General features: G+C 31.3%; 8 protein-coding genes across 8 annotated transcripts in view; 3 read left to right on the forward strand and 5 right to left on the reverse strand.

The window, feature by feature from the left end:
* Window positions 1-9,130, reverse strand: part of bgm (acyl-CoA synthetase bubblegum family member 1) — a 22,939-nt gene extending 13,809 nt beyond the window's left edge. Inside the window, exon 1 of the mRNA XM_088205481.1 lies at window positions 9,032-9,130. The gene's annotated coding sequence lies outside the window, so the exon portion shown is untranslated. The remainder of the gene's footprint in view (window positions 1-9,031) is intronic.
* Window positions 9,131-15,371: 6,241 nt separating this feature from the next.
* Window positions 15,372-23,023, forward strand: sau (Golgi phosphoprotein 3 homolog sauron). The gene is made up of 5 exons (XM_088204865.1): window positions 15,372-15,680; window positions 16,094-16,241; window positions 19,617-19,715; window positions 19,789-19,964; window positions 20,352-23,023. The coding sequence occupies exons 1-5, from the start codon at window positions 15,516-15,518 to the stop codon at window positions 20,598-20,600; spliced, it is 837 nt and encodes a 278-aa protein (XP_088060991.1). The 5' UTR covers window positions 15,372-15,515; the 3' UTR covers window positions 20,601-23,023.
* A 3,133-nt stretch (window positions 23,024-26,156) lies between these two features.
* Window positions 26,157-27,845, reverse strand: Fadd (fas-associated death domain protein). The gene is made up of 2 exons (XM_088204890.1): window positions 27,350-27,845; window positions 26,157-27,261 (listed from the first exon to the last, which is right to left on the reverse strand). The coding sequence occupies exons 1-2, from the start codon at window positions 27,648-27,650 to the stop codon at window positions 26,966-26,968; spliced, it is 597 nt and encodes a 198-aa protein (XP_088061016.1). The 5' UTR covers window positions 27,651-27,845; the 3' UTR covers window positions 26,157-26,965.
* Window positions 27,846-29,236: 1,391 nt separating this feature from the next.
* On the forward strand, window positions 29,237-32,763 carry Prx4 (Peroxiredoxin 4). The gene is made up of 4 exons (XM_088204876.1): window positions 29,237-29,452; window positions 31,388-31,505; window positions 31,701-32,106; window positions 32,606-32,763. Exons 1-4 carry the CDS (start codon window positions 29,293-29,295, stop codon window positions 32,672-32,674), a joined length of 753 nt encoding a protein of 250 aa, XP_088061002.1. The 5' UTR covers window positions 29,237-29,292; the 3' UTR covers window positions 32,675-32,763.
* A 2,014-nt stretch (window positions 32,764-34,777) lies between these two features.
* Caf1-105 (chromatin assembly factor 1, p105 subunit) lies at window positions 34,778-38,797 on the reverse strand. The gene is made up of 6 exons (XM_088205986.1): window positions 38,590-38,797; window positions 38,297-38,527; window positions 36,701-36,909; window positions 36,373-36,639; window positions 36,083-36,298; window positions 34,778-35,662 (listed from the first exon to the last, which is right to left on the reverse strand). The coding sequence occupies exons 1-6, from the start codon at window positions 38,779-38,781 to the stop codon at window positions 35,050-35,052; spliced, it is 1,728 nt and encodes a 575-aa protein (XP_088062112.1). The 5' UTR covers window positions 38,782-38,797; the 3' UTR covers window positions 34,778-35,049.
* Window positions 38,798-40,706: 1,909 nt separating this feature from the next.
* On the forward strand, window positions 40,707-42,337 carry Ppox (protoporphyrinogen oxidase). Its single transcript, XM_088205795.1, has one exon. The coding sequence runs from the start codon at window positions 40,856-40,858 to the stop codon at window positions 42,266-42,268; it is 1,413 nt and encodes a 470-aa protein (XP_088061921.1). The 5' UTR covers window positions 40,707-40,855; the 3' UTR covers window positions 42,269-42,337.
* On the reverse strand, window positions 42,333-50,191 carry DCTN4-p62 (dynactin subunit 4). The gene is made up of 8 exons (XM_088205794.1): window positions 50,016-50,191; window positions 49,653-49,953; window positions 49,108-49,268; window positions 48,873-49,041; window positions 48,621-48,804; window positions 48,354-48,552; window positions 42,871-43,007; window positions 42,333-42,806 (listed from the first exon to the last, which is right to left on the reverse strand). Exons 1-8 carry the CDS (start codon window positions 50,157-50,159, stop codon window positions 42,602-42,604), a joined length of 1,500 nt encoding a protein of 499 aa, XP_088061920.1. The 5' UTR covers window positions 50,160-50,191; the 3' UTR covers window positions 42,333-42,601.
* Window positions 50,192-51,631: 1,440 nt separating this feature from the next.
* Window positions 51,632-60,015, reverse strand: LOC148237910 (carbonic anhydrase 3-like). Its single transcript, XM_088205608.1, has 7 exons — window positions 59,949-60,015; window positions 55,666-55,717; window positions 55,455-55,595; window positions 53,512-53,653; window positions 53,226-53,422; window positions 52,374-52,507; window positions 51,632-52,299 (listed from the first exon to the last, which is right to left on the reverse strand). Exons 2-7 carry the CDS (start codon window positions 55,712-55,714, stop codon window positions 52,132-52,134), a joined length of 831 nt encoding a protein of 276 aa, XP_088061734.1. The 5' UTR covers window positions 55,715-55,717; window positions 59,949-60,015; the 3' UTR covers window positions 51,632-52,131.
* Window positions 60,016-72,089: the final 12,074 nt, after the last annotated feature.

Here is a 72,089-nt window from a genome sequence, read left to right on the forward strand (position 1 = left end):
ACACAGAAGCGCATTCGAATGTAATGTATTGATATTAATATCTAGGAAGCAAGTGTGACCTTAGATAACAATATAACTGCATAGACAAAACACGTCTTGTATCAGTATATTACTTAGAGCTGCCCGTGCACTTTTAAGAGTGCATAAAACAAACACGTCCTGGTTCAGAGTCTATAATATTTGTTTCATCAGATAAAAGTTCAAGAAATCATTAGAGAAGTGTGCAAAATAAATGATAACAACATGTATAATGGTTTCAGCCTCAAATGTGTTTTGATGGAAAATCCACCGTACAGGAGCGGATTTATATATATCAATACTTGAAAACCCACCGAACACAATGAGTGTATACATGTATTTATAAAGTTTATTGCATTTTCGCACAAATCTCCTGATAAGCTATCTTTTACCATATGTCGTTATAATAACATTCCGAGGAGGACTGTCAAATAAATTTACTTTTTGCGTTATTACTCATGAAATAGTTACATTTATAGTCCCTGTGTTTCCGCAGCATTAAAAAAATATTGATTAATAAAATATCATATTGATGTTTTCTACATAACAACTCAATATAGTCAACCAGTGTTTGTAAACAAACAATGATTCGCGACCTAGTACCGGTTCTCAGGAACTCCTAGAATAAATATCAGGTGTGACCGGTTTTTTATTGTTTATTTATTATATAATGATCGAAATAGTCGATTTTTACTTTTATTTTTTATTTTTAGTTCGTTACAAATATAAAACACACTTAATATATGTATTTATGTATGCGGATGAACCAATTAAGAAACAGGCTTTTAAAATAGTACATATACGTTTTTAATTGCAATGCTTTGTTTAGTTATCATTTAAAATTATACAGTTTTATATTTTACGTTAAAATAAAAGTTTTTCCTCTGCTGTATAGATTTGTCTATCTGAGCTAAAACAAAAGATTGGTGATGCTGGCAGATACTTAACTGCAACTTAAAGCTCATATAAATAATAAAGAAGCTCATACTTGCATATAAGTATTTTTAATTTAGGTAGTTGTGGACATATAAATTTAAAACCCTGTGTAATCTGAGGGGTGGCAGTTAATATTGATGCAGGATAATCGCAAGGATAAGTTTATACTGTTAGAGAAACTATTTTTTAAAGTAGCTGTGGAATCCATCAGCGCCTACAAAACAGATCTATTTTACCCGTGAAACAAAAACTTGGTATACGCGTTAAAAGCGCAATAAATCAATACTGTTAATTTTTAAGTTGTGAGATCTTTCTCTGACAAATGCTATTGTGTATGTTCACTAGACGTCCTTCTTTGAGGAAGATTGTTTTCAAAAATGTTGTCCTTATTTGTCATTATTTTACAAATACTGACTAAGAAAGTGACTAGTCCCATCAATATCCCAAAAGGAACAAAAATTTCCGAAATGATTTTTTATTTAGCTCCCACAGTTGTCCTTCTTAAACAAAAATTTCCATGATGGTCTTCGAACAAAAAAATTAAAATTCCGAAATGACATTTTTTTAGCTCCTGCAGCAACCTGTCCTCCTTTATTCTCCTCAAACCTTTTGATTTTTAATGTTCTCGTTCGATATTTTTTCAAAATCTGATCACCTTATATTGTGCATGTTACGCGTATCGATCGAAGATTATCTTCGCACGCCTAAAAAATATATTGTATTGACATAAGAAGTGCACATTGGGATTCGAAACTACAAGCTGCTCGATTGTCAGATTGTCAATCGGTAACGCAACAGAAAAATATCTAGTAAGAAAACAGGAATAATGACAAATTCGTAGTTGACTGTTGCGGCGAAAGCGAGCAAGCGACACTTCCATTCGGAACTCGCTTCCGCCAATACATCAATAACTTCCACCTGAGCTACCTAACTTAATACACACGTGAGTTCATCCAAACTCGAAACCAAGTTGAAAAGAAGACCGATATAGCAGCTGCTCCCCATTTCACGTCAACCCTTCTGGTCTATCCAGGAGTGTATGTGGACGTGACTCAAAATTGTTGCACAATAATAATTTAAAACAAATTATCTTTATAGAGATTATCGGCGTTTAATCTTAAGTTGTCGATCCAAAATAGTTTATGTAATAAAAATAGAGATATTTTTCATAAAATAAGACTTTTAATCGTGGGAGCTTATATTTTTTTCATTGATATATTCCACTGAGTCGCAGTATAATCGAAATATTTTTAACAACAGAACGATAATCTTACTCGAATTTATTCGGCACCCATTTCAACGATGTATAGATTTTATCTATTCCATCGCGCTTTTATATGTTAAGTAAGGGAATGACTAGATTAAGCGGTATCTTGGCACGTGAATAAATACATACATATCTGTTTACTCACTACATTGAAAATTACCGACACTTTCATGCACTTTAAAAGCAGCTGAATAATAATTTCAACCATCTTCCCTGCAAATAAGCTATATGACGAATTATCCTATATAGTAAAGCCTCGCATTAGCTAATAGGATTCTGAAGATAGTATGACTGTTAACTCGGAAATAAATGTGAGATTTATTTTCCATTGACTAGGAGCAAAATGAACATATTTTATATTTTCTTCATAACGAATATGTTTTTAAGTCGATCAAAATATTTTTGGATCAAGCAATAACATATTCCTATTACTAGAACGGTAATCCATGTGCATATTTCATGGTGGGCAGATGTATTGCTTAATGTAAAATAAACCATCGGGAACAAAATAGTTTTTCCTATACCGCTTTATTAATTTTGGTCAAAAATTGTACAATCCTAAAACTAGTAAACGTGGAAATATTTGAATAATGAATAATACATGATGCAAATTAAGAAGGGCAAAATATGTAGAATTTGACATATATTTGTAAGTTAGCCTAATGCGTTACAACGGGATAAACACAAACTACGACTACTACATAAGTAGTGAGTCACCAGACTGAAATCAAAGTCTGTAAATCAGTCTATTTTAATAATTATAAATTATTATTTCACGTTTTTATTTTAATTATTTATTACGATATTCACCCGTGAGATTACGAAAATCTAGGAAAACCTAATATGTTATGATTGATCAAAATTTTAATTACTAGCTTCGATCATCCAGACACAATAGAAATTGAAAAACTCAAGTATTCGAACCACTATGTTTTTCTAGTATTAGTCGCCTATTGGTCTATGAAGTATAAAATTAATATAATTGATAAGCTTAAAAATACTAGTTTTGAATATGTCTTTATATACAGATGTGTTATAGACAAGGCAAGTTTATATTAAGTAATCTAGTTCGACTCGATCTTCGAGACGACATGGAAATTATTACGACATAGCACTTGTTTATGTCATAACATCTATTTATTGCGCAAATTGTACGGCCATATTGAAACTGTCCGTCCAAACTAAAACAGAATGAATTTATTGTATTTCGTATTTATTATCTTAGCAAAAGATATATCAAACTCACAAAATTAACAATCAAATGTCAGTATCTGGTTACGTGATTTATGGCGTTTGATTATTTCTTTGCAATACTAGTAAAGAAAAAAACTAGACCAAAATAAAATAAATAAGTCCTGAAAAGTAACTTGCACTCTCAGAATATAATGTAAATATTGCTAAAACTTAAATTAAAAAAAAAAAACATTTTTTATTAAATTGAATACAGGTGAAGATATAATCAAAACGATAAATAGCTTATGACCGATAGTGTGCAATAATTTTCTGAAAAGTATATAAAATGACATTCCTGATATATATTTTATAATTTTTTTATATGAAACTATAAGTAACTTGATATATTGTAGTTTTATAAATCGTATGACTAGCAAGATCTTGGCTTTATAATACTATATATTACACATTTTTTATTCTGGATTTTAACAATTGTCATATTTTTACCAACCATTATCATAGATTGTCATAGGATTTTACAAAACCATTTGTTGTGGTAACGATAATTATTACTCACAATGCACTATTGTTCATATTTTCATAAATATGTTATAAGAAATTGGATGTTGTTGGTTATGCACTGTACTACGTCACCAGACGTGCTTTATGAACACAATAAATTTTATATTATACTAACTGATATATTTAAAACAAGACGTATCGAAATAGGTTGAGTTGATCTTGAGTTTTTCATGTAAAATACAAATTTTAAAACACTCTGATATTAAAAATTAATGAAACAATTATTATGGGCACAAAGTAACATTTTCCAACGAAAAAAAAAGCAGAAAACTTCTACCTTCATATGAAAAAAAAACAATTACTAAAAATCTAAATTCAATTACTTGTTTTGATTTCAAGGTAAGATGTTATGTCATGTTAATGTATCTTATATTTAATTGTCTTATAAATGTAAGTCAACTGTTCAGTTTACTACAATACTTTTCATTAACGGTTTATTATCGGTTAGTTTAGTATTCCATTGACTTTTCAGTGAGTTCAATGCCAGTTATATATTTTAGCTGTATTAATAATATATTACAACATAATATATTCATATGCAGATTAGCAAATGGTAATCTTGAGATCTTGGTTTTAAAGTTTAATTAATAAATTTAAATTTTATACGCGAATTTCACTAAAAATGTCATATATGACTAAAGTCGAACTTAACAAAATAAAAAATCAATTTGTATTCAAGTAAATTATTGTGTATGATTTATATCGCATTATAGTACATATATGTAAATCCATCTGCAAAAAATAGCATTAAATGGCAATTGATTGACATCATGCAAAATTATTTTCTATTAACTGGAATATTTTATTGCTTTAAATATAACAATGTAAGTATGCTAACACTAAATAATGATTCATAAAACAGCTATTTCGATTTTTAATTTATATGATTTTTTGCCTTGGTTTATTACTTAGTTTTATCGTAACATATATGCATGATACATATGTGTGTATTTACATACATATGTTATTAAATACAGCATTGTGCAAAAAAAAGCATAGCCTCCGAAATCATCATATTCCGTATATAACTAAAGATATATTTTATTTTTAATTATTGTAATTGCATTAGTATTGCACATACAAAAAATACATAAACCAATAATAAATAGAGAAATAATAATAATAATAAAACAGTAAAATTTGGTCAATAAGTAAAAAAAAATATTATTAAATTCTAAAACATCATGAAGTGAAAAAATATTTTAAAATCGTATATTACCACTAATACACAGTAATTACATAAAATATTAAAATGTTAAAACGAGAAGAAAAAAATAAAGGAAAGTTTCATAATTTATCGCTTTCACTGTTCCGTTGACGAAATTGACACCTTCCATACCGGAATATAAAAGCACCCCCAGATAATTTGGCTCTGAATTTAGCAAATTTTTAGATACATTTTCGCTGTATCTTTCGACACCTTGACAACGAACGTAGTGCACCCTATCTAACTCGTATAAATTCATATTACTTTTCAGATCGCCACTCTTTCTTAATCCAAAACAGTCCAGCTTGTGTCGATTGGCGAATTTCATATGTGTGCGTGTTAGACGCATTTATTTGATCAATAAAGATTTTTTGGCAGTCCACTTTATTTCTTTATCAAATGTTTGCAAAAACCTCTATCGCGTAAGCACATTCGTAATATCACTCAATATTTACAAAGAGTAGTTATTTTGACTCTTAACCAGATTTATTGCAACCACATTATTTAAAGCTTTAAACTAATGATTGGTTATCATCAACAGACTGTGAAATTCTTGTCGATAACCTAATTATCGAATACACAATAATATCGAAATGTTTACTTAAATTCAATTGTAGAGGATTCGACATTACTTTTTTTATAAATATTTTTACCACAAAATCTAACTGGCTATGTAAACACTCAAAAACAATAAAAAAAAACTAAATATATAATATAAAGTTTCAAAAAATTAACATAGGTTTACGGATATATATTACAGACTCATCCCTCGATTTACGCGGTAGATACGTTCCAGAAAATATCGCATAAATCGATCGAGCAGTATGCTTGTGTACTTTTTAACGTTTCTTTAATCTATAAAGTAAACGAAAAAAATATTTAGCGACACGCGTACACTACAAACAGCAACTCAGGACACATTGCATGGACAGTGGGAGAGGTTCCAGATGTAAGTCAAGTGCAAGTATCCGGATTAACTCTTAACAACAAAAAAAATGACTCACCAAGTCTTATTCGATATATAATATCTAAGTGACTTAGATATTATATATCGAATAAAATTAGTATGATGATTTTGTAAGCAATATTTTGCTAGTAAGCCAATACTATTTTTTTTCTTCGAATTCATTGCAAATGTTAAATATTCGAAAAAGCTTACCGACTTTTATTTTAATATTCAGTATGTTTTTTTTTCTAAATGAATTCGCTGGTTGCAGGTTAAATGGCCATGCTGTACGGGGATGTGAATAAAAAATAATAAATTGTCTAAAAAACGTGTTTCCAAATATGAATAATGCAGTAATTTTATCAACACTGACTAAATGCACTTTAACCACAATTAACAATGTGCAAAAACCATAAATATTTTAAAAAGTAAAAAAATTCTCTTTTTTCAATTAAGTATTTATACTTTGTTATGTTATTCTATGAAATAAATATTCTATGAAATAAATATTTATTAATTCGTATTATTAAATTTCATATACATTTGTATGTATGTTTAATTCTCGTATGTTACAAACATTCGTAAATGAGGCGTTAATAATTTATGAGCTAATCAAGAAATGCACGTTTCGAGATAATCGACATCAAAGTTCGTCAAGTATTTAAGATTAGGGACCAACTAAACGTATGGATCGAGTCTCCGTCACGGTCAATGTCACAGGGTGACCGGATTATTGCGCAAACAAAAATTGCGCACACGAAATTTCCACACAGCGAAAATTTCGAACATAGGAGATTGTTAGATTGTCAAGTATGTAAATTTTACTTTTAATTCCAATTGATTTATATTTTTCTCTATTTTTAAGCGAAAATTGTGTAATTATTTAAATATGTAATTGTAAAATAGTTTTAAATCAAAATCATATTAATAACCGTTGTATATATGGATGTATATTGTACAGACATTCTTTTTTAATATATATATATATATATATATATATATATATATACACATATATATATATATATATATATATATATATATATATATATATATATATATATATATATATATATATATATATATATAGGTATATATATATATATATATATATATATATTGATGTATTGTTAAATATACATATAAAATGTATGTGTATATTAATCAACTATGATCAGAAATTTTGCTGTTTAAAATTTTCGCTGTACGCAAGTTTTGTTTGCGCACATCAAAATAATCACCAAACCATGTCATGAGAATGTCGTATAGACGGTGCAGATTGTGATAGCCTTTATATATTCGTAAAATTTTAGTCTATTTTCGATATTCATCCTGTATTTAACCGCATTGCAAGATTATTTATATATACATATGGTGTCGACTTTATGCTGTTATTTTTCGATGTTTAAGGAATATAATTATGTAATGAGAAAAGTTACACTTTGTTGAGTCAATTAACCTTTTTAAATAGTTTTTATGTATTTTCTGTAGCACTAACGATTTACGTAATTTTAAAAGTTATTAAACATACATTTTTTGATCATCCTGGTTTTTGTTTTATTAATTAAATTTTGCTAAAAAAAATTGTAAATCATCATATTTTAAATAATTGCCTTAAAATATACATAGATAAAGATAATAATGGATCTAATAAATATAATTCATGCAAGGAAAAGGAGAAACTATCAACATAACATTTTCGCACAAAAAATATGTTTGCACAAAGATAAGATAGCTTGATTCGCGTTTATTATTAGTTTTTAAATATAGTTGATTTGAATTTACTTTTTAACCCTTTACTGTAATAATATATTACACATTTAAGAAATGGCCATAACGCGTCAAAAGCACGCTATAATAGACAATCATAAAATCATAATCAAAAATTATTTTTAAATATATTTTCAAGGATAAAATTCAATTTACCGAAATTATTTACTAGTATCTACAAAATGAGACAAAAATGATAGTTATTTTATCTCAGTGGCAAAATTATCATAATCCCATGGATTAAAATCACACTTTAATTATGTTTTCGTTTTAAATGGCCATAACAAGTCAAAAGTACACCATAATAAGTAAGAAAATGCTCGCCATTATTTTGGCACGCCTAAACATCGTCTTGAAACAGATGTTCCAGTTAGTTTGCTACATAAATAAATATTACGGCATTTGCTAACGCTAAATGCCAAGCCTAATGAAATTTTTTTGCATTACGATCGTCACGTAATTTTTACAAACTCAGATAAAACCCGCCTTCGCTACGCATTTATTTATAACTCGACATCTTCGATGCGATATATTTTTCTAGCTTACGAAATTTACATGCAAAATTCGTAAATGCAGATGCGTATCAAATATTGACATTGAGTAATCATTCGATTTTATGATTATATTTTATCTTTTAACCCCTTGCAGTGTTGTTTTATGTACGGGGTAAACTAAGCACAGTTCAATGGAAAAACAGCTTTGGATCATACGATGTATTTTATAATTCAAGCGTAAAAAACTCGCATATAAAATTTGATTAGTCTTAAAGTGGCGTCATAGAAACGTCAAACGGCCGATTCTTCTTCTTCGTCATCTCAAATAAAAACATAAACAACAATAATTTTGAGCATGTACGTAAAATGTGAATAATGAATAAAATAAACAAAAAATACATTTACATTTAGAATAGGTCGTGCGACAGTGATAGAATTGGTACTTATACTGTTGCTCGTGTGCAATTTTTTTGCTGCTGCGAGTATTAGCTAATTTTGTGTAATGGCAATGTCCTGATCTGAGCTTAGAGCGAGCCGGGCATGGTGGTTAAATTTGGCGTTGTTGTTGAAAAAATGGACTATAACACGAATAAAACCGGCCATGTCAAGGTATTAGTATATAATAAAAGAAGACTCACGGCGAAATCGCAGAGCGTTGACAGATGATCGAAGAGACGCAGCGAGCGGAAAGCGAGTGGCGGGCGTCGACCGAACGCCGGCGGACGTCAAATGCAACTGGCGTTGAACGAATCGACGATTTGACGGTTGCTTCTTCTCATTTTATCCCCTCCACCGAATCCAGGCAGACTAGCGGGACGATACGAATTAAAAATTTAATGTCGAAAGCGCATTCAATCCAGAGCCGTTTTAGATATATGCACAAACGAAACATTGCATTTTGACTCTCCGCCTAATTTTGCTGCGCAGCAACATATCTCATTTTCTTATATAAAATGTCAACATATATTACAATTACACATGCAGCATAAAAACTTTCATTCATACTACATTATTTGTAATTGTGTGGGTTAAACAGCCCCGCAGCACATAAATTTGTGATTTTTGCAATTATATATTAGAATCTAATTTATATCGCTTTATTTTATTTCCTTTAACAAAATTTGTACCAAGATTTTAAAAACGTTTATTCATAATTACTATTTTCAAATTATATCAAAGTTATATAATTTATAATTTAGCTACGCAGCGTATTTTTTTTAATTATCTTATTTATAAGCTGTATTTACTTTATTTTTTCAAGTGCAATAGTCTTGGCACTAAAAAGTTTGTAGGTACTAACTGTATCTATTTTGCCTAATTAATAAGGCGACCCAAATTCAATCTAAAATTTTTTTTTATATATTAGGTGAATTTATTTTCAATAAATAAAATATTAAAAATAATATTTTGTAACTACGCACTTTTAATAAAAATATTTTTTATTTTTCCAATTATTTTTTATGATTATAATGAACTATGAACTGTCTCACCTGTCTTAAATTAAGAATAACGAAGATAACAACGTAATTTCAAATGACGATCTAATAATAAAACCTTTTACAATCGGTGTTTCATATTTTTTTATATATAATTAAATTTACATACTAACCTTTACTTTCACAATTAGTAGCAATGAAACTTTCAATGATTATTTTTAATTGTGGTATAAGTACTATGATATAAAATAAATATATCTAGCAAAACTTCGTTTAACTTAGACGATATTTTAACTAGCAAGCATGTTTTTTTGGAGCCCTATTATTTTTATTACTGGTCCGCTCGCTATTTCATGGATCGCAGAATTACAAGCAAATGATTGAGTGTTTATTTTGAAATTTCTAATTACAATATACTTTTCAACGTTATTGCTTTCCTTCCACGATATAAGCATGCCCTGACCTTATATATCAGTAGAAAAAAGATTATTCTTACTACGTACCGACGGTCCATTTAGGCCGGTTTCACACGTGCCGGATGGATTTGCCCGGCACCGGGCTGGCGGCGCGTAGTGGGGGTGGTGTTGTATGGGCAGCGTCGGGCCGGCGCCGGATGGATTCGTCCGACACGTCTGAAATGGTAGGTACGGTGTCTTCCGGTATTAAGATTAAACGCTTTGATTAGTTACAAAAGCATAGTTTATTTATATATACATTGCATATATAGATCAAAAGGTGCTTCTTCAGAAAGAGTACACACATATAATCTTGCTCAACGACAAAACGGTAATAGAAAATTTAGAAAAACACGTTTGGAATTGGTATTTTAATTTTTTAAAAAAAGATTAACAATTTACACTAAATTTTATATAGGTAGGGGAAAAAATGCGATGACAAAATAAAAATAAATCTTTCAATATGTACAGAAAATCGTATTTACAAACTTTAAATATAATTTTGCATGATTGCTGCATTTCTCAACAACTTATCTAAGCACTCACCAAGTCAATATACACCTATGACAATAATATTTGTTTTTAGTATTGAGAAATGCATTATTTTTAGCATTTATTGTGTGAAACACATTTCAACCACGGGGTTAAAGGGGTATAAATTAAGCTTGTAAATGTGACAGACGTAACATAAATTAATATATATTGTAAATGGATAAACTAAACAATTTTACTTTCAATTGTTTCACATTTCACGTAATCGATAGATTAATTCGTCAAGCCATAAATATTATTATAATGTTATCATTTCTTTTAAACTGGCTCAATGATCAGTTTAATATTTTATTAATTTACTAAAACACAAAGGGCAATAAAATATATTTTTTATTACTATTTGATCCAAATGATCAATAAAACGCAGATAATATGTTATAATTTAAATATTATTAATTTATCAGTTATATTTCTTTATAAGGTGCTCAATGATTTAAAATAATCAAAAATTAAGAAGATATATTTAATGTTTGTTTCATGATGCTTTTTAATAAAAATGTAATAAAACTATTATTTAATAACTGTATCGTAATGTTAATTATTCAGAAAGACTTAGTTACAATGTACAATATAAAGAAATACTAGTATTTTGTTATCGAGAAAGAAACGTATTATTCTGATTGTTTCACGTTAAGATATAAGTTTAACGCATGTCGTAAATAATTAGAGATTACGTTTATTTTTCTTTGATAACACAAGGTTAAAGGGTTGATTATTATACTATGGATTTGAACTTAAAGCCCGGATACAAAAATATATAGTACTATCTATTATCATTTCCATAACACATTAATTATAATAATTATTACTTATCTATAAAAATTAAATTGCTTAAGAAAATATTATTTTCTTATTAAAAATCATTATACTTATTTTGATAGACTTGTTTGTGTGATTTAATAATTGGGTCCAAGTGAGAAGATAAAATGCACTTGTACTCTGTAAAATATATATATTAACAATGCAATAAATATGTGATGATATTTCTTTGCTATAATTTAGTTATAATCGATTTATATTATATGGCTGTAGTATATAAGCAACTATCTTCATCGGGAATAATAAAGAAAAATATAATACAGCGATCACATTGTCACGTCGTTACTAGCACGTATACATATTCATTATACATAATTAATAAATTAAGATAAATTGAATTTAAAAAATGATTTTTACGATAAATATAATAAGAAGTATTACGGTACAGTCCCATTATCGTATTAAACTGTAAAGAGTTTTCAAAATATGTATCTCAAAATTCTGCTTGAAATAATTAAATTATAATCTTTTTATTATATAATTTATTAATTAGTTATGCATCATGTCAACCTTTTAAGACCTGATAACCTAATACACGTAGTTGCTGCATTGCCCACGTATTTAACAAATCGTATGGGTTGTTATCTCATTCTAGACGTTATATTACAAGTGTAAAATATAATTTATAATTGGCAAATTAATTCGTTTATTTATTTACATTGTGAAAAATTTACAGATTGATGCTCGGCCCAACAGATCATAATCTCGGGATTTGTGCTCGTTTTGCAAACCTTTTGTAAACCTGCAACGTAAAAATAAGCAATATATAAAGAATAATATAAAGAAAATTTAAAAACTGTGGAGTGTAAATATTATAAATAATTAAGACATATAAAGTTAAAAAAATATCGAAAAAAATTGTGGTAAAAATAATTACAAGTATGAACGTGACAATAGTATAATATAAACAAGACTAATAGAAGGGCCACCACAGTAGCTCTCGTAATGTCCAGAGGGAAAAAACGATCCTTTAAACATAAAGGAACAAATAAACAATGCGTCGAACCACGTCTTAATTACTCTCGAAATACGGAGAAAATATGTTTATTATCTGCATAACGATTGCGCAAACAATACGCCATCGGGCGACAAAAAAACACCGTTAACATTAAACTCTTTGCATTATTTGACTTTCGAAATGTCCATCAAGCAAAGTTCACTCTTTAGAGGCATGAACATATTTCGTTGGTTTAATAAACGAGCGCAACAATTGGTTGAATAGTCTCTGTATTGTTATGATAAGTCAAAACATAGCTGTAAAAATATCAATGATTTAATAACAGTTTATTATTTTTCTTTACTATTTATACACACCTTACTTACGCACTTTACCTTGACAAGTCACTTTACGTCATTGACTAACAGATATGCATGTCTAGTATTGTTACCTCAGGTTTCACTAAATTAGAGCAAAACTATTGTTATAGCGATCGTTTTTATACTGTTACCCAACAGTATGGGTTTCGTTTCGCCTGTTACTAACCTTCTGTCTTTCACCAACACTGATAAAATCTCCTGATGCAGGAATTCAAGTAAACGTCGTATAAACGTATTTTGAAAAGGTCTTCGACAAGGTTTGTAATAGGATATTATAAAAAAATTGTCAGCCCTCGGTTCCTTTGATGATTTAATTCGTCTATCTTCGAGTTATTTGAGCAATCGTAGACAGTTTTTAACCTATGGCGGCTGATTGTCGCAAGAGTATTTCACCCTTTCTTCAAGGGTCCAACCTGGGTCCTCTGATCTTTACGTTATTAATTAATGACATAAATACAGCAGATACAAATGCAAGTTTTCTTCTGTATGTACAATAGATGATTTAAAATTGTATAAATACATTCAATGTGTTGCGGACTCCTTTTCTCTATAGAGTGATTGAGGTTTTGTGAGTGATTGAGAGATGGACTTCCGTTAAGCGTCTGCCCTTTAGTGCCGAAACATTTAGGCTAGAGAAACTTCCACTAAAGATCTCGGAATCACTTTTGCGAGCAAGTGAAGGTTCTTCCTACCCGTAAATGACATTTTATAATAAATCTTTCAAGATTTTCGGCTTTGCTGTGAGGAACGCATTTCACTTTAACGATCCATCAGTTATTCGCGTCTTCTATGCCACTTTTGTTCGTAGAATTCTTGAATCGGGACCTATTTTTTGAAATCCTTGAATAACCAAATACTTTATTTATAACAGGATATTTGATTAGTATCCGTTTTTATATACCAACTCCTTTCGTGCTATCGATAATAAAACTATTCTCGAGGAATTCCAGTTTTTGATTCCGGAACGTCTTCAAGAATCACGATTACATATTTTTTTAATAACTGTTGGGGTCTAAGACGTCCAAACTTTCCGACTCATCCGACTCCTTAATCCGCTGGCGTTGAAAATTAATCTGTTTAATGCCAGATATGAGAAACTGGTACGGTTCGTATCATTTAATTTTAATATTTTAATATTTTTTTATTGCATCTTTCTATGTATTATTGAAATGATACTATGTATTGTTTTTTACCATCGTGGCACATTTAACTTGCTAGATCACGGTGGTCTTAATTTAATTTAAATAAATAAACGTTAGTCACTGATTTACCGGCTTGGATTTTAATCTGTTGTCTCTTGACTTACTTAGTAGTTATTAATTGTGTTATCGCCATTGTAACGCATTGGGCTAACAACTTCTATATTGCAACCAAAGATGTATAGAATAAGTCCAATCCTGTAAAACTAGGTGATCTAAACTTCCCAAAATCTAATCAACTCGATCACGAGGTCGGATTATCTCTATTGTGATCGGGATCTGAAGATAAATAATCATATTCATGGTTTTGATCTGCTTGTATTTATATTGACATTTTAAGATCAAATAAATGATATTTATAAAAGAATAAAAATTAATATTAAAATTAAAAAATTAAAAAGTTAATTTGATTTTTAAGTTATTTCAATACGAAAGCGAACACAAACAATATCAGAAATATTTCTTTTTATACATATACAATACAATATTCCAAAAGTATTTAATTCTTAAGGAGCTTATTTTTTTCGTCAGTGTACATCGTGAACTTGAATATTGCGTTGTTTATAGTTATAACGTGGCTTAATTTATTTTAAATTAATTTAACAAAATTATTTAATTTCATATTTGAAAAAAAAAAGATATATATATATATAATTCATAGTTCAATGTTTTTTTGGAAATATGTGGATGCGTGCAAATCGAAAGTTAAAGAGGCAATTACTTGGAAACAGTCGCGGACTTTTCATATCGTATTTGCATGAATTTATGTACGGAAAAAATATATATTCAAAAACCTTAAAAATAAAATTACCAACAATAAAAAAAAATATTTTATTAACTTAATCATTTATTCTTCATTCATATACTATGGTTCGATTAAAAATCTATAATAAAAAGTGATGGAGAAAACCGGGTTAAATTTCAATCTACGAATGAGTGATGCAGTGATGTCAACTAAACCAGTACAATAATAAAGAACGCTAAAATCCTATATTACTAATGATTAAATTATGAATGGTTAATTTTCTTTATTAATTGGTTGTGATTAAAAGTTGTGTTCGATATTACCCCGTAAGCTAAGTGATGGTCAACAATATTAAGGCTTTTTGTTTTCACCTCAATTAAAAAGCACACATCCATATGTTGCGTGCATGTGTATGCGTTTGTATCGGTCGTGACGCGTCGGTAAAGTAGAGAGCTGTTGCGCGGGCGCCGTGGCGGCGCAAACGTCAGGCGCGGCTGTCAGCGGTGCTTCGTCGACCGTCGCCAGCGGTCTCTTCGATTCGTCTTACAGACTTTCAGCGCTCGACGGGCGTCACTCGGGAGCTTGAGCTGGCGGCGACCATGGAGCGCACCGAGGGTCTGGTGCGGCGCAACGTGGCTCGCGAGACGACGGCCGCCGACGAGAGGCGCGACCGCGGAGATGTGTCTCCCGACGACGCCGACTCCAAGGAGACGCGGCTCACGCTCATGGAGGAAGTGCTCCTGCTCGGTCTCAAGGACAAGGAGGTAACCCGCTGCGAAACTTCCCCCCCCCCACTCCTAATTATTGTACAACAATATCGTTAGGGTTGCCAACGATAATAATTATCAGGCAATTTGGAATATATTTTTATTATCATTATCAATTACAATACCTGCAATGGTGTAATGCATATGGGCGATTGATAAACAAATTAATAATATACTATGTTTCACGTTATTCAACTTTTGAATACCTAATATAACATAATTGTTCAATTATATAATAACTGGTAACCTAACTGATGAAATACTGTAATAAAATTGAACACTGATGTCGAAATTGACAACCCTACTCAACATAATCGTTAACATTTATATGTTTATTATCATATATTTTATGTTTTACCTTCATGCTGAAGTCGTTAAATGAATTTTTAACGCTTTTTTTTATACAACAGGGCTATACATCATTTTGGAATGATTGCATATCGAGCGGATTGAGAGGTTGTATTTTAATAGAATTAGCGCTAAGAGGCAGGATCGAATTGGAGCGCGCCGGAATGAGGAGAAAAGGATTGCTAACCAGGAAGCTGCTCGTCAAATCAGGTATACATATCTCTTTGTACAATCAGTATTGCGATGATAACAATAACGATAATGATAACTTTTATTTTTTTTTGTTAATTTTATGTTAGTTTGTGCTCTGTTTATCATGTCTAAAAATTAAAATGTAGATTAAAATCGAGTGACGGAAGTTGTAACTACTATAGTAATATATGGCTGATATGCTAATATTAGATTTAATGGTTTATACAAGGATATTAATAGCAGTCTGAAAGTAAAGGTAGAAGGTTTATAAATTGGAGTAGTTTCGAACCTTTTCGCTAAATTTTATTTTTATTGTGGCACAAATCATAGTTGATATACATATATTGAGTTAAATAAACTGTATATAAATATTTTGTAATTTATTAATAAAATCATTTGCTACGGGTGTTGTTCATCGATCTTCTTATTCTGATAATCTGATTACGGTACTGAATTGGTTCTCTAAACTGATTATTTTACGCAAAGTCCTGACCTATATACAATATTTTCGTTTCTTATTCAGACGTCTTGATCCATTTATAAAAAAATTGTCGCTAAATGCATTGATACGAAAAAAGGACACCATGTAAAATATGTCTGCAATGTACTGTATTGAAATTGCCTAACGTAGAGGATGACGAAATTCCTTGATAAACAATGAAAGTTTTTTTATTTGTGCAGCTCTGGGGACGGAATGCCTTTGTTTTAAAATATCGCCGTGTTTATTTTAGTCATGTTTTTGTATGCATTTTGGTTTCAAAGATCTCTTATTTATTGTGTTTATTACTTATACACAAACACTAGACTTTTAATTGGTTAATTTCTAATTTTTCCGACATACTTGTGAACCACTCCTTGCTGACTCTCTTGGTTTCCTAGTGGTAGTAAACCCAGGTTTCATCTCCAGAAGCTATCACTTGCTTCAATTTTTTGTCTTAAGTGATTTTCCTTAACTATGCCTACAACTGCTGTAAGGGACTCGAGTTTTTTTGACTTAATTGAGAATACTACAGAAACCACCTTGTAATAAAACTATTTAGTACACTTGCTGCACTAATAGATTTATATCACCATACAGAACTTTCGTTTGTTGAGAAATTTCAATGGGTTTCACCCCATTCAAAAACTAATGACAAAGCGCTGCTCCAATATGGTGCGTATTGCAAGCGCAGTGGGCATTTTTAGCTACTGCTGAGCGATCATTTTGCATGCCTGATTTGTACTACCATCCGACTAATCTGACTCTTCAAACTATATAAATGATGATCCAACTTTAGTTTCTGAACTTTTTAAAAAAATCCCACAAATTTAAGAATATTTTTTTTTATTAATCAAACTTATTTCATTAATTATGAAAAATAATATTAATTAAATGGGTGCCTTTTGCAGCAGTCAATCTTTCGATGTAATTTTCGACAACTTTTTCGTACATTTCGAGCAGTATCTCGGTTATAACCTGGCTAATGTTGGTTTCAGGTGCTCCAACGTTTAGGCCTTGTCGGCGTAGACAAATCCAACGGTATTAAATCGCATGATCTTGGCTGCCAGTTGACGTCACCAAAACATGAAATAATGCGACTGGAAACTTCATCCAAAACATCCAACGTTGCACCTAATGTGTTGCAAGTTGCACCTTCTTATTGGAACCACATTTCTTCCATATCAATATCTTCGATTTCGTGCCAAAAATTATTGGTTATCATGCACCTATAGTGCTCACCATTGACTGTTACTGTCCGACCTTCATGGTTTTCAAAAAAGTAAGGACCAATGATGCCGCCCGACCACAATGCACATCAAACAGTCACTTTTTGGGAATGTAATGGTCTTTCGTGAATCATATGAAAATTATCCTCAACCCATATGCTACAAAGGTGGAAATGTGCCTCATCAGAGTAGAAGTTTTTACCTTGAAAAATCAGCATCAACTTCCTGCTGCTCTAACACCCAATCTGTGTAAATTATTCATGGTCTACTCTCTCTGGGCTTCAGTTCTGAATTTTATACGAGTGTAGGTGCAAATCCAGATGCAAAATAGGCCAATGAGAGCCATAAGAAAAGCCCAAAAGCAGTGACGTTATTTGGGGGGAGGCAGCTGGGAGAACTTTCCCCCTCTTGAACTTGGCCTGCAAAATGCATGTCATTTATTGAAATCAAAATATTTAAAAAAACGACCACTAACTGGCGAACTATGACGACCACTCTATTGACTTTCGCGACTCCATTAAATCATTAGAATCCATTGAAGAACTTAAAAATTTATCATTGGTGCAACAATTCAAGAAAGAAATTTCTTTCAGCCTTACAGAGAGTAGTGTAAGAAAACCGACATCTTACGGATTAATGGAGAAAGAATTCAAAATATTTTAATCGACGGGCAAAAGAACAAATAATTTACCGTGCCTATTTGAAGCCCTATTGTCGATTAAATCAACATAATCACAAAACGAGAGGAATTTTTCCATAGCTGAAATTTTTTTGACAAAAAAGAGAATGTTTTATTCTACTTTAAATGGCATGTTTTTTTAAAGGGTTATTTTAAGAATAATATGTGATATTGTATCTGCAATACTTAACTGTATTACATACATTTTTTTATTCATCAAAATTTCTCGAGAAATTTAAGAAGTGAAGTCGAAAATTCTTATTTCTCGAGAAATGAAAATCATCGAGAAATCAGTATGTATAAATATACCTAACCGAAATCTCGTTGCTCATATTCTTCGTCCATGTATCCAAATATTCGACAATTCGAACACTTGAATTCTTCATATGCTCTATAATTTGTATTTCATGTTTCACATCTATATAAGAGTACATATCAAACGTAGCATTGAGTATTATCAATCACTTCTCTAAACAGCAGTGCTTGTTGTATAACACATTTCTGAAGCTCGTGAATTGCATTCAAGCCATATTAATTCGCCCTTCAATGATTAGATAGTAGTTGTATCTCTACTGAGGCATTTGAATTGGTAGACCCTCTGCTGATTGGCCATCGGGTTGTAACTGCGCATAAGTTTACTTCCCATATTGCTCAAGTTCAACTACTAACTATTTTCTGGCTTGCTAATTTAGTTAAAATCTATTCCCCTTCCGAGTTTATGTTAGTTAAAAGCATTTTTAAATGTCATTTGATAATTTGGTTCATTAAATTGATCATGGTTCCCTCCATGTTTTTAGGAAGTAAAGAGACTGTCATACCTGTGCATTGACCTGTTCTAATCCCGTGAATTTCTTAACTATTCTGATGTATTCAAAGAATTTTTCAGGTCAATTTTGATTTATATTTACGAAAATCAAAGCAGGACCACGAGATAATTTGGAAAAAGTGTCCATTCGATTTGCACAATACTGTAGTAAAAATATTCTAATACTTTTATGTATTTAAAGATGCTCCCACTGGTGACGTTCTTCTCGACGAGGCCTTGAAACACATGAAAGAAACTGATCCACCCGAGACAGTTCAAAGTTGGATAGAATATTTAAGTGGTAATTCACGTTTTATTATCAAATTCACGTTTCAGTCATATCGCTATAACCGTGTGTGAATTAAATTTTTCAGGCGAAACATGGAATCCGTTGAAGTTAAGGTATCAGTTAAAAAACGTTCGCGAAAGACTCGCTAAAAACTTGGTGGAAAAAGGCGTGCTGACTACAGAAAAGCAGAATTTTTTACTGTTTGACATGACCACGCATCCACTCACTGATAATGTGATTAAGTGCCGTCTGGTTAGAAAAGTAAGTATCGTTTGTTCTTCCAGTTTATAATTTTATGACCATTCATTGAAACTAAGCTGAAAGCAGACCAATTCATGATTTTATGATCTTTCATCGAAATTATAAAAATATCAAAACAAAACGCGACAAATTAATTCACACATCTTTGCGAAAATAGTTTTGATGGGACAAGTCCATGGCTTGCAATCAAAACAGCTTTAAAAAAATAGTGTTAAAAAGAAGATGAATTGTTTGATAAAGTAGTGCTTTCTAATGTGATATCGTCCCGATTTAGAAAAATATATAATGTGTTTATTTTCATAGTACAAACATATATTTCTCATTTAATATTATGTTCAAACTTCCTTTACCACGATCCGTTGATTAAACATTTGCCATCTTGCTCAGATTCAAGAAGCAGTATTATCTGAATGGAACAACGACCCGCAGCGCATGGACCGTCGGACGGCCGCCCTCCTGTTGCTCGCTCACGCATCCGATGTGCTAGAGAACGCATTTGCGCCATTGCCCGACGAAGAGTACGAGACGGCCACGTGGCGGGTGCGCAAGCTGTTGGATCTCGACTTCGAACAAGAAAGTCTAAAACAGAATTCTTTGGAAGTGATGTGGGCGGTGTTCGCCGCTTTTGCTAAATAGCAAACGATTGATATGAATGAGGGGAAACAATGGTAAACATAAATAAATAATGTAATCCATATCTGAACATACTTTCGATTGATGCACACAGTATATATTATATTGACAAGCCGAGGAGTCTATGCGATGAAGCGTGCTCTGATATTCATAAAATTGTATAAAAATGGGTTGTATCACATGCCTTTGCGTTTTTTCAATCAGTGGCTTTTGGCCTTATAATTAACTCAATTATGAATAAACCATATTTGATATTGAATTATTTATGCCTCACAAACAAATAGGATCAAAATTGTGCTAAATACAGCTTATCTTGATTGATTTTGGATGGGTGTAGCTAAACTAAAGAACTAAACAAATCTCTTTTATCAGTATTTTATGTTAGATTTTTCCAGCAATTTGCAATACGTATTTTGGATTTTAACTAACTTCTTTCTCTAAAACACTACCCACTTTTTATCACCATTAACCATATACGTTATAAATCATAAAATTGCGTATTTTAATCACTGCACAGTCATACATTATTCATCTTCGGAACCTTTACGTCACTTTTATCTTATAACAATGATGTACGAGTACAATTTCTAATCAAATAGTATATTATTGTGAATAGTCAATTAATGAGATTCTTATCTAATAATGCTGGCTATTCTTCCTAGTCAATATCAGTGAGGAGTTTTTGTGAAGTAGATCTCAAAGAATCCTATACACATATTAAACGTTGAAAAAAGTTGGAACTCATATTTAAATAGATTTTTAACCAAATGGTGTAGCCTGTACATATGTATATTCTTAAAATATAGATAGCACATTTGCAATGATAATATTTATTAAGAAAAAAAACGCAAAGGTCCATGAGATAACTACACTGTGTTCAGTTTTATTCGACTCAAAAATGCGACAATTTTCCCCAAGAAGGAATTGTAAATAATTAAATGTTTCACGCGTATCAACTTCATACGCTGTATAGTTATATAGTCATATCTTTTCTAATTTTTACCGGCCTGATGTGTTGACTATTGAAGAGAAATTCTACGATGTTTAAACACTGAATTGAATGTCTTAAATCTTATACATATATATTATATTAATCAATACTGTATATTGTACATAATAAAAAAGCCAATATGTAAAATTAACGTAGCCACTATAAATATTATATACAATAAGAGTAGGTTTATATGTATTTATAATTATGACGAAATTTTTCAAAAGTTTTTTATGTATCGTTTATTATTCATGCAACATTTATGGTGAATGATCTTAGGAGTCTTTAAATGTAGATTATAAATTTGTCTACTTAATCACCGTATTGTCAGAGTAGCGTAATTTGATAGTAAGTATCGTCTTTTTTTTAGTGAAGGACTGACAGTATTCTGATTGTTGATAACACATGTGATGAAAATTATGTCTAATGCCAGATTTGTTATAAGTTACGTTTATATTTGATTAAATAATTATTGTGTTAGTTACGTAGTTTCAAAATTTTATCACAAAAAATTATAGAAAAAATTGAGTATAAAATTTATCAAATTGAAATGAATAATGGAGTGGAATAATTAAAATATATACATACATTCATTTTTTAGATTATATAACTTATTTAAAATATATATACCACTCTCCGTACAAAAACAATAATTTATATACTTTATATTAGTTTTAGCTTAAAAAAATTATAAGTATTTTATTTAATACCTATAAATATATTTTAATCAGCACTTTATGCGATTATAATAATTTTTCATTCCATGATTGCCAAGAGTGTTTTTTTTTTTTATTATCCTTCATATAAAATTTTAATTTTTTATCAATAATTTATATTGGCATTATTATGGTTTAATTACTTCTATTATAATGCACCTACATTACAGATTGTTAAACATATTCTCGTGAAAATATATCTACAGCATATGTATATGTATTTTATATGTATAATGCACGTTTAAATAATGATTGCAAAAAATATATCAATTAAATTCTCTATATATGTATGTACATACATACATTCATCCAAATTTTGCACATTTTTATTTATATATATTATATTTTTAGTCATAATTCAAGTTTTTATACATATAAAAAGTTGTCATTAAGTTAACGTTCAGCTTGTTCATTGTCAATGTTGACTAATTTTGAAAGTGCAGTAATTAATTTGATCTTTTGTTGTTGTTAAATCGTAAAAGTATTAAGTTTTATTGAAATTAGTTCCTTACTCATAATTTTTTTCATTATTTTAATTTTAACATGTACTGTGAAAATTGCTTGTAAAATGTATTTATTATCGGTGAATATGGATAATGTTATGTATTGTAAATAAAATAAATTCTATGCTGTAGAACGGATTGCTTAAAAAATGCAGTTTGTGTGAGATCCTTGTATTGTATTTAATTATTATATTATATATCCTTTTACCTACAAAATATATTATTCTTAAACCATATTACATTTTCTTATATTTTAATATAGCTTAACACAATGCTTAAAAACATTTTTACTGCTTTCAATTTGTTATGTTCAAATAGTACAGTAAATGGCGACGTAAATCAGAATAGAAAAGTTCAGTTTGATAATTTTTTTAATAAATATGGACAAATTAGATTATGAAACCTGGCAAGGATTTGCAATATAACTTTGAATAAATAATAAATCTGGCAGGATATATTTTTTTCTACAAAATTTCGTGCTAATCTGCCATTGTGATGATTCATTCTAGTTCAGCCCCTTTGACGACATTTCGATTAATACACATGATTTTCACAACATCTAGAATAATTAAAACATTTGAATAGGTATAGTGATCCTGGAATGTTTTATTCACACCCTAGTTCATTGGTTCAATCAAACTTGTGTTTTAAAGAATACAGGTCGTACGTAGTTGCTTCAATAAAGCGTCGGTTCCGTCATTAAATAGAGTAGTACTTAGTCGCTTCGAAAGTAAATCTTTCGTTGCGTCGAAAGGTCCTTTTAGAAGTAGTCAGTGCTTGTTTTCGTGTATGTGTCCTGGAGGTGATTGCTCAAACAAGAGGCAAGGCATCAGGATGTCATTTCAGCTTTTTTAGGAGGTGTAGGCAAGTTTTGGACAGTCAGTGGCAGCTTTTTTAATATTTCGATTTCATTAAGTTTCATAGTATTTCATTAAATGACATCCATTTTTCTGGCCAAATTCCCTGCCCCCCATTCAAATGACGTTCCTGTTTAAAATTCACGTTAAAAGCAATAAAATCGTGCCGTTGCCGTTACAGTGGAAACGCTTAGTTATCTAGCTTTCATATTAAGGCTTTATAACAATATTACGATTTACAATTATTGAGAATTGAATGAAGCATATCTAAACCGAGTTTTGACCAATAAGAGAGCCGAAAAAACAACTATCCCTTCTCAGAAGTCAAAAGCAATTAAAGCCATTGACCAATATTCTAATATCAGAAGTCCGTAAGGATAGCATATTTTTAAAACATAGTGGATCATATTTTTAAAACATAGTGTAATATATTCTATACAGAGTACCCAAGTACAGGAAAACTGGAGCAATTTGCGAGATGCAATGTCTGTCTGTATTTATTTTCCCATGGGAAATGAGTTGGCATAGTTTGTATATTGGACTTGACCTAATAAAAGTTCTAAAGTATAATTAGTTGTAGAATTTTCATTAGGTTAGATTTGGGTTTGAACAGCAAATGGATGTTTCGCTACTAGCAAACTGTTAGTTAAATTATATTTTCGCTAGTGGAAAAATATATCTACAGGTGAAAATGTATTTGGAAATAATATAACTTCACCGAAAAATACACATTCTCTGTAACATTTTTACATTGCAGGTAAATAAATAATGATAAGCCCCTAAATGAATATATTACTGCATTTGGAAAAGTTGAAATCATATAGTTTTACTAGCACCTGCCAGATAAATTATATTTTTATTAGGGAAAATATATTTATCTACCGATGAAAATGTATTCCGATATGATTTCACTGAAATGACATATTTTAAAAAACATTTTTGGGATAGATTTGAGACTGTTTTTTAGATTTCCTTTGAGGGATAACATGAGAACTTTTGGTTTAGAACCAGGGACAACATTTTAGCTTTTCCCGGTGGGAATTCTGGAAGGCGGGGGGGGGGGCGGCAAACATTGACCAGTCAGTAGTCATTTTTTAATATTTAGATTTTATTAAAACTCAGTATTTCTTTAAATGACATGCATTTTCTTGGCCAAATTCAAGGGGAAGGGGGGAAGAAATGCTTCCACCTGCCCTCCCTCCAAATAACGTTCCTAAATAAAAAGTTGCATTACCCTAGAAAATCGCAGCAGAATGTCGTGTAAAAATGTAATATCGCTTAAGTGATAATAGATAAGCAAAAGGATAAACTTTGAGAATTATAGTATACAAGAATATAAATTAATTTAAATATGTTTTACAGATGATAGATATTCATATGACAATAATAAGCGCCATACTATATATTTTACTGATAAAAATGCTCTCAAATGGTCTTTAGTGGGTATGATTTCACTGAAATGAGATGGTTAAAATAATATTTTCTGGATTTTTGATTTTCTTTGAGGGATAACCCGAAAATTTCTAGTCTAGAATCAGGGACGTAATGTCAGCCTTTTCCAGGGGGAGAGGGCAAAATTTGCCAAGTCAGTAGTCGTTTTTTTAATATTTTGATTTCATTAAGATTCATAGTATTTTATTAAATGACATGCATTTTCCTGGCCAAATTCAAAGGGGGGGGGAGGCAAATGCCCCTACATGCCCTCCCCCTGCGAAGCGTAAGTCCGAGGTTGAAGAAGTTTTTAGAGCGAAATTATAGTCTGAGTATCGATATGTAGTGGAGTCGAGTGGGTATATCCTGGTTTTGTACTGCGTAATGTACACAGTTGTGTGCGTAAATCTTACTCCACTCCGCACATTGGAGGGGGTAGTAAGAATGTGGTGTTCTTATTTGAGAGCTGCTAAGTTCGCGGGACGTGTGTTCTTAACTAGTGTTGTGTATGAATCGCTACAGCTTAAAAGCAAAGACAGATTTCGGATGAATACTTAAAATAAATCAAGCTAGATAGTGCACAGTGACATCTTTTGATTGTAAGTTATAATAATAGTTTATAATTAATAATATAGATGGCATTATTTATACTTTGATTTCAGTTTGGTGTCTCAGTACTTAGTGGTTGTTGATTGTACTTACTCCGTTACAACGCATTGGGCTAATGTCTGATATGTTACAATGGAAGATTACAATAAATAAATAAAAATGTTAAACCACCAACCTACAAAAGTTTCATCCTTATTGGTATAACCAGATTCCTCCTTCAGCCTTTTAATTCGTTTCATATAACATATTAATCTACATAGCAATTCTTTATTCTAACTTTGTTGTAATAATAAATTATTAATAACTGTTGAATTATGTAATCTGGAATTTTTCACATCACTTTGTCCTTCATAATATTTCTCATTTCAATATTTGTTTTATTTAAAACATGCAGACGACATATGTGACATAGGTTGGGGAATTACCGTATAGATAATGAAATGATAAATTAATTACTTGAAAATATCTTTTATTTCACACATAAAAATATATTGATATATACTAGTTTTTTTAATGTATTTTTAACATTAATAAAAAGCACATATTGGCACATAGTCATGGAACACGATTTGGTAAGAGTAATAAATTTATTGTATATCTCTAAGATATAAATATTAAAAAATCTATTGTTATACATTTGAATTAATAAAAAAGATGACTCAAAGTCAAGAATATGGTGACTGATATTTTTGTCGAAAATAAAATAATTAGAGGAGTGCATACAAGTTCTTCACTCAATGTTTGATTAGAAATTTGATAAATATTTGAACCATTTTAAGTTTCACTTAACAATTTTGAACAGTAAAATAAATTTGAAATGGTTCTAAATATTATAAAAGGTTAAAAAATATGCAGCGTCTAAAAAGTATATTTATATCAGTTCATATATCCTCTTCCGAGTTTTTATTTAGTTAGTAGATTAACAAAATAATCAAAGTTCACTTATCCCTCGGTTTACGCAGTTGAGAAAAAACATTTTTTTTAATACTGCAAGTTAAACATACTTGGCTCTGCATATGTAGCATGACAATATACAAACACAAGGGTTATTTTTTGCACTTGACCTACATCTGGAACCTCTTCCTGAGTACACATGTGCCGCTGAAGATTTTGTTTGTTTACTTAAAGAAGCTTTAACAAGTACACGTGAATACTACTCGATGGTTTTATACATCAATTTACGCAATATTTCCTGGAACGTATCTACCGGGTAAATCGAGAAATGAGTGTATTTGTATAACAATAAAATCATTATATTTTATTAATAATTCCAAATATCGGTTATCTTATTTTTTAAATCCTGTCTTCTGGAATTTACCAGTGATTGACAAAGTTTGACAAAGTATTTCTCATTATTGTTGATTTGGCCAACTGCAAAAGTAAGCACTCTCCATATTCTCGAATGTACGTCAGTCGGATATTGCATATCTGCTGATGATATTTCACTCTCTGGCACACCCAAAAATCTAGCTAAGTCTCGATACTTGACTCCGATGTTATCGACTACCAGTGAATTGATCTGATTTAACTTCTCGCCGCCTGTATTGGCCTGTTCGTCTGCAAATTTATAGTTACTAATTTATATTATTCTATTCTAAAATAACGTAATAAATATATATTTTTTTATAATATTCAAGATATTAACCTTTCAAATCTCCAGCAATATTTTGAATTAAATCTCTGATTTGTGTATCTCGCAAGAATTTATTTATGTCTTCGAAGGGTGTTAACAAGCTCGGCGATAAACACCCCCTCTTTTCCAATATTCTAAGCAATATAACGACGCCAGTTGTGCGCTCAAATAGCCTGTTTGAATTTATATTGTATTTATTCTTCAGTTTGATGCTGTTGATGATATTTGCACACTCAGGACTCTCATTTAACTTTCTCATTACGACCTGCTTCAAATCCGTGTACTCCTTTGACTCATTTATAGACACGGTCATTGTAACGATTTACAGTACACACAAAAATAGGTTTATTAAACTATTAGTTTGATAAAAAATAATCGATGTCAAACGTAACCAAATGACAGCCGTGACAGACTCATACGGTCTTAACATTAATTCTATTGACCAAAACCAGCGCAGTGACCTCCAGGAGCTCTTAACCGGAGAACCGACATATTGGCCCAGGGACACAAAAAATAAACCAGATATCATCGACTTTTGTGTAACGAAGGGTATATATAGCAACTACTTAAAAACTGAATCATTCCTAGATATTTTATCGAATCACTCAACAGTAATAATAACCCGAGGGACGCAAGTGCTGGCAACGTCCAAGTGACACTTGCAAGCATAAAAACAAATTGGAACAAATTCAGATATAGAAAGGATCAAACTTAATATTTATATTATAACTTAATAAATCAAGCTGTCTCTTACTTCACAAGCAACATACAAAACGATACGTAAAGTAGACGCAGTCAAAAGACAAAGTAATAAAAATCAAATTCAATAGAGTTACAAAATAATTTAAACAAACTTTTAATGACTCTATTTGATAAACAAATTATAAAACAGCCGCAAATGCATATATTTTCAATAAAACTAGAAAATGTAAAATGGACAAGAAACAATAAAGAAAAAGGTACTCCGCTATGACAAACATTTTAAAGTCAAATACCAGGATGAAGTGTCAGCTCTTCCTAAAATAAGATCAGTATACTTGGACCGATAATGACACAACAGACTATACACAACAGACCTACTATGCCGGGACGTCTGAATAAAATTAAAAAATAGCTACAATTCTAGAAAATCAAGGCAAACGAGCAACAATCTGTTCATGTGACATTTACCATGAAAAAAGACACATGCCCAGTTAAATAATTTTATATTACGACAAGCAGGTAGTGGCTAATATCTGAGGAAGCACATGGACAGAAGACTCACATTGAAGATACATATATGGAGCAAACGCAAGAAATTAGGATTTGCACTAAGAAAATACTATTAATCAGTTGTCAGTAAACTGCTCGTATACAAGGTCATCATATATGTAACTATGAGATGCAGCAAGCACTATAATATAGATATAAGCCAAGGATACCAAAATAAAGTGCCAATGATGATACTGGATGCCCAATGGTTTATTCCAAATTCGTACATCCACCGGGACCATCCTAATCAGCTTGCAAAGGATTTAACAAAAATCCAATACAGGAAACGCCTGAAGAGGAAGGATATCTTATTAAAGGATAAAAAGATTGCCACTAAACGGAGAAAAATTTGTCTAAAGTCTTATAAGGACATATTACACTTTCCTGCTAATATTTAAGACTGCAGTAATGTAATAGCAATTAGCAATTACAATTGTAGTATTACATTATTTTAAACAGTAAAAAATTCTCTCTCAGTGCAAACATTATGTGACAATGTTTTCGTTGAATTTTCGTTATTGCAGGTATATTGCAGGTATATTAAAATAAAAACATGGTATTCGATTTCCGAGCGCACTTGACAGCTGCGTGTCCGCGAACACCGCTAAGTTGTAATTTGACCAGGTGGCTGTCGCGCGTCATTCGCCGTTCGCCGGCAGACCGGTTTATTTGAATTAGCTTTTAAATAAACCCGGTGAACGATAATGGAGCATTCGCTGCTGTCCGTCGCTGCTTTTTGCGTTTGTATCGTGTCAGCCTTTTGTCTATACGACGACGGCACTTGCCACTCTTTCGGCGGCGGAAATGTCTTTCCGGAAGGAAACAGGAGAGTAGATCACAAGCTGCAGTTCACCAAGGCAGTCAGTGAGTATCCATTCTATTCTATTTTTACGACTACTTGTTGATCATCAAACATATATTCAATTTCAAAATTGCACATGAAAATTTTATTTTAAAACTAATTGTCGATGTGTATTATGTTTAATTAATAGTTAAATATTTTTTTATTTAGATTAGTTTACTTCAGTTTTATATGGCTCTTTCTATAAAGTGTCTCTGGATTTTAAGTTGTCACGTATCATACAATAGAACGATTTGCCAGTAAAAATTAAAACATCTCTAATGTTTTTTGACGATTCAAATCTGTCATTCAACTACATTATTATTGAAGCAAATATTGAAAAATTTACATTTTTATCATATTAATGTTTGCCACTACATCTTTAGCATGCTTGTATAAGTTTTTAGCTGAATTACGCTTCAAATTGTGTACTCTATTTTCATATATAAAAATAACGAGTAATGTGCTAAATAAAATATAGACAAAAAATAGTTCAAAATCATAATTGCTTTTTCTGTCACTTCTTATTAGCTCTATAAGTATTGAGTTGTATATAATATAAAACAGCGCTAAACATGTATAATTTAAATATAAAACTATAAACTTCAATAACAAAAAAATTAAATGCCTTCAAAAATTCTACAAAAAAGATTTAGATTAAAAACTATGTATAATTTTGTGTATTATAGTATCTATTATCTTTAAATAAAAAAAATTGTTATCATTGTTGTAAAATACAATATGTATTATCTCTTTTAGATAAAAAAAATACTTCATTGTAATAAAATATATTATATCATTTTTAACAGTGGTGACTCAAATTCTTTTGCAATTTAGTTTTCTTATAAAACAAATTAGGTGTATCGGTTTATTATTATTCTCTTCAATTAATTTAATGAAAAATTTAAATTAACAATATTTTCACTCTTCTTTGAAAATCATATGTGACATATCAGACATGTCAATTTATGTATATTTTTACTATTTTAACAGATGTGTAGAGCAATTGAACATTTACAAGAGTAGACTTAACCCTTAGAAGTCCAAAGACATGTATGCCATGCCTAAAATGGTTTTACCGTTGCAGTCCAAAAGCACCTATGTCATTCCCAATATAATTTATATTTTCTGAAAATTTCATTTCGTTAGCTACTCAGGGATACTTCTACCTATTAACATATTATAGTAAAAATATTGAGTAATTCCTAACCATCGTACTTGGAAGTACTCGGCTATTGTCATAGCCCAGGCGTGTGAATTGTCGTCTATGGTTCTCTATCTAAAATGTTTTATTTTTAAATTTTCGTAAATATTTTCTTTAAAAATATTAAATAACTGTTTTCAACTACAGCCAACCGTATTAATAAAGAAAATTATAAAATCACAATAGTGATGACGAAAAGTTATTCTTTTACTATTATCATGTGGCTGACGATGATAACTTATTTACGAAAAATCATTGCGTTATTATGAAAATAATGTTTCTGTTAGTGAATATAATCAAGAAACTAAGGCAAACATTTCCGATAGTCGTAGTGATAATACATAGTGAGATTTTGCCTTTGAATTTAAATCGTAAACATTTATTATATTTATTGATGATAACGATGATGAACCTGAAAGATCACTCATGAATTATTATTTTAATGCAATTGGGTAAATGTAAATAGTAGCGATAACATTCTGAGACAACGACCATTTTTCTTAGAGACGAGTCACCAAAAATTTCAAAAGGTTTTCAGGAGCCTATCAAATTATGCCTTAAATTAAATTTAAATATATCTAGTAATATCTACTAAAAACTGTGAAAAGGATAAATATTTGATAAATAATAAATTATTAAATGTGTCAGACTGATGTTGATTTTAGATATCGCATGTTTTCAGTGTTTACATCTATCATTTGCCCTTGATCCCATTAAAAAATAAATTATAATAATAAACATATATGTTATTCAGTTTCAACAGCAGCTCCAGAATGGGAAGCAACGGCAGTTATCAATGGTGAATTCACCCAACTATCGCTTTCCAGCTTCAAAGGAAAATATCTCGTATTTTTCTTCTATCCGCTCGATTTGTAAGCATTTAAGCACATTTATAATAAAAGATAAGATAAAATTATTTATAATAATAATCCATATCATATAAAACTCAATATCGACACACAAAACCAATCTGAATCGATATTTATTTAATACGTCTATCTAAACATCTGCATTATTACTCGACAAGGTCAAAGAAAAGACACTAGTTTAATCGTTTTAATTCACAGCACGTTTGTTTGCCCGACTGAAATTCTGGCGTTCTCCGACCGAGTGGACGAATTCCGCAAACTCAACACCGAAGTCGTCGCTTGCTCTATTGACTCTCACTTTACACATTTGGCTTGGATCAACACGCCGAGGAAAGAAGGCGGCCTTGGCAAAATCAACATTCCAATATTGAGCGATCTCACACACAAAATAGCCAAGGATTATGGAGTTTACCTGGAAGACTTGGGCCACACCCTCAGAGGACTGTTCATAATCGACGATAAGGGCATTTTGAGGCAAATCACCATGAACGACCTGCCAGTAGGACGGTCCGTGGACGAAACCTTGAGGCTTGTACAAGCTTTCCAATATACGGATAGACACGGAGAAGTATGTCCGGCTGGATGGAAACCGGGTCAAGATACGGTAATTATGTTTTTAAAAAATGGAAAGCGAACGGAATGGGTGTTACTTTTAACGCATTTTACAAAATTTGAAGAAGATTTCCTCTTCGATTTGTTTTGTGCAGGCCCAAAAAATAATGATATATGCATCATTTGCTTTAGGCAGGGGAGCGGGTAATGGGGTGACTATATTTTTTTCAGGGTTTTAGAGCTTAGCTGACAAAATTACGAATGAATACCATATAGTATTTAAACAATTAGCTATATTAGCTAAATAAATTAATAAAATAAATAACACATTGCTCTATATTTTTTGCACTAAAAAATCTTTTAGAAAAAAACTTTAAAACCAGTCTATAGGCTAAATCAAGCTATTTTTATTTTTGTGTAATTTACATGACGACCTTTATATTAAGAGCAGTATTTTTCAAGCAAATTTCTAAATCAATAAAAACATTAACTAATTATTTTACACTAACATAACATTGTACAATGATTAATATGTTTATTTTTCATTACAGATTATACCAAATCCAGTTGAGAAGAAGAAGTATTTTGAGAAAGTTATTACAGAAAAGACTGAGCTTTGAATTTGTTGGGATAATCAATTGCATGCACAAATATTCTTGTGGCCAACAATTACATATAGACTACTTTATAAATTTGTGATCCAAAACCAGTTTTATGATGTTTTTAATCAGTTGTGATACCTGAACCAGTTAGATATTTTATACGTGATATACTAAGCCCAGTGAAGTACCTATTAATGCATTTTCGAGAATATACATATGTTATTGATAATAATAAAAGCTTAAAAAATATCTTATTAATTTTTTTTAAATGTATGATCGATAAAAGTTAATGAGAAAGAGTCAGAGAGTCGCAGTTTTGCAAGTCAAAAATCTGTCAGCTGGGTTAAGTTGGTGAGTCTTGAGGATCTGTGAGTTTTTTGTTGTGCAAGACTGATGTGCCCTTCAAGGAAGCTTGGACGACGAATTGGAGATAAGGCGACTGTCCGAAAATCGCAAAAACTATATACAACAATGGCTATTTGATGCGAGGCCATTAATATTTTTTCCAGACATGCATCTTAAAGATTAAATTTAATGTAAAAGGGCATGGTTTTATGTTGTGGGTTTTGAGTCTGCATGGCTATTGTACAACTCTTGTGTGTTCCGAAATACTGATTTCACATGTGTTTTGTTCAGCTGAACTCTTAGCTTCTAAGTAGCTATACTTTGAACTATTATATATTTTTTAAGGTTTGAGAATTTGTAGCCAGTGAGACGCTTAGTGAAATTTAGTTAGTTTTATTAGATTATATTACAATAATTGTATTGTCTGTCGCAATTATTGTGACAGACGATAATGGGCGCGATGTTTTCTCCGAGTGGTGGTGGAGAAGCTGGCGCAGGGATATCGTCCGTGGGAGGTCCTCAAAGGTCTAGTAAGTGGCGTGGCAACGAGCGTACAGCGGAAGTTGACCTCTCTCTGCTACAGTGGTGCTGACTAATCACAATCATGCAGCGATCATCCAGCCAATAGATGTACTCGTTTCTTAGAACAGCGAAATAGGTATACGGCTTTAGAAAGCAACATTTACGTGATGTGCATTGTCCAAGGTCATGTACTGCAACGGGAATCTAGTGATTTATTATATGTGACTGTTTCCAACAAAGAAATATTCTTTCAATGATGAAGAATATTTACAGTAATAACAAAACTCGTGCTATTTGTGATTTTCTGGACGTAACGAGGGCTTTTGTGTGTGATTCCATCCTTTACGCTACTGTCTTGTTTCCTTGTTGATGAATGATCATTTTAGTCACAGTAAATTAACGTGAGTTTTGAGAATAATACTCTTTTAAATGTGGGAATCTGTGCATGGTCTGGTCGCCACAAATTTATATATATATATATAAATGTGATGGATATAATTTTTTATACTATATTTCTTAATTTGGTCACTCAGCTATTTTAAGGACTTTGACGTCTGTTTCTTTCCACCCTGTTACTTAATGGTGTAACAAATAAGTTCTGTAAACAGATACACAGCTCTCAAGGCTGGTAGCACTGTTATGCTACTGACGAATTTAAATATACTTTAATTGTAATAAAGCATAGTTGGTTGTGAAGGGATTGAAGATATGTTACTGAAGAAAAATTCTGCTGCAGATTTAAAGGCAATGGTGCATTATTTTCCTGAATCTTTGATTCCCAATTTGTTTTGCCTAGCTTTGACATAATAAATAAATCAGGAGTAATTCAGTGATTGTCAATTGTGAAAGGAATTGAGATGAATTTATTTAAATTAAATTTAAATCATCACAACCTAAGTTACTCTAATGCATCACGGTGGTCAAGAAACAATACATAGTATTATTTTAACACACAAAAGTGATTACAAGATCTTTAGTGAAAGCTTCTCTAGCCAAAATGTCTCCACAGATTGTAAGAATGAACTGATGGCGAATGGGATCGAAAAAATTGACAGAAACCCATTTCCATAGAGAATCTAAATCATTCTATAGATGAGTCCGTACAATGTTTCTTCCATGATCAATTTTATGTAATGCAACAAGCGGAGCATTCGAAACACTTATATTTCCGAAAGATATTTATCGTGAAATGTATTTTTTAGGAAATTGATAAAAACAATCGCTGGCATTAAGTTTATAAATAAAGAAGGCGTATTTTACATTATTTATTATTACTTATAGCTTATACATATTTTTTAGCATAACTTATAATTGATTTTTTAGAGTAAAAGGCAACAAACATGTGGCGCATTGACTCACTTTCAAGTAAAAACATTGTATTGAGCAAAAGGTAGATTAATTTTCATTAAAAAAATAAATTGATGTTAATTTAATATAAAATACTTGATTTTATAAATTCAGAAATTTAATTAGTTTGTTAAAAAGTCTTTATTTACATTACAGTCCATATTTATCTAGAATAGTCATCAATGTTTTTTCTTATTTTTCGGACTAGACAGTGTTATAAAATTCACTCTTCTCGGCGTTTTAAGAAGCGGTTTCAGAGCATCCACATCCATAGGAACACCTGGAGAATCTTTTTCAATATTTTTCATTGGTTCTGTTTCAGTTTCTTCGTAAACCAATTTCATATCTTCAGTCGATTCATCAATAACAATCTCACTCGATTCCGGATCTACCTTCAAGGAATCTTCTTTAATCACAGGTGTTTCAATTGTTTTCCTTTTCATTGGGGATTCAATCTGATCTTTGTTTGACCAAGCTTCCATAGCTCCTTCATCAATCACAACCACGTCGTCTGTTTCATTTTTCTTAGAGCTAGGAGTTGCGTTTTTCTTTGCCGATGCATTTTTAGATTTAGGCGTTGACAGCTTTTTGTTTGGTGTTGTGTCTTTGATGTTTATATTTTCTTTATTGTGCAATGACACCTCAGTATCGCAGCTTGACTTTTCCGATAACGCATCCGAGATGATCGGAGTTCCCAATTCTCCATCGAAAAATTTAATGACAGAGCAATAACCATCCGTACTTGATACAACCAATATTTGACCATCAGAAGACCAAGTTAAGTCAGTTAATCTAAAATTGTTAAAACATTTTTTATTTGTCATGACTAAAAAAATTATCATGAAGCAAAAGTTCACATGTCATAGTAGAGCAAGAGAGCTGAACTGACATCAAAATCCCATAAAGTAAATTTACTTTATGTGATTTTGATGTCAGTTCAGTTAAGGGTTTAAAATAAATGTTAGATCAAATAGTCAAGTTATTTCTTTACATCTCTTTAGATATAACTATCTATTTCATAAATGTATCAAGTGAATTTTTACATTACAGTATTAGGTATTTTAATTACACATTTATTCAGTGCAATTATATAGCATAGTAAACATTAAAATTGCAATATCAATATATATATACAACTTATATTTAAAAATAAGTGTTTTTTGCCTCAATCTATACTCTATGTGTATATTTTTAATTAATTAAAATAAATACCTAGTATAATGTATATTGGAGATTACGGCTAATGGAGTTGTTTGTTGAGTATCGTATAATAAAACTGTAGTTTTAGTTGCTACTGCTAATATGAAACGCATTGGTGTTGGAAATTTAATCAGAGGCTTCGGTCCACCTTCTCTTAACGTATATTTTATGGGACTCCAAGAAACAACCAATGATGGTGATTCACCGCATTGTAGTATACAAACAGGACTGAAAATATTACACATATTTTAATGCAGGATAAAAAACTTCAGACTATACATTTCCTATATTTTAAAGTTTACCTTTTCATGTGTGTTCTTCTGTAGATGTAAGCAACATTGATGTGTTTCACAACTCCATTTTGTTCGCTTTCAATCAAACCAGTCGGAACAGCAATCAATTCACCGTCAGGACTATAATCCAGACGTCTAAAATACGACTGTAGAGTATCATCGTAAAACAGCTTATAAACTTGACCATGTAACGCATGATTCTCCGGAACCGGTAACAATGTTTTTGAAACTCGATGAATGACTTTCTTCAAATTTATATCAAAAACACGAAATACTCTATAATATAATAGATACAATTAGAGGGAGAATAAATTAAATAAATTTAAATTAAAAATACCTATCACTGCTCATTGTGGCGATGTGTTGATTTTTAGGATCCCAAGAAACACCTTGAACGAATCCTTTATGATCAGTTAGAACTCCCATATTTTTACCCTTATGTACGTCCCATATAAAAGCTGTGTTATCGACTGAGCCGCTCACGAGAAAATTGCCAAATGGACACCAACTTATATCGTAGACGTCTTCTAAATGTCCACGTAACATCTATAAATAAAAATTAAAATCAAAAGATAAAAAATAATATATGAACGCATTGGTGATCTTCAGCTGGTACCGATTGTTAAATCGTTATAACGAAATTAGTCATAAGGACTTGCTAAAAGCATATAAAACTAATTGTGATTCATTTATTTGTAACTTTCGAAGAACAAGTTTCCTATTTGTCGACATGATACAAGCACAATGCCTTAAAAACACATTGCAAAAATACATGAACAAAGGATACAGTTGGAGCAATGAGCATTGTGCATTTCATTAAATTATATTGTTGTGAAGTCTAACGATTTTTGTATTATCACCGGACAATAACAAATAGTGTTTCCATCCGAATTATCGCATTGGTGAGATGATCAAGAACACGAATATAAATAGTTATAAGAGTAAACTAGAGTTTACCCAAACTTACTAGCAGAGCTATACTAAGTATCGACACAGACGACTTATAGGAGAAAAGAAGCAGTTCTTTTTGACTTCATGTTATAGTTACCGGAATTCAAAAGTTCAATCAGATCTTCTAGACTAATATTGCACAAATTGTACGAATATTTCAAAACTGTTGCAAATATGTACATTAAATTAAACGCATATAAACAAGTTATTTAAAGGGAAATTCTAATCTATGATACATGATAAATCATATAGGTTAAGACAACAACATTATTTAACAACTGATTAGAGATTAAAATGATACTGGGATTTTTAGTACCGGTATTACTGAGAGAAAAAACAGTCAATACCAGTATTGACATTATTATTCTAATAAATTGCTAATTACAGTGGGAGTACTCGGTAACGAGCGTTCCGACTGATTTTATTGCTCTTGACATGGATATTTGATTCTGAGATAGAATGATTATTTTTCACGCTCTCCTATTGGTCATAATTTGGTTTAGATATGCTTCATTCGATTCTCACTTATTGCAAGTCGTAATATTGTTATAAAAAGTCTTAATATGGAAGCATTTCCATTGCGACAGTACGATTTTATTACTTTTGATATGTATTCTAAACAGGAACCCCTTGAATTTGGTCATAAAAATGCATGTCATTTAATGAAATACTATGAATTTGAATCAGAAGGAAATATTAATCAAACAAACCCCGACTGGCCAATTTTTACTCCCCCTGAAAAACCGAAATGACGTCCCTGTTAATAACTGCTGTAATTTTCATTAGATTTCCACTAAACTTTTATGAAAAATTGACTTTCAATCGATCTATGCCTGACCCATTAGCTCATTTCATAATATAAAAATAAAAAATCATAGCTCTATTAATAAAATTCCAAAATGCTATAAAACAGATTTTAAAATAACAAAAATAAAAAATATTTGGAATATCACTATTATGTAAATTATTTAATAAAACTTACTTTATATTGCAACCAAATTTCTCTGTCTTGCTCATTACTTTGTTCGAGCAAAGGAGGCGGGTCGACATCTGTTTTTTGCTTCCATATAATGATAACCGATTCATCATCGCCAGAAGCCAAGTATGTACCGTTTTTAGACCATCGCACCACGTTCACAGCTTTCTGGTGTCTAGCCAAATCGCAAGCTATCTCCAAAGTCACGTTAGAATCTCCTTCTTTAACGTACCATATCTGAAACCGAGGTCATTAAACCATTAACCTCTATATAAAACTAAAAAGTCGCTCAAACTCACCAATACATGGGTATCGGCTCCGCCCGAAGCTAAACGACTAACTCCTGCATTAGTATTTCCTGGCTGGAACGCTATACTAAGAACAGGCTCTCGATTGTGCCACGCGATCTCAGGAATCACACACTTCATCTTTCTATTGAAGAAGTGACAAGACCCAAGTGTTCCCGCCAATGAATTAATATCAACATTCATAAATGTGTACGTTGGCCCTAACAACATTTTTTGTGACCTGATTAATGTATTTTGCAATTAATTATCAAATTAGCAATTTAAATTTGATTTACACAAATAAATAATCATATAATTAAAAACAAGATAAATTAATATTTTATGAAAGGTTTTTATTTTATTATTATTATAGTTTGAAATATTTTTTTGAGCTGTAGTATATTTTATTCAGATTCCAGCGCAATAAATTAGATGAGTCTTCTTAATTTTTTTACTTACTTACATTTTCTGTGAGAATAAAAAGAAAATATGTTCCAATAAGAGATTAAGATTGTTCAAATATTTTGCAACAAAACAGTTATTTAGCGGACGGATTGTCACAGGTGGCAATTACACTCAGATTGAGCCATTGCAGTAGTATTTAAACGAAAATATATAGTTACATACAAGGGAACTGAAAAAATCGAGAATTCGTGCTTATTGTTGCTGCTTCCCATCTAAATATATTATTAAAAACTTACAGTTTGCATAAATATGTATTTTCTAATAGAAATAAAAATTAAAATAAAAAATGTAAACGAAGTCTATTTTATTATTTTTCGCTGTGATTCATGGAGAATTATAAAAAGTCGTACTAATAGGTAATTAATAGATAAAGAAACGGAGATCCGTTATTTAAAAACTCAGACTCGGAAAATAATTATTTTATTATTATAAAAATTAAAAATATTTCGAATACATTTTCGTAATCTTTTTACTTTATACCGTCGGTACGGGGCTCGCGCACTCTCCACTCACAATAAATTATAACATGTAACTACATTAATTTTCAATAAAAAGAACTACTGCAGCGGTTCAATCGGTGTCTTAATTGCCACCTATCACCTCCCATCGCCAAACTATTTACATCTGCTGGTTCCCCACTGTCATCGGCTTGGTTAGATGTTTGTTATTGATATATGCGAGTGAACGGTAAATGAGACTTTACCGGCCGTTAGCTCCCCGTCGAGATCCACCAGTATGTGCTGCCCTTCGCCACCGTTACGCCAGTGTCACCAGAATGTTTTAAAGTTTTGGTAATAATGATTGAATAAATAAATAGATAAATAGGCCCATACAGTTCAGTTTTCAAAATATGAAAATAATAATTTGTCTTTATTTAAGGTGACCAGACGTCCTTTTTTGCGCTCTCGCAGCATTCCTAAATGAACAAAAATTTCCGAGATAATATTTTTTTCTTTTTAGTGTCCTTTGATATTAATAAAATCTGGGCACCTTACTTTATTAAGCAATGGTTGTTTATGTTAATAAATTGTCTATATGAATTTGCGTTTTCGCAGAATAGCTCGCCCGAGTGCCGACTTTTCCTTCCGATTTACACTGAGCGAAACGCTGCGCGAAACAGGTGCGAAAAAAGGTGAGCCGTCAGTTTGGGCGAGTCTGTCGAGAATGCTGTATTTGACCAAAGAAAGAAAATAAAACGAAATCAATGCTGGTGGAGTCTATATGATCCCATCAGATTTGGAATCCCATAAAAACGTATGATTTGCATACGATTCGACGAGGCGGATTATATATAAAATACTCCTAATTAATTTTCTCGCGCGCATAAAGTATTGACACGTTCATACTACGCGCAACAGGGACAGCGAGTCTCTTTGATGTGCGTAGTTTCGTAGTTTCGGGGTGGAGATCTTAACTCGCAAAATAGTTGCGCGAGTAGTTGCGCGCAGTGTAAGCGCAACTTAAGATATAACTATGTTCGGTCTTACTCTACGAACTTTTACCAATAGCACACATTTTGTTATTTATATTTTACCTAATATCTATATACAATTTAGTGCTTTTATTACTTTCTTTAATATCATTGCAATTAACGAATATTTATAATATTTTTAATTTAGTTATGTAATGTTTTTTTTTGCTGGCAACAAATTTGACAGTTTTGATTTGACATCCGGTGTTCGTGCACCATAACCACATATTCCAACTATGATAAATCGACAAGGATAAACAGTAATAAATCGACAAGGATAAACAGTAATAAATCGACAAGGATAAACAGTAATAAATCGACAAGGATAAACAGTAATTCAAAATGGTTATTGTAGCTGGAGGTGGTATTGGTGGCTTATCAGCAGCGTACTATTTAGCTCAGAAATATGGCCATACAAACATAAAATGTATACTATTGGAAGCCAGCAAGAGATGTGGCGGGTGGTTAAATTCGACTCAAAACTCCGAATATCTGTTCGAAATAGGCCCCAGAACAATCAGGCCGAAAGGGCGTAATGGTATGAACACACTCAATCTATTGGAAGACATTGGATTGTCGAACAAAATAGCTCACATGAAACCCGATCATCCAGCAGCGTTGAATCGTTTGATTTACGCCAATAAGAAACTGAACGTATTACCTTCGTCTATATTCGGAGCTTTTATCAAAACGCCACCTTTTTCTGCATCCTTTGCTAGATATTTTTTGAACGACCTATTTGCAAAGAAAAAGGATTTGAAGGATGACTCTCTATATAATTTTGTCCATCGGAGATTTAGTCAAGAGGTAGCCGATTACGCTATGAGTCCAGTGCTTTGCGGCATATGTGCCGGCGACGCTAAAGAAATATCTGTGAAACTTCTTATGAAGGATTATTTCGAGTACGAACAAATGTACGGTGGTGTTATTAAAGGCTCAATAAAACATAAAAAAGTAATTGAAAATTATGAACTCAGCGGTTTAGCACAAATAGCTGCTCTCGAACAATGGAGTATTTATACATTAGAGGGCGGTTTAGAACAACTGGCTATTAGATTAGGCGTAATGTTAGACGCATGCGGCGTTCAAACGTTAAAAGAACATAAAATAGAGCAGATATCATTTCACGACGATAATAAAAAAGTATGCGTTAAAATCAACGATGATTGCACTTTCTCTTCGGAGCATTTATTCAGCTGTATTCCGGCATATGAATTAGCGCCTTTATTAAAGAAGAATCATCCGCAATTATCTGATGAATTGGAACAGATTCCATTTGTGGATGTAGCCGTTGTTAATTTGCAATTTAAATCGGCAAAATTGCAACATCAAGCTTTTGGATTTTTGATTCCGCCACTTGAAAAAGTACCGATTCTCGGAGTGATCTTTGATTCTTGTTGCTTTCCGGAATTTCACCAAGGTACAGTTTTAACGGCCATGATGGGCGGTAGATGGTTCAAAGAGTACTTTGGCGACAATCCAACGGAAGAGATTTTTTTGGAAGTAGCTTTAAAGCACATCAAAGATATATTAGGAATAGACGAAAAACCTGACAATTTTAAAGTTAGTATTTTAAGGAAATGTATTCCTCAATACTTAGTCGGTCATTACGAGAGAGTTGAAAGGATTCGGGAATATATAAAAGAGAATAAGCTTCCAATTTCGCTCTGTGGTAGTTCTTATGACGGCGTTGGAATAAATGACGCCATACTATCTTCAAAGTTAGCAGTCGATAATATTAATTTAGTAGAATAATTTAACATTGTTTATATATGTATATTTTATAGGCACTTTTATTTTGGAAAATTAAAGATGTATACTATATGAATTTTATTTTATTTTAAATATATGAATTCATACATAAAATTAATAAGCTGAGGCACTTAGCCAATAATGTATTATTATAAAAATAATAAATAATTTTAAACAGCTCTCATACTATAGCAATAAAGCTTTTAATATAATTATATTAGAATATATTGATAAATTTAATTAATATATATAATATTGAAGCTATTTGTGCAAATATGTGGGAATGATAATTTTTTAAATTTTAGCTGCAATTATTATTACTGATATAGATTAAGCTCAATTAACAAGTTTTCCCAATTGCAAATAGACTTGGAGATGAACATCATGTGTAGAAGGAAGACGCGGAGTACTCGCCACAGTGTTTGTATAAGTGAAAGATAGGTCGAAGGTTGCACAAACGTCATCACCGACAGATAGAGATTCATTAGGTGTCACTTCTGCGTTCATTGCCAGTTTATTCGACTTTCTCCAGGCGACCACCCTAAATGAAAAAAAGTATTACATTATTAGACAAAATATTTATGTAATAATTTCAACACACTTACTTAGGATCGTCATTGAAATTTTGAGTATCTTCTATGTATTCAGACGCATCGTCTCGCAAAGGTAAGCTTAGCAAATCTGTAGGCAGCACTATTTTTGCTGTGCAGTTGATATCCATTTTAGCAAACTTGTTATCCATCTGTAACAGAATGAACGATTTTTATTAATATGTAACACAGAATTTTAATTTACACGATTTTCTATTTGATGTATTGTCTGCTACAGGTCTTTATGGGCCTTGAATCTGAAAATCAATGTGGCTGATAATAAGGAGTAAGTGGAGATCTTGGATTATTGCAATCGTTGAGCATGTACTAAAAAAATCCACGTCATTTTGATTCAATTGCATATTGATAGCAGTGGTCCCTCTAGACATGTGCCTCAAAACTACACATCGTTTATCTTAGAAGAGAGTCAACATAATTTTTCGTATATATGGTTTTGTGTTGAATATCTTCTATTTTGATGAGAAGGTATAGCGTCATTTTTTGCTCACTCACAAATCAGGTTTTCAGGAAGTATCAGTGAACCCAAGTTTCACCTCTCATAACAATTTTTCCTGGCAAGTCAACTTCAGCTTCAAAACTGAATGTGGTGATTTTTTTCTTTCACAATGAGAATAGTGCTACAAATCTCGCTGTTTTGAAAATTTTTGAGTCCACTCATACACTTGCTGGTGGGATAGATGATATTCATCACTATACTGAATGTGTATCTTGAGAATCCTGAGTTTTAAAAATTACAATTTCTCTAAAGATTGTACTTATATTTAGCTCTTTTGTTATTGATAATAGCTTGTATTTTTCGGGTCAGAATTTATATTAAAAGGTCAGCATACGTCGGTCAGAATAAACATTAGATGGTCAGAATTTATATTAAATGGTAAGAATTATTTTGACAAATGGTCAGAATAATTTTTTCAATTGCCAATAGTGTTGTTATTGCCCTAACACCGAAGATTGGTACAACTGGACGATTTCTAAAATAAATGATTTATTGCTCATTTATATTTATAATATTTTATTAATATCAATTTTTAATTCACACGATTCAGACCATATGCTATTTTTATTCTAACCATTTGAAATTTATTCTGACCCTTATTAATATAATTAAAACCATTCATTATTTTAATTCTGATCAACGTTCCCTCTAATTTTTCTATTGTGTGTGCGGATCTTCGATGCATCTGTGCAGTGGCGGTGCGATAAATTTACACCCCCCCCCCCCCCCCATAAATACATACAATTTTTCATTAAAGTGTATATTTATTAGTCACAGTGATTTTATATAATAACAACACTAACAAAGATAATTTCTGAAATAAATAAAAAAGAAAAAAAAATATTCGTTGATATAATATAATAAATACTAAACTTTTAGAATTTTCTTTTTATTTATATTGAATCTATATATTTGTATGTTGTGTTTTTTTTTCAAAATAAACATTTATAAAAATGTAGTTTTTTCACTTTTATTCAAAATTATTCTTATTAAATTTTCAACTACGTAAAAAAATCTTTCTCCGAATTTTGTCGATTTCTATTGTACCTACTTTTTTAAACGGAATAAATATACTAATGGACCGACCCTAGGAGATTCAATGCTCCAAAGCAAAAACACTAGAAAGTAGGTAATTAATTTTATGAAAATTGCATAATATTCTTACCCAATCGCTTGGCACTATATCACATTGGGGTTCAGCCAGTCAACCAATTTGTTGCACAATTTAGAACACAATATATATTTTATGAATTAGTGTATTGAAAAGATTATATTATTATTACAAGTGTTTATTATTAATATTATTATTAGTGTATTGAAAATATTATATTATTATACAATGAACATATAAATTATTTATTATTTTTTTTCAATAATTATTTTTTCTCTCTTCTGTCCGTTCTATCGACCCAATATTTATAAACCACATTTAAATCAACATTTTCCCCGGATGAAATGTATGACTTTATTCGTAGTAAACATTCTAAATGTTCTACTTCCATTCTATTTCTTGATCTTGATTTAATTGCATTCATTAAACTAAATCCTCGTTCACATTCAGCGCTTGATGCCTGAAAGGTTCCACAAATATCTAGTAAAACTGATATACAATCAAATTGATCTGGATCACTATGTGCAAAGGTTAATAAATCGGCAAATGTTTGAATCGAACCAGTCTTCACTTTCTCGGCAACTATAAATTTAAGATTACAATATTGTTTATGCATATTTTCGATTGTATCTTTGTCAGTAATTTGTAATAATTGAGTATATTTAAATATAAGTCTGTCTAATTGATCCTTTCCGTATTCAAACTCTTTAGCTCTTCCTATTGCGGCCTGATCGAAAGCACGCCACTCCAATAATTCTTCTTCTGGAAATCGCATTTCTAGATGATCACAGAGCAATTGGATGAATCTCAAAATCGCGGTTAAATTTATATCGCTGCTATTTAATGATAATATATTTTTCACATCTTTGCTCCAATGAACTACTTCACTTAAATATTGAGCTCTTAGTTGATTAATTTTAGCTTTTGCAAATTGAGTGGCCTCTATACTTGTTATATTGCTCCTTTGAAAATATTTGCACATTGATGATAGTTCACCCAAAACATCGTTCAAAATCATTATCGAGACGTGAATTTGAGGATCTTTCAGCATTTTCAAGCAATATTTGTTGATTGGGTCATTATACTTGTCCACTTGTTCTATGCAATAATCTATTAAGACATTATAATTACGCACAAAAGCGCTAACTGCGAAATGCCTCGATAGCCACCTAACTTCATTAATTGGTCGAAATGAAACAACATCACTTTCCATAAATTTAGATAATTCTTCAAATTGGCCTTTTTTAACAGATGACCTGCTGAACATTGTATAGGTTGTTTTTAATAAAGTTTCAATATCCTGCATTATTGAAACTTGTTTCCAGGCATCATCGATTCCTAAATCCTCTCTGTGAGCTACGCAATGTTGTTCTGTTAAGTGGTTTATTTCCCGCTTCAACATAGCTGCTACTCCATTCTTTTTTCCAAGCATTACTGCAGCTCCGTCTGATGTAAACATAACCATATTTTGTATATTTATTTCATTGTCACTATAAAATTTCTTTAGGGCTGAAAAAATGCTATTGCTATCACAAGAACACAATTTTATTATTCCCGCAAAAATAGTCTTGTAATTCATCCCATATCGATATTTGACGTACAAAATTAGTATTTTTTGTACAGATATATCCGTACTTTCATCAACAATTAATGTATGAAACCGAGACTTTCGAAATTCGTCAAAATATTCCTTTTTAATGACTGCATTAATGCATTCGACAAATTCAAACCCATAATTTTTACTTCGCCAGCTTTCGGGAATATCTGTGTATTTAGATACATGATTATGAATGTCTTGTACAGAGCACATAGAAGCGTTTATTTTTATTGCCAAAAGAACATTATCGATTAAAACTTTGACTAGATCGCAACTAGATTTTTTGCGCTCAGTGATCTCAATCCTATTCTTCCGTTCGTCAGGTGTTTCAGTCATTATTTTCAAAAGTCCACCTGTTTTCAAATTGTTCAATTTTGTAATAGCATCCCGGTGTGCTTTATGACTTAGATGTCTTTTTAAAAGAAACAGCCTCCATTCAGTCCACTTCTTTCCAGACGTGAATTCTCCTGGCATATTGGCTTCGGAACATATGATGCATTTGACACAATCATACGTCTCGGAATAAACAAATATTTCACCAATTCTTACTTTTTGTAAATGCATTGAAGATGGCATTTTTGTTTCGACGATTTCAGAGAGCCATTCCAGTTTAAATTTATCGCAGGATTTCTTCTTAATGGTCGTATTAGAAATATCACATCCACTCCTTTTCGACATTTTAAGGGGATAAGTTTTATATAATTAATAGGTAAAATTGTACTGTAACTCTGTAAGTAATTTTTCACTTGAATTGTTTGTTACGTAAACTGAACACACCTGTTGTTGTTTATTACAAAAGTTGATTATTAGTTTTGTATTATTTATAATTTAAGTAAAAAAATCACTACTTTTTAGCACGGACACTTTTACCGTTTAATTAAAAAAATATTAAAAGAATTGCGTTGTTTTCACAATAAGGACTGCTATGAGACTGAACTCATTACCGAGTGTAATGTTTCTTGCAAGTTTAAGCATGTCAAAGACTATGAAATGTAGAGGACCTAAACACTAAAATACGATCTTCTTTTCCTATACTTTGGCATGCGATAGAACGGGATGGAATAGTGATCCCGCTCGACTTAAAATTTTGCTTGACCCTCGCAATCCTTCTGAGAAATGATTCGACTCATTTCTCCGAAAGCGTGCGAAAGAATTGTGCCTGTATTGTTTCATGCATCCGAACAAAACTAAAATCTGGCAAAGGAAACTTTCTTTTATAATATTGACTGTGCGGAGGGTAAAACATGTGTGCGGAGACATTTCAGTAGGTGTGCGCGCGCACACGCGCACACCTTACAGGGAACATTGATTCTGATCGTCATATATTTTTATTCTGATCCTGAATAATATAATTATGATCGGGCTGTTGCTACAATTCTGACTGAGAATTGATTTTTATTCTGACCCAGATGATTTAAATTCTGATCATTTAATTTGTTGCCGTTGATTTGTTTATTTTGGAAATGTGACAGGCTTTTGAGGTTATTCCAAAGACTTTCTGCAGCAAATGCATACGCTTGAGGTTCTCCAAATCCATTGAAGCTAGTTGACGTAGTAGAAGTATAAGCGCCGAAGCTGTAAAACAGCAACCAACTAGGCAGCGGCATCTTCGGAAGCATCGCATTTTGTGCTATGATGTCTACCCCGTCACACGTGGGTCCCCATAAACTATATTCAGTCAAAGGAACGCCTTCCAGATCTAACGGTTAATTGTGGCACAATTATCAACGGCAACAAAGTAAATAAAAAAAAACTACGGAAATGAGTCATTTTGCTTTTAACAACGAATTAGAAATCTTGCAGAACACCTAGTATTGCACAATAGCCACTTAATTTCAAAAACCATCAATGACTTTTATACCTCATACATCCTGATTTCACACGAGTTATGGAAAAAGTCTTGATGAAATTGAATGTATTTGGAAATATTTTCCAGAAATAGTTCATTCGAGTGGATTCCAACATTGATTTTTAATTAGTATTGTTCATGCAATTCTCAAACAGGAACATAATTCTTACCCCTGTTACTTTGAAACCTTAGACCATAACGTTTCCACTCTCATGTATGAGGGTATGTTCGACACAAGCAACTACATATTCTTTTTCGACACTTTGAGCATGTACACAGTACTAAGAGTACAAAAAACTTGAAAAAGTAATCATAAATAACGACAGTGAAACTTTTGCGATTTTAATTTAACCATAATGATAAGGGAGATTAATTTTGAAACTTTCACATCCTTTAAAATTTAATCGTTTTAATTATAACTTACTTCTTGCGCTTTCAGCTTAAATTCTTCGCCTTCAACTTTTGTTTCTTGCGACGAGCTCTCAACAGCTTCACTATCACATTGTTTAAATTGGATTGTAGTATCATGTCCCGTAGGATTCGACAATTTCAAGACCAGACGAGATGATTGTCCTGCTTTTAATGGATCGCATGATATTATACGAATCTCAGGAATATGATAGCTATAAATTAAACATATATGTAAATTACCAATTTTATATACAACATAAATTATATAAAAAATACTCACTATGCGAATAGTTGTATTTTAAACTTGATAGAGCCCGGATTGTATTCCGGTTTGGTTACATTATGATCACACTGCCTGCACCTTTGTGATCTTTTAATGAAGAACTGTTTCAACGATGGAAACAGTTTTTCAACAGTCGTAGGCTGGAATTCCGGTTGAGCGAGACGTTGCTCCATACTTGTAACTTAATCAATAAAATATATAACATCTATATAAAAATAAATAAATATTTAATTAATAATATAATCCTACTGTATTTTAGATTAATATCTTTAGTGAAAATATCATCCGGTAAATCGTTAGGATCCGAAATTGCTTCAGCCGGTGAAATCTTAGATTTAGCTTCGTTCATGTTCATGTTGATTACAGTAGAACCAGACACGCGTACCCTTGCCATAGCAAAGGATAGACCGATTTTATCCTATATAAATTAGTTGTAAATAAGATGTATTATTTATATTGGGGGCATAAACTATAAATATATTACGGTCAGTGTCAAAAAATTTCCCGGGCCAGTCGCAGCCAGCTTCCTTCGCTCCCTTTCGATCTTATGTTGAGCTTCAAACATCGCCAAAGACTTATAATGCGAGTAAAGTCTTTCAATTCGTTGAGAATGTACGCTCATCTGGTCTGGCCATCCTCCAGCGGCTTAAAATTTATTTAAAAATAGTTATTTAATCATGATGGAAAAATAATAAATATATTTTAATCTTAGCATTACAGCCATAAGCTAATTACTGAACTGTTATCGGAAAATGTTGCTGTTGTTGAAAATGACTTCCATAGGATTAACCCTAGTTTTATTAGGCCAGAATTGCAAACATTTGCAACAATAGTTACCCTCATATGCATTTTATTAAAATTTGATCATATAGAAATAATGGATCCTTAATATAATTAATATTAGTAAGGACATTGTTTAACATTTTCTATTGCTCGAAGGTGGTCAATTATTATCGGAATAAATGAATATTTCACTCTCTTCACATTTAACTAAAAGCTTCAGATCAATACCATGTATGAAACACTCACCAACTGGTTGATCGGGTATTCCGACGTCCCTAGAAGTCCAACGACAGTTGAAGCAAGATAAATAGTACATTTTCTTCGGAGCCTTCGGATCCGTTTTGGGATCAGGCTTTGGCTCCTCTTTCTGCTCGCTTTTCGGATCATCTTTTGTAGAAGTTCTAGCTTGCGCAACGCTAGTAGCACGCGGAGAAAGCGTGTGGAAGCAACTAGGACATTCGGAGCAGCTACCGCAACGGTTTTTTTTGAGGCGTGCCTCCGTCGTAGGCATGTTCTCTAAGCAGTGAGCGCAATACAGCGAATCCACCTTTAAAATTGTTTTGATTTAATTTATGAAGGAATTGGAAGTGTGTCAAAAATGTTTCTAACCTCGTGAGATATGCAATAGGGGCATCGTAGTGCTAGACAATGCCTACAAAAGTAAAGATGAGTTAAGGGTCTGCGTTGACCACAACTGCAGCCGTAGCTCACTGGCGCACGCTCCACTGGATACCACATAGCGGAAGACTCCATAGCTGTCAAGATTGTGACAGGTACGGAGAATTTGATCGTAGCACCAATTAATTCGGGCATGCTCATTACAATTTTCGAAATGATAAAATGTAATTGTGTGCTTTATTTCCGTTTAATAATTAAAAAATATATTCAAAAATGTTTTATAATACAGATTAGAAACATATTTTTTTTTGAAAATTATATATTATTTTAATTTAAAATTATATAATATTTTGTAAAAATTATTCCTACGATCTCGGTGGGAACATTTTGACTAGAGAAACTTCCACTAAAGATTTCGGAATCACTTTTGAGAGCAAGAGGAGGTTCTCTCTACACATACACGACGTCTGTGATAAATGTTCCAAGATGCTCGGCTTTGTTATTTATTTATTTAGACTAAATTAAGTAAGACCATCGTGCGGATGCTGAGATGTCCTAGGCTAGAATGCAGGATGCTAGTGTGAGTTAAAAAAGACTACATCGAAAGTTTTTGTTCATTTTGGGATGCTGGTGAGAGCTAAAAAAAGGTCATCTCGGAAATTTTGTGAAACCGGGACCGATGTGTGAAACCTAGTGATGGGAAAAATTGGGAATTTTGAACTGGACGGAAAAAACCCGGGAACTTTGATAAAAAAAAATGAATTTTAGATAACAATGTGTTTTTTTTTAATAAGGAGGCTAATAAATAATAAAACAATATTATCGATTCAGTTCAGTAAGGATTAGAAAATGTAAATTAAATGTATTTAAACATAATAAAAGCTTTTATAAAATTATTTGACTGGCAAAAATCCGAATTTATTAGAAATTTATGTATATATAATAATACAATACAAAATCCTAATATTAGGGTAAATAAAAAGTAATATTGGAAATTTTTGCTCGAGGAGGATAATGGAGGACAGATTGCTGCGGGAGCTAAAAAAGGTTATTTCAGAATTTTTTGTTCAAGGAGGACAAAGGAGAACAATCCTCCTTAAAGGAGTACGTCTGGTCACCTTATCAATACAAAAATATAAATCAAAATTTAAAATACGGATACAAATCAAAATGCAAATATTGTAAATTCAATGTAACAACAGTGCAATGATAAACAAGTTATACAAAAATAAAATAACATATTTTTACATCCGAGACCATTGTGACTGTTATCAGCGTATTCCATCCAAAATCTGTTATCACTGATCACCCAACTCAACCTAAAGCCCAATACAATGAGGTTGACAGTATTGCCACTATGCGAAACAGTTTTGATTCAACCAAGTGTTGCAATGTTTGTAACTAAAAATGTGTCAATCTGTTTTTAATTTTTTTAATTTTCCAAATTTTTCCAATTTTCGCCATTTATTTCCATCCAAAAACCTGTAATACTTCGGGGAATAAACCACGATTTTATTATTAAATTAAATTTTTACAAGTATTAAATTAACAAAGTAATCATATATGTATAGCACAATAAACATTTGGTTTATTTAACCATGTAAAAAGAAGGAAAGGGATGAGGGTAATTTTGGTTTAATAGTATACTATCTATCGGTAGCAATTGATATATACATAAATACTTCATACTTTGTAAAAATATACCAGAATTATAATATGCTAAAATTATACCGTCAATTTACCAATATTATACGAGAAAAACTAAACACGCAATGCGTGATCTCCAATCCTCACATTTAGCGTTTAGTTAGCCTTTAACGCTGAACACTTACACGATTATCTCGAAACATGTATTCATTAGTTAGATTTAAGATACACAATTATACTAATAAATATTTGTATTTTTATTGGTGTCGTATAATTTAATTAAGAGGATAATATAGAAATGTATTTTATTAGATAAAATAGTTTCAAATCTCTCAATTGAAAAATACAATAGTATTTATTCTTAACTTATAAATATAATTTAATTCACAATTATATTCTTTATTAGAAAATTGTGCTTCATTATAAAAAGTTTTATAAAACAATCAACATCTATTTTTAATTACAGCTTTAAATTTACATTGAGCAAATTATTATTTATATTAGTGAAGAAATAGTTTGATTTGACGTATTTCACTTGTAATCCTTGCGGTTTTGTCTTAAGCGGTCTGCAATTGAACTGCACTAGTTCGCCGTTGCGATATATTTCCATTTTCCGAAAGGACTTTATCTGAAACATACAAATGAAAATACACTGCTAAAGACAAAATACACACATTAATGAAATTGCCATATATGCGTTACTTGATCAAGCGATATATTAATTGGTTTTGGGTGAACAATCCATATAACGTTTTCCGAGAACGGTTCTGTGGTCAAAGAACCGTGATATGTAAAGTATTCGTTAAAGTTTCCCATTAGAATCCATAGCAAACAATCTAAAAACGTATGCAAAAATATTTATTATATACATATGTATATTCGATTAAAATGCGAATGGAAATATAATATATAAATATTTTGTTACATATGTATTTTTTATGCTAAACGCTTTATAAACACATGTAGATTTTTATAAGATATAATTATTATGAAAATGGATTAATAAACTACAAGCACAGATTCTCTCATACAATATTTTGTGGCACATTACAGGTTTTATTGATAAACAGATTTTTTAATAGGAAGTTTTTAAATAATTAATATACAATAAAGGGACTATATTATTAATTAATATTAGATGGACATCAAGTTAATATTATGAAAAGAAAAGAAGAGAATTGAGAACGCTATACAATAAGCTTTCTTAATAATAATCATATAATCACAATGTTAGTCTTGAATTAATTTTCTCATGATTGAAAAGTCAATGAACTAATGAACTAATAAAAATAATGAGAGAAAGAAAACTTATTTTACTAGCTCTAATATAAATATATAATATATTTGAAAAATTCTCAGATGCATTAATAGAATTATCATAAAAGGATAGATATTATAAAATTTAAAGTAATCTACTTTCAATATCAAAGACTTTGTGTTATTATTTGAGCTCGTGTAAAATAGCATAGCTAGTATTTCCTTTGCGTCTCTTTACATGTAAATTTATCCAAAGTCTGCATATATATTTACAGCAAACTGTGTACACATACATACCGGAGCTTAATTTGCACGTTTCATTTTTCTCGGTTATTTCTGAAACCGCCGACGATATGTACGAAAATAATTTGTTGGTTTCGTTTGTGACATTTAGCATAAAAGTGGCCACAGCTAAACCATCCGTATATTTTGATGCTTCAGCGAAACTTTTATATCTACTGTTAAAATGCACCAAATGTACTTCGCCTGAAAATCTGAAATAATATTAATTTGAAAATCGATAAATTTGAGTATTGCTAAAACAAGAATATATATTTTAGTAAAAATTAGTACATATAAATACTTTTTCTCATCAATCGAATGTTCACTTCCGTCGAAGTCATTTTCGCTCCAGTGAAAATGAAGTTGTTCGAACACGTAATCGCGCGACAATGGACCTCCGTATAGAATCGGAAGGTCCATCTTATGCTTGAGGGTTAACATTGCTGAAAAGGAATATGTAAGATAAGTTGTTTTATTATTAGTATCAGTGTAAATTTAGTATCGTACCCATTAGAACATCAAAGGAGTGTACAAGCTTTATATATTTAAAACCCTTGGAAAAAAAATAATTGCTTTATAATATAAGATCCTAAGTAGGTTTAAACCGCTCAAAAGTATTGTTGTATTTTATGAAAGTAAACAGCCTAAAATCTATCCAATTAATTATAATATGTTATGAAAAATAATGTTTTTTTTTAAAATTATTATATACAATATATACTATTATTAAATAAATTTAGCCAATTTTATACCAGAAATAAATTAAATCAGTTCAACTCCTTTCGAATTACATTTGGCTTTTAGAATAATATTTAAAATGATGAATTCTTGCGAAAAATATTTTTAGCCGTATTTTTTTAGGTAATTGTATTTTAATTGTAGGTGTGTGCATTGATGGAAAAGTTTTATGTGTAGGATTTTCTGTTTTCTGCAGCATGAACGGATCTCAAGGTATATTTTGCTTTAATATGTATGTTTAAAGAGTTCAGGCTACACGCTGTAAGGCTTCAGGCTAACGCTTGTGTTGTTACATAAGTAGATTTAAAGGGTTATTTGTGAAAAAAAAACGGCTTGTGAATAATTAGTACTGTAGAATAAATCACATGGAAACAACAAAGTATAGATATATGTATATGTCGGGTTCATCAATTAGACCACCATGCAATTCTAAATGATTTTATTGAAATTGACGCACTGAGCGTGAGAACTTACTTATTAAACAGTGGCGGCCCGTAAGAATTTGTAGTGGAGGGGGTGCAGCAATAAAAGTTAAGAGGCACAAAATCTCCCCAGTTTGGATATGTGTATTGATGCGGATACACAGAGCCCAAAAGATAACTTCAGCTTAAGGCAATATCATCAAGAACTTCAATCAGAGGTCTCTAGCTCACCGACCAACAATAGAAATAGAATATAGAAAAAGCAAATGATTCCCAATTCAATACAAGTAAATATGATATGACGCAATTTTACTATATACATAATTATCAATCTTACTATATACATAATTATCAACACCATACTTTTCAGACTGAGAATCGGTGACTTATATAAATAATTATAAACGTGTAATTTAATTTATAATCTATAGATGTCATTTTGCAGCTGGAGCCAGTTTTTAATTATAGCGCATTTTTATAAATAAAATTTCGAGTCTGTTGCCGTGGCTCGAACCCGCGACAACTGGATTATCAGTCGTTGACAACGCTATTCCGACGTTGAATATACATATATATAGAAAATATTTATACCTAGGTAATCTACATCAAGATACAAATTATTTTATATGTTATATTCGATTCTTATAATAGACTAATAACTATATAAAACCTGAAGCGGAAATGAAATTTCGCCCTCTTTATTGGTTAGCTGCGTTTTCTTTGTGGTTGCAAGTTACATTACTCTTGTTACTAAATTCTAGTAAACGGCGGAAATTAGATACTCTAAATTAAACATACTTTTTTCGAAATACAAATTAATATTGTGTTACTTAATAACTTCCTCGAATGTATGCAAAATTATTAGTGGGAAATTCGTATTACTGATAACGTGCTAATATAGAACATTTGCAAAGTTATTTCTGAATCATACATATACATATAGTTTTCCAGTACACATTAACCCTTCCGTATTGTGTCATAAATTGCTTAATGTGTTTTAGTTGTTTTGTGTATGTTGTTTTTTTATAATAAAACTATACAATTACTATTGCTTAACGTATTTATAAAGTTGATACACATTTACCTGTGAAACCATTGTTCGAAATTAATGCTTCCCTGTCAGATCTAAAATGACCTGAGTAAATTAATGGTTTTCTCGGAGACCATTCGGTAGACTCAGATGTAATCAAAGATATTGGTGATTGCGAAAATACCGTTTTATACTCTGTAATATAATTGAAATTGCGTTTAATGTGATTATAATACAATATAAAATATCGTAAAAAACAACAAACCTTTATCTCTCCCGTTTTTCTTCCCATTTTGTTTGACTTTATGATCCATATTCTGAAATTATAATAATAGTAAAGGGTAATCTTATACTGAAAAAGTTTTTAATACAATAATAGTATTGATATTTCTTAATTCAATGTTGAGTTTAAAGTTAAAAGCTTTATAATCCACCAACTGATTTCCGTCAGTCTGACAGCTTTTTGAACTTGAATGGATTTCGAAAGAAATTCTTTTTCTCGTACATTTCCAGATTTTAATACAAAAATAAACACACGCATGTAACTCAAAACTGTATATTTTAATATCTACCAGTTAAGCAATTGTAAAAATTGCGTACACGCGAACTGATATTTGATATTGAACAGTAAAATGATTAAATTCGCATTTCACGTAACTGATTCTCACACTCTTGACTATTAATATATATTTGATGTTTTAACAAATTCAACAAACAAGCATATCTGTAATTGATATTTTTTCTAAAATATTATGTTCCATTTGCGTGAATTCCGATCGAGCTATGTTTTATATTTATAATATGTAAAAAAATATTTGTTATATGTTATGAGTTTTTTAAGGTAAAAATAAATGAAATATATTTTTGATTTGTAAGAATATATTTTGCGAATGATGTCATGTAAATATTTTTTACATCTATAAGATTCAGACTTTTCATAGTAATAAAAAGTAAATGTAAATTGTTCGTTAAATATAATTAGTCTATAATAGAATATATTTTAGAAAAATCTCTATAAAATATAAGCTTTCGATTTTTTACTAATCTTATTGAAAAAAATCTATTTAATATTTATTTATAATTTTATTATTTTAGGATTAAATCTTATTAGTACTGAATAAATACATAAATCTATTCATAGCACATGATTTAATTTAAAAAATCTATTCTAGTGTTGGATAATTGTTAGCACAAAACAGCTAAAAATATTGTGGTATTTTATAAAACCACGCTGCATTTGAGCACGGACAACAGACAACCAACAGACAACAGACGGATCTTTCCGACAGTTTTAACACCACACACTGGCGGATTTGTCCGTCGGACATCCATTTCGGACAAATCCGACGGGCAGATCCGCCCGTGTGTGGCCAGCTATTTATATTTAATAGATTTATGTATATAAATATACATAAATTTAGAGGATGTTCTTGAGCAACCTCTAAATTTTTTTCCGAAAGAGAATAAGATGTTATTTTACTCTGTATTTTCTTCATTTATTAAAAAAAAAATATATTAAAATGAGAATAAGATGTTATTCTCTTTCGGAAAAATATTTGTGGTATAATTTATTTTATTATTTGGATGCAAGTCTGGTATTTTACAGCCTCTAAAATTTATATTTAATTTAATTTTGAGATCCTCTTGTTTTCCAGAATTGTGAAATGTTCACTCCGATTCATAAAAATGGTCCCAAATCTCAGATTGACAATTACAGGCCAATAGCTTTGATCTCATCACCTGCAAAATTATTTGAAATTGTTTTGCATAAATACATTTTTAATCATTGCAGGTGTATGCTTCTCGACCAACAACATGGTTTCCGTAAATCTCGATCCACTGTCACTAATCTAATGGTTTTGTCTAACTATGTTTCAAAATCATTGGACTCTGGTGTACAAGTGGACGTCGTATACACAGATTTTGAAAAAGCATTTGATAAAGTTAACCATGCTTTACTTGTAAAAAAGTTATCTAATTTCGGGTTTTCTGATCTCATATATCTATTCTCAAATTACTTGACCAATAGATATCAATTCGTCAAGTATAATAACTCCTTTTCAGAACGATATAAGACCCCTACTGGAGTACCTCAAGGATCCAATTTGGGTCCATTGTTGTTTTTATTGTTCATTAATGACATAGAAACAGCTATAGAGCATTCAGATTTTTTATTATATGCAGATGACTTGAAAATTTACAAGAAAATGCATTCAATTTCTGATTCCCTCGACCTACAGGAGGATCTCAACTCTATATGGAAATGGGCTTGCTATAACCAATTGCCTTTCAGTGTAAAGAAATGTCACACAATTTCATTTTCAAGGTCATTAACGCCGGCAAAATATTCATACCATCTAGGCGGATATTTTATGGAAAGGTTTTCTTCAACTAAGGATTTAGGAGTGACTTTCGAAGAGCGTTGGAAATTTAGCCAGCACATTGCAGAGACTCATAGCAAATCCTTAAAAATGCTCGGTTTTATCTTGAGAAATGCGCGTTACTTCAGGAATACTTTAGTATTGCGCACTCTTTATGATACTCTAGTCCGCAGCATACTAGAAACTAGCTCCATCATTTGGATCCCAGGCGTAATGAATCAATGTAATGAATTGAAGCTGGAAAAAGTACAACGTAAATTTCTTCGATATTTATACTTGAAGGAATACGGGTATTATCCGTTCTTGTTTCCCAGTGCTTTTATTTTGGGAGCCCTGGGATACGTTTCTTTGTCGACTCGCAGAAGTGTTTATGTAATTAAACACTTCTGGAAATTGCTCAAGGGCATCGTAGACAATCCTTCAGTGCTCGAGCAGCTTCAAATGTGGGCTCCTGAAGGTGGTTATAGTTCTCGGTCGCGTCCACTATTCTTGCCTGTTAAGTCTAGAACTGGAGCATTTGCCAACTCTTCTCTGGCCAAGGCTATTTATCTGCTCAATTCTGTCCATAGTAACATTGAAATTTTCTTTTGCACATATGGAGTTTTGGTTCAGTTCGTATGGGACAATGCACACCTGTTGAGGTGATTTGTGTCTGTTGTTTTGTCTTGTTTATATTTGTATGTAATATGATGTATTAGTACTTTTGACTATCGTGACGCATTGGATTTGCCTGTCAGGTCACGATGGTTATAATTTTAATAAATAAATAAATAAATTTCAGTTGGATTTTTTTGTAGAAGTAAATAATATCTTTATATAATTTTTTAAAGTATGCATATTCATTAAGAAATATATAATATTATTTTTAACAGTTTGATTAGAATTATGTTACAAACTTAATACTCGCATTGTTTTAAAACATAGTAATGAAATCAGAGTAGCAGTCATGTTTTGTTTATTTGGATGGAATAACTTCGTATTCCTTTTCATCCATCACGTTTTTACTGTTGGTAATTTTCTCTAGTTAAATCTAAATTGACGTATAGTGTCGAAGCTTTATCTTTTGTATAAAATTCTCACTTGACTCTCTTTTATTATCAATCCAATTTAAAAGCTGTACATTCTATTCAGAAAGCAGTGATCTTATTTTAAAAAATAATATTTGCTTTTGTAGTTTTATCCACAGACATATTGAACGTAAATAAATTACGTCGCTTTCACGCGCTTTAGTCTTTTAAAGGATTTTTATGAGAAGTTTCAATGATTATAAATCTTTGAAATTTATTTTATTTTGTTATAATGGTTACTAGGAGTCATCTTTGTTCTTATTTGCAGCAGGCTGCGATGCAGCGAAATTCTGAATAACACTTTGCACTATCGAGTGATTTTATACAAAGTAAGCTCTGTAAGCATTTTGTTATATTTATCATTATTATATTTCCCTTATCATTTGGTTTTTCATAATTATATTTAGATAATAACAGTTAACAAGAATTTTGACTTTTTTTGCCACAAAAATAAGTTACAATAAAGAATAATCTCAAAAAAATAATTCAAACTGAATTTTTATGCTCGTTTTAGCTCCCACCGTTATTTTATTTATTATGGATATAATTTTTAAATATTTACAAAATAATATAGTATGCTTATTTTAAAATACACTAATTTATTAAATTAAAATCCAAGTGTACAAGGTGTTAATATATTATTATGCCAATAATCAATGACCCAAAAATGTATACAAGCTTGATTAGTATTATAAAATTTGCTATGTTATTAATAACAAAATTTTCTTAATTATACTGTCAAATTTTATAATTGTTTCTCTAGCTAAATGATTTGTTCGTGTATTTTATTTAATAATTCGGCAAACACGTCACGTACCCGTGACACAATCATGATTACAAAGTGTGGGTTTATGAAGTTTGGAGGTGTGGAAAATTTATTCGATGACCCTACGAATTGGATCCGCCAGATTACATAGCAATTGCGAAGTACAGAAAATCGATAATTAATTTTACATAGTTTAATACAATTCCGGCAGTGGACGCTGTATTGAATACAATGCGGGTGATTGTTCATTATTTTCGGCACGAGTGGCTCTCGGACGAATTAATGTAGAATCTAGATTTAATTATTGCCTAAAATCATAGTAATCTAGACTCACCGCGATGTGTTGAATTCACAATTATATTTTTAACACAATGTAAATGAAACGTACGTTTGAAGTACTGCGCGTCGACTGAATAATAACGTTCGATATCATATTGAATTGAACTAATTGCATTTCATTTATGCATTTAAGAATATCGATGGCTCGCGATGTTGTTTTAAGAAATTTAAAACATAATATTTGTAAAAAAAATTATATATGTATATTGTGTCCATCATAAATTGACGCAATTCAATTATATATGGCACTTGAAAAGACGTAAAAACTCATATATCATTTTTCTACACACGTTTAATTTCACCACCAAATTTTTTTAGAGGATAGTAGACTAGCACTAAAATACCAGAATATACTTGCAGGTGCAATGGACACTTATGAAACAGATATTTATTGTTGGCCTGATACATGCTAAATAGAAAACTATCGAAGAAACGCGAATTAAGTTTAAATTGTCCGGTTCATCAACTAACCCATTCCTCCCTTCATAATTGAAGCGATTAACGTATACTACCTATTAGTCATAAAAAGACCAGTTTGACTTGTGATTTTAACCGCTTAAGAAAAAATGTTTTTTTTTTTCTTTAAAATGGGGAAACCATCTTAACAAATTAAGTCACACGGTACGCGTCATAAATCAGAAAGGATTAAATATCTACTGTCATAAGAAAAGATAACCAGTGTATGATTTATCATTATATTCATCATGTTTTAGCGGCCAACGACAATTTGATTGCAAAAAACTCGCCATCTTTCTGTAATTGACTGTCTCAACGTAAAGGGGCAGACAAAAAACTACCAATCGGTATAAATACGCGGGCAATCAGGGACTTCACCGCAGACAATTCGTATGAGGATCTTGACCCTATTGTCATCCACACTTGAATATCCACATCGGAGCTCAAAGCATAAAATCGCACCGAGAAGAAACTGACTTAACTGCAGACCAGCGAGGACCGCAGAATTTGCCGCTTCTCTCCTTGCATCCATTGGTCCAGCTCGACGTACGAAATCCAGAGTGAATCCACTTCGGAGACGCCTGCGGTCTACGGACACGTCTTAAATAACAACTATCTTTGTTTTTAACCAAATTAACACACTAAATGTATTTATTGAAAGGGTTGCTAAGCAAACTGTCGGAATCGATAAATTAACTGCATATTATTTTAATTAAATAAATTCACATAGCAACAACGAATAAACAAATATTACAATTTTTTAATTGTAATTAATATTTTACACAAGTTGCTCATTAATAAGTGATTGACATTAATACACGTGTATCGATTTAAAGCTTAGTATAAATATGGAACAATTTAAATAAACAAAGGCCAAGTCGAACTGTCATATTATTGTTGGAGCATCTACGCCTCACCGTTTCCTGGCTTTCACCGTTAAAGCGCCCCCCCTGGAGGGCGGGCACTAAAGTGGTGATCTACTGACGTGATCTGGACACACAAGCGACACCATTCAAGACTAGGACAACGGTAAAAACGGCGCAAAAAAAAGCATTTAATAATTTGAAACAAATTTCAAGAGAAATTATTATTATTTTTAGTTAAATTATTAAATATTTTTTTAACAGATTAAAATTAGTATTAAACCCAGTTTTTATTATTTAATCTACAATATGGTTTCACTAGATTATTTCGCCATTTGTATTATTGATAAACAGATAACAGAATGATCGTAGAAGAGGAAGATGATTTGTTTTAATTATTGAAGGACCAGAACGAATCGATCTATGTTACAAAGGAATTTTGGGCTCCCGTATTTTTATCCGAATCGTAGAGAAAAGTGTCAATAATAGCTCTTGCAACTTCTGATATACTTTGAAAAATGTAAAGATAAAAAAAAATATTTGGATTATAGAAAAAACGAGATTTAAATTAGCCGACTGGCAAAATTTATGGCGTAACTCTGTGGATAGTCCCCCGCACATTTTTGCAATCTGCCGATTCCCACGCAGAGCGATTTCTTCTTATCTAATTCTAAGATTATCAAAACAAAGATAAGGCCGATTAGATTATGAGCAATTTTTTGCCTTTTAAATACTTCTATAAAAATTTTCAAGAAAGCATGGATATTTTCAAACATACGGCACAGACCCATATTTTATTATTCAGTGGTATAAAAAACGCTGCGCTTGTAAAACATTTTAAAATATTTGTACAAAAGTGATTTTTAACAAAAATAAATGAAAATTTCTCGAGAAATGAGAATTCTCGATAAGGTATTTTTCTCGGGAAGAAACACTATGTACATGTGCTAGAACGTTAGTCTAAGCAAAATGAAGCTATGCATCTTGAAAGTGGGATTTAATAAAACAATAATATTTCTACTGGTTGAGATGTTAAAAATAAAATAGAGAAAAACAGCAAACTTTGACCCAAAAGGCGCAATGAAAAAGTATTTTATTTATTGTTAGCTGCTAGTAACTAGTATGCTGTATTTTTCAAGTAGGTTTAAAATATAATATTTGGTTCGTTTTCAGTTGACAACTAAATGTGCAGTTTCAGTTAGCTTAGTTCGTCGTATGACCTTGAAAATGTAGGCATATTTAAATAAACTATATTTTATATATAAAAATTATATTTACATCTTTCTTAATATTATTTTAAAATATGATACGGACCTAAGATAAATATAATGCAAAGTATATTTTACAAATAAAAGACAATCTTATACTTTTATCCATATTTACATTATATTCTAAATTCTAAAATTATAATTGAACATACATACATCGTAATGAACCGCTGAAAGTTTTATATTGGAGTCAAAAATACGTCTACCAAAAATCCAAAATTAAATGTCTTGACGTCATCGCTTTTTTCATTACAAATATAGATCCTCTGTTTGGAGTACAGGCGTGACGAGTTTAATGAAAAATGTTATATATAGAAAACTGTGAAATTAAATGATTTTCCTTAGCATTGGTCATGATTACAACGAGTCGAACATGCAACTACGTCAACGAACATATGTACATACATATCGATTGATTTGTTCAATTTTTAATGATTGAATAGGTCGAAGACGACACATGGAACCAATGGACCTTGACCTTGGTGATGTGAGTCGAAGAAAAAATCATAAATTATTAGCCAAACATCGACTTATATCGATTAATATGCTAAGCAACATATAATTATATTCATTTGGGCTAATCGCGTGTTTAAACAAAATTCTTTATTCATTGTTTTTATTTTTAATAAATTGATTCTGTAGATTAAATAATTTAATATTTATTAACTTATTTTTATTTGGCTTATACATGATTCCTGTACAACAAGTAGTTAATTTTTTTAATTTTAATATCGCTGTTAATTTAAAATTCTATTGTTTAGAATTGACAAACGGAATGTGAAATAACAAGTGCAATGTTGCCGAATTTACCTGTCTAAGCTCCAAACCCATCCAAACCAAATATTATAATAAGAGAGCAAATAATAAATCATAAATACTCCATAATCTTCGTAATTCGCCATCCAAATGAGGGCGAGCAAAAACTTTTTCCAATCAGATCAAGCGTAGTATATATAACGTTGAGTATGGTTTCCAGCACATTTAATTTCTTAATTATCTCTTTGTTCTATCTTATGTATGACATCAATAACAAGCTATGAATTTAAGTCCTATGCGATAAAAGTAATTCAGTGCTTTTCTTATGCTGATATTCTTACAGATTTCATTTTGCATTTCTATTGATAGAAATTTACAAGTCTGTTATTTACTATTTTCCAGTTATATGTCACGGAAGTGATTGAAAAGTGTCCAGATATCTTTTTTTTTAAGTAAAAGAGCTCGAAGTATAAGCCTTGTTATATTTTTAGTAGTCCTCCACAAAGTGTATTCTGTAGTTTTTTTCCGCAGTCGATCAATAAAATCTTGTTACGCATTAAAGTTTATGATAAAAAAGATAAATAATCGCACTCGCTAAAACCTAATGTGCTCATCAAAATTGATCGGCCACCATCATAGCATTATGGGCAAATCGCGACCGTTGCGTACATAACCTGACTTTCGGCCACCTGTCGCCGCTTATCCATTTTATCTATATAATGACAGAAAACAAACTCGTCGGTGTCGTATTACAGCACACAGAACCATTACGATCGAGGGTGGATGGATAACCATCTTTTTGCCCCGAAAAAATATATAACCATCGACCAATTTTGATGAATGTTTACCCAAACGATCGTTATGAGTGTGCGACGCGACAAAAAATAACACGGGCAATTAATAAAATGTGTTATATCGTATTTTTATTATTATAGTAAATCTACAATAATTGTAATATGACAGTTGTTCGCCTAATGTGCTGTAGTGGAATATCAATACATTTGAAGAGGTATTACAACACCACGTAAAATGTTTGATTCATTAATATATTTAAATAAATAAATTAGCTGAATATTTGGAAATAATGTTTTTTGTCTTTTGTTTCTGGATGTGTTGCTATCCATAATAACTTATTAAACGCTATGGCTACGTGAATTTCTTTCGGTAAGCATTTGCAAAACTAGATAATTATTTATTCTTAAATACCTGTATTACTCATATTGTGCGCAATTATTAACTAAACATATTTTCAAATGTGCATAAATTTTCCTGGGTGGATTATTCTGTGCGCGGTTTTTTTGGCTGCGCATTCTTCGATTTAAACAATTAAAATTTTCATTCAGTCCAATGACGACATTTGTCCGATGTGGACCAAAATAATAAAGGTACATATACAATTAATAATAAAATATACAAAAAAAACTACTCAACTTTAATATTATATTATATAATGCGGCTATTAATTGAAAATGTATTAACACTATCTGTCATCCAATACTATTTTTTAAAACACACAGTTACAACACAACAATATATGTATAATATAACAAAGCCATTCAATAACACAGATTGGACAAGATCATAGACTATCCTGAATCTTACCCACCAATGCTCAGCAAAACATTTATAAATCACAAACAATTTTACAAATTGATGAGTTAGGTTCAGGTTAGTTAATCATTTTTGCAGCCTGTAAACGCTAACGTTCATGAGAGTTTTTTTTGATGTTAACCAATCATGTTTCTTTAATTATTTTTTATGCGTAGTAAAATGTTTTTTAAACGGATTTTAAACAAATTAAAAAATTAATTTAAAAATTAAAAAGTTCATTCGGTCAAGTGTTTGTTGAGTCTAATTTTCGGCTACAACCCAAGAGAGTCGCGATCGCGTTCCTTGTTCTTGCCCGTTGTGACCAGAACGTCAGCGATTGAGATCGCTATTTTTTATTATTTTTATGTATCGATATATATACATTTATTTTAATAACCTAAATACTTTTACAGACATACTAATTATATATAATATACATGTTACAGGGTTTCACGTTTACAGTTAGTAATTAGCTAAATTAAAAAAATAAGAATATAAAACAAAACTTTTGTAGTTATAATTAAAGGAAAAAAATTAAAAAACTTTTTATAATTAAAGTAAAAAAAAACCTAGAACCCCCCAATAAATTTAGTGATAATCTGAGTACATTTAATTTTATTGGAGTACTGGAATTATTAATATGTTGTCTTTAGCCTCTAAAGCAATATATGCTTTGGCATTAATGTTGTTTTTATTGTATTCACCGATACACGAGATTAATGAGTTAGTGTGGTCTTGCGAAATATTTATATAATATTTTCTGGTATGAAAATGACAGTGTTCTTTAATTGTTGGTATTTGAAGGTTAATATGCAATTTTTTAAGATTAGTATAAAAATGTATATAATATATTATTTTTATAGTTTTGTTTTGAAAAAATAGTATTACTGGTGTTACTCCAAACTACACAGGCATATGTTAAAGTGGGTCTAATTAATTGTTTTAAGATTTGAAAAAAAATTATAGTTGGTGCGCTTCTTCTATTTAATGCGTGCGGTCCAAAGGCCGCAATGACGGCAAGCCCTTTGGAGCGAAGTTCCGAAATATATTTATTAAATTTAAGCTTGGAGTCCAGGTATTTAACGCTTGTTTTCCATTTAACTTTATATCCCTATTCCTTTAGGAGAAGCGGTGGCAAAGTTTGTCTACGTTAAAAAATATTTGTTTCTGTTTTACTTCGGCTGATTTTAATTTTCTACCTCTCAAAATATTTATTTAAGATTTTAATATCTGTCAGTGTACATAGATTAACGAGTATTTTTTATTTTAAGGATATCGTTCGTATACAAGATGAAGAGGAACGGCCCGAGCACACTTTCCTAAGGAACTCCAGCTGTAATTGTACGAGGGATCAAGTGTCCATTATTTAATCCAGTTAGCTAATTTTGCAAATTAGCTTCTTATCTACAGCGGATGTTTTTCTAATTGATTTATTTAATTTGTTTACAGTGTTTAAAAGCGTCAGTTAACATCTCTTATCCTGATCCGTGTCAGCTATGATATTTCCAATTTTTAACAGTAAGAATTCTGAATATATATTTTAAGTTACTTTTCATAATGAATTATCTGCTGGTTTTAGGTTTTCAAGTTTATGCGACAACGTTTCGATTTTAAGGCTACGAATATCAGTGAGTACATATGTTTATTAAAGTTTTTTACGGAAAAAATTGCGGAGATTCAGTTTTTTGCCACTGCTTTCTCATTTAATTTTTAATTTTAATTAATTTATTGATCGATGGAATAAGTTTTTACGCATTGGTAATGATGCTATTTTAGCTTGATCGATTACGGTTGTTAAATAATTAATATCAACGCCGATAGTTTTAGTGTCCGTTGGGTCATAGTTCTCTTGGGGCTCGACAATACTCTTGAAACTCTTCCAATCAGTATTGTTATAATCAAAGCAATTTTATGGATAACCTCAGCCTCACTATCCAGTGTAATAAAAACAAGAAGGTGGTCTGAGGACAGAGTTTCTGCTTCTTAACAAACTTCTGTTACAAAAGTGTACATCACGGGCATAATTTTTTGCACTCTAAGAGTACATTCGTTGTTCCGCTAAGTCAGAATTACTTTTACGTCTGCACGCACAAAATTTAAAGTAAAATAAGGGTAAATCAAATTCTTATTTGGTAGAAAAATAAATCCATCGTAAATGCGCTGCAGATTTCGATCTGACAATTCTATATTGCTGCTATAGAACTTAAAGGGCAACATGAATTTGATAAGTTTGGCAGCAATACAATTGAAAGATAATGGGTAGACATAGAAATACCAACAGAAAGAAAACCTTGATGCAAACCATTCAGGGGTAATCGCGATCTTACTCCGCTCTATGATTTAAATTTATCATCATCTATTTTTTTCGTTTTACAATAGTCATAATAAAAAAGCGTCTCTTCATTTTTGGTCTCAAATCCAATTTTTTTATAATTTAAATCTAATGAAATGTATATATTTATGAAAAAACAATTCGTTAAGCAATGGCAATTATGTAGCAATAATAACAACAATAATTGTAGTGTAAAAAATAAAAAATCTCGCTTCAGAAATATCTTGTATATAAAATATTGATTCTGATGAGAATTTAACCCGCGGCTATGGATTATCAGTTCAGTACCTTACATATTACACACTAAAGTCGTTATATACGTATTTTTACATAAACATATATTTAAATACAATATACGTTGATAAAAATATATAAAATATGCTTTGTGTAGTTATGGAACGTATTAAGTTCATTATTAAAAAAAATTTTTTTAACGTTGTTGTATTCATAGAATGCTATTATTTATAATATTTATAATATATTTACATAAGTTTGAATGATTTAATTGACAGAAATTAATAATAAAAGCGTTTCATGCTTATTTTTAATTAAATATAAACGCCAAAAGAACGAATGATACATTCGCTTCCGTCGTAGTTTTTCATATGATAAAAATAAATATAAATATTTATTTCTAGTATGAAATATGGTAATGTTGTTATCATTTTAATCTTAGCATTAAATAAATTGAATAATACTTGTAAACAGAATGTAAATTCTCGAAGCCCATATATTATCTGAACATGATGAAATCTCAGTTGTGTCAATATTCATTTAACTGAATTTGGTTAATTTTATAGAGTTTTATGTGAAATATGTATATTAAACGTATAGGTAAAAGTAAATAATATGTAAGTGAAAAATATTTAACAACAGATTTAACGAATTAGGGTAAACTTTAATTTATTACTGAAATAATATTACGAAGTTACTAAAAATAATTGTGATTTTGTGAAATATTGCAGTCTTCATTCCTGAATTTAATAAATAAAAGTATTTTTTTTATTAAACATTTTTCTTATAATTTTAGACTTTTTAACAAAAAAAATATAAAGGATGGATAAATGGACGTACCAGTCTGCCGGGGTATGTTGCTTATTTGTCCAGCATGTGTCGGTAGCTTTTCACCCTTGTTTTCACCCCTCATCCGCCCACCACCAGTTGCTGATCAACCCTCCCCAAACCATTCGCATCCACCCTGACAGCAGCTCAAGTGTAATTGATGTTCCGCGTCTCTGACGTCACGCATTACACTACAATGATTGCATCCACTTTGAGAGATTCCACTTAAAACACACGCATCTATATACATATTTATGGTGTAATATTAAATTACCATTGATCTGATTGTTTGAGTCATTAGAGGCTAATTCTCTAACAATAGAACCAAAGCCACGATTCATTACAATTGTTTTATATAATAGAATGTTAAGAACAATAATCTTACGATTGTTATCGAAATTCGAAGATATTCGTAAAGTAAAGATATATTTTTTTTATACTTGCTTGCTTGCGTGAGCCGACGATGAAATTATTAGATGCATTCGATCTGTAGCGGATTCTTTCTCTCTACAGAGTGATTTAGGTTCTTTATATTGATGAACTTCTGTTAACCGTCTGCCTTTTAGTTTCTGAAAGTGCAGTATTATCTCATTTTATCGATCTTATTCACCATAAGAATATTCCTAGTATCTTTGCAGTAACGTTCTGTTAGTAAAACTTGTACTAAAGATCTTTGAATCACTAAGATAGCAATACATGTAAGCGACGTCTACGAAAAATCTTTCAAGATGCTTGGCTTTATATTGATTGAGACACGCGTTTCACTTTAACTGTTCATGAGTTATTGATCTTATTGACATTCAAGTTTAGTGCGATTCTTGAATTGGTATATATTGTTTAGATTTTCCGAGTAACTTAATACTCCCTCTTAATCGAAAAAGTTTTTGAGATACCTTTATATAAGGATATTTGGTTAAAATTCAATATTGTATCCCAACGCCTTTCTGTTATGAGGGTTTGGATACGATTTACCGAACTTTCATATATTTTAACTATTGAAAGGTTCTGTTGACAATTTAACTATTTAAGAAAAAATCTAGTTTTGGGTTGGAAGACGTCTTCAAGAGTCGCGTTTTTATCCTGTTCTGGTGCCCATTAGGGTTTCTGACTAGTCAATTCGCCTATGCCATACAGCTTCTTAATACGCTGACATTGCACGTTAATATGTGGGGGCTATCACTAGCCTGCACCGACCTTATCGAGTGCCAGGGGCACATTCTCACTAGCTGCAAAATCCTTACTGAATGTTAGAGAAACATCCACACATTTGCCAATGCCAAGGTCTCCATCTCTTCTTAAAAATAGTGTTTTTTTTTTTTAAATCGTGGTATTGGCCATGGTATTGCTTGATAGAAAGACAATTTTAAGCTTTTAGTGTTTAAATATGATTTCGCGGCTGGCTTGAATCTGGTAGTCTAATTTTCGACCACTTTAGGGCCGTATATCGGCAATAACGCGGCGAATGTTGGCTCCCAAGTTGTCCATTCTCTCTTCGCGCCAGTCGACCACACGCTGGGTTGGACTCGTAGGGCCCTATTACCGGTAACGGCAGTGGTTTAAGCAAAGGATAAACGTAGTAACTCTCTTGTTCATCCTCTCTGTTATATCGACATAAGCTATATCGGCATGAACAGAAAATAATCCATAGACGTTAAATCATACAATCTTGGAGGCCAATTCACAATTCCATTACGCGAAATTATACCTTCATCGAATGTTTCCTTCAATAAATTGACTGTGGCACGCGTTGTGTTGCGTGGTCTTTTTGAAACCAAAAAAGTCAGTAATCATGATTTATAGGGCTCTCCATTGACTGTAACGTTCTGGCCAGCATCATTTTTGTAAAAATATGGACCAATGATTCCACACATAAAGCACACCAAACAGTGACTTTTTGTATGTGTCTCAATAATGGCTTGTAGATTTTCTTCACTCCAAATGTGGCAATTTTGCTTGTTCACGTAGCTATTCAACCAAAAGTGAGCCTCATAGCTGAACAAAATTTTGTGGTGAAAATGAGGATCAAGAGCAATCTCATTTTTGGCCCATTCACCAAACGTACGACAAACATGATGGTCAAGCGGCTTTAATTATTGCACGAGCTGGATATTGTAAGCTCGTAAAGCAAGATCTTTCTGCAAAATCTTCCATAAAGTGGATGGATATAGCTCTAATTACTATGCATTATGACGAATATGCATAGTAATTAGAGCTATATCCATATGGATATAGCTCTAATTACTATGAATTACTATGAACACTATGCGCTCCACAGCAGAAACAAATTATTCGGTGCGCACTGTACGACGTCTCTGCGGATGCGTATTATCAATTAGAGTATGCGTGGTGCAAAAACGATCCATGGTTATTCGAATTACTTGCTCGGATGAACGTTTATGTCGATCGTAAAATGGACGAACTGAACCACGATTTTCGAATTAAATTTGCACAATTTGCATGCGTTTTTCTGGCGTAAATCTATTAATAGTAAAATGGCAAACCAAACTGAGCACAAATCAGCTGTCAAATTGGCTGTCAATGAAAAAAGTGTTGCCAATTCGAAAAAAAATATCTAAAAAAACACCCTTTAGTTGAATTACGCAATATTAAATTGCTAGGGGAAGTACTGTGAGGCCGATTTATTTGGTTAACCACAAGCTTGTGGCACACTAGCAACACAGCCTGACGTAGCGGCGGCGAGAAAAATACACTTATTTTGGGACGCAACGGAAGTAAAAACATTCCGGTAACATTTAATAACAACAAGTGGTTTACGCCCCGGAACTCCGTTTCAAAATATTTTACTACGGCCGGAACGCGTTCCGATATCCGATTTTTTATAGGATCTGTTTAAATGTATTTAAATTTAATTGAAGTTACTGATAGATAATTTTAAAAAGCACAGTGCACAACTCAATTATAATGCAACTAACAAAATAATTAATAAGAATAATCGTTTTCAGATTCACATAAACTAAAATCTCTTTTAACCACTCTAAGTCACTTTAAATCGTAAAAAATAAATGTACGTATCACGATCCGTACCAAAAAGATTACCAGAAATTAAAAGATTATTTTTGTTCAAATTACCACAACAGAGAAATAGAGTCGAATTGTATTTCGTAGATTGAGTACTGATGGAGAATTAATGTCCTCTAGACGATTCATTGATTTCTCTCGTGTGGATGTGAGTCTTTATCGGTTTGCCTCGGATGCCATCTGCTGTCTGAGCTCGTCTAGTTGTCTGCCGTCTCGAATCGCTTCATTGTTGATGAGTCAATTGCATCGCTGGATTATTCAACCAACAAAATATGTTGACGCCATGAAGTGAAACTGCAAGGCGAAACTTCAAAGATCGTTATTACAAGTGCTAGATGACAATAGCGGTTTTTACGCAGAAGAGATGCATTGTCAATCGCATTATTCGAACAATATGGTAGTTTTTATGGTGCTTACGACTGGTTTATGTGCTAGCAGGTAGCAAATATTTGGCGAAATTTTTGGTTTTAGTATTGAATTATTATTAGGCCTTTTGTCACAAACGATTTGTTATTTTCTTTTTATAAGTTTGAATAACCTCAACATTAATGGTGCAGCTAGTTTGACCCCAAAACTATGTATTATTTTTTACTATCATGACACGTTGGGGTAACCTGTCACGTTCATCTTACTTAAATTAAAATGAATAACTTGTAACAGTTGCGTTAATTTCAATATTGATTTTAATAAATAAATTAATTAATTAATTATGAACAACTTATTTTCCAAAAATAAATGTTTACTCCATAAAATGATCTTAATTGTTTAAT

The sequence above is a fragment of the Plectrocnemia conspersa genome, unplaced genomic scaffold, assembly GCF_051122295.1.
Source record: "Plectrocnemia conspersa isolate PC_06_02 unplaced genomic scaffold, ASM5112229v1 ptg000002l, whole genome shotgun sequence".
In the NCBI taxonomy this organism is placed as follows: Eukaryota; Metazoa; Arthropoda; class Insecta; order Trichoptera; family Polycentropodidae; genus Plectrocnemia; species Plectrocnemia conspersa.

Bases quoted from the DNA above. Each gene is read 5' to 3' on its own strand.
- sau (XM_088204865.1), top strand. From the start codon at position 15,516: ATGGAGCGCACCGAGGGTCTGGTGCGGCGCAACGTGGCTCGCGAGACG. The intron at 19,716-19,788 runs GTAATTCACGTT...TAAATTTTTCAG, and splicing joins TTGGATAGAATATTTAAGTG to GCGAAACATGGAATCCGTTG. The intron at 19,965-20,351 runs GTAAGTATCGTT...CATCTTGCTCAG, and splicing joins AGTGCCGTCTGGTTAGAAAA to ATTCAAGAAGCAGTATTATC.
- Fadd (XM_088204890.1), bottom strand. From the start codon at position 27,650: ATGACCGTGTCTATAAATGAGTCAAAGGAGTACACGGATTTGAAGCAG. The intron at 27,262-27,349 runs GTTAATATCTTG...ATAAATTTGCAG, and splicing joins TATTGCTGGAGATTTGAAAG to ACGAACAGGCCAATACAGGC.
- Prx4 (XM_088204876.1), top strand. From the start codon at position 29,293: ATGGAGCATTCGCTGCTGTCCGTCGCTGCTTTTTGCGTTTGTATCGTG. The intron at 29,453-31,387 runs GTGAGTATCCAT...TATGTTATTCAG, and splicing joins GCAGTTCACCAAGGCAGTCA to TTTCAACAGCAGCTCCAGAA. The intron at 31,506-31,700 runs GTAAGCATTTAA...TTTAATTCACAG, and splicing joins TTCTTCTATCCGCTCGATTT to CACGTTTGTTTGCCCGACTG.
- Caf1-105 (XM_088205986.1), bottom strand. From the start codon at position 38,781: ATGAATGTTGATATTAATTCATTGGCGGGAACACTTGGGTCTTGTCAC. The intron at 38,528-38,589 runs GTGAGTTTGAGC...CCTCGGTTTCAG, and splicing joins GAGCCGATACCCATGTATTG to ATATGGTACGTTAAAGAAGG. The intron at 36,910-38,296 runs GTAAGTTTTATT...TTTTATTTATAG, and splicing joins AAATTTGGTTGCAATATAAA to ATGTTACGTGGACATTTAGA.
- Ppox (XM_088205795.1), top strand. From the start codon at position 40,856: ATGGTTATTGTAGCTGGAGGTGGTATTGGTGGCTTATCAGCAGCGTAC.
- DCTN4-p62 (XM_088205794.1), bottom strand. From the start codon at position 50,159: ATGGAGTCTTCCGCTATGTGGTATCCAGTGGAGCGTGCGCCAGTGAGC. The intron at 49,269-49,652 runs GTGAGTGTTTCA...ATAAATTTTAAG, and splicing joins AATACCCGATCAACCAGTTG to CCGCTGGAGGATGGCCAGAC. The intron at 43,008-48,353 runs GTAAGTTATAAT...ATTCTGTTACAG, and splicing joins TTAAGCTGAAAGCGCAAGAA to ATGGATAACAAGTTTGCTAA.
- LOC148237910 (XM_088205608.1), bottom strand. From the start codon at position 55,714: ATGGATCATAAAGTCAAACAAAATGGGAAGAAAAACGGGAGAGATAAA. The intron at 53,423-53,511 runs GTATTTATATGT...ATATTATTTCAG, and splicing joins CATTCGATTGATGAGAAAAA to ATTTTCAGGCGAAGTACATT. The intron at 52,300-52,373 runs GTAACGCATATA...TGTATGTTTCAG, and splicing joins TTAATATATCGCTTGATCAA to ATAAAGTCCTTTCGGAAAAT.